This window comes from Carlito syrichta, unplaced genomic scaffold (genome assembly GCF_000164805.1).
Source record: "Carlito syrichta isolate Samal-C Ts95f unplaced genomic scaffold, Tarsius_syrichta-2.0.1 Scaffold153723, whole genome shotgun sequence".
NCBI classification, from domain to species: Eukaryota; Metazoa; Chordata; class Mammalia; order Primates; family Tarsiidae; genus Carlito; species Carlito syrichta.
Genome location: NW_007097819.1, coordinates 55,689 through 127,777, shown reverse-complemented (window position 1 = coordinate 127,777; position 72,089 = coordinate 55,689). Strand labels below are relative to the sequence as shown.

The following is a 72,089-nucleotide window of genomic DNA, read 5'->3' as shown; positions in this document are numbered from 1 at the left end:
CACCAGGTACCCTTTGTGTTGTCACATACCCCACCCTCCTACCTCCTTCCCTCCTCTAGCAGTGCCCAATGACTACCGATCCATTTTTGTGCTTATCTGACTAGTGTTCAGGGCTCACTTATGAGTGAGAACATGTGGTGTTCAGTTCTTTGTTTCCATGATAGTTCACTTAGTATGATGGTCTCCAGCTTCATCCAAGTGGCTATGAAGTCCATGATTTTGTGCATTTGTCTTTTTGGTAAAGCAATTTATGTTCCGTTAGGTATATTCCCAAGAGAGGGATTGCTAGATTGTATAGAAGATCAATTTTTAGTTCTTTTAGAAATTGCCATACCTCTTTCCATAGAGGCTGAACTTGCTTGCATTCCCACCAATAGTGTAGAAGCGTTCCCTTTTCTCCGCACCTGTGCCAGTTGTCTGTTGTTTTTTGACTTATTAGTGATAGCCATCCTTACTGGAGTTAGTATGTGGTATCAGTATTGTAGTTTTGATTTGCATTTCTCTGATGATAGTGAGGCTGAGCATTTTTTCAACTCTTCACTTTCTTAATTGCCACAGATAATCTGTCAGTAAATCCTATCAGTGCTACTGTCAAAATATACATGGAGGCCGGGCTCGGTGGCTCAGCCTGTAATCCCGCGCCTTTGGGAGGCTGAGGTGAGTGGATTGCCTGAGCCCGCAGGGTTCGAGACCTGCCTGGGCAGGCGAGACCTCATCTCTACAATAAATCAAAAAATCAGCCGGGCGTGGTGGCACGCGCCTGTAATTCCGGCTACTCGGAAGGCTGAGGCGGAAGGATCGCCGGAGCCCAGCAGGTCGAGGCTACGGTGGCCAGGAGCAGTCACTGCACTCCAGTCTGGGTGACAGAATGAGACTGCAACTCAATATATATATATATATGGAATATGATAAATTCTTGTCATCTCTTGTGTTAGACTTTGATCCAAGTCAACATTGTCTCACCTAGATTACCATATCAGCCTCCCAATTTTTCTCACTGCATCTGACATTGCTCTCCTTTGGTTTAATCATGACACATAAGTCAGAGGATTCTTTTAAAATATGTATCAGATCCTGTAACTCCTTTGAGTAGCCTACCCTCCCTACAATGGCTTCCTATGTGACCTGCTGTAACAACCAACACCCTTGTGGTTAGACCTACCTGACCTTGTATACTGCTATTCTCCCTCTTCTTTGCCTCATCACATTGGTCTTGAAAATGACATGCATATTCTTCCTTCAGGGGCTTTGCATGTGCTCCTTCTGCCTGGAATTCTCTTACTCCAGATATTTGGAGGGCCTGCTCTACTTCCACTCCCTTGCTGTCTACCCTCACTTCCATCATGTTTCTACTCAAGCATCACTTTCTCAGAAAGGCCTTTCTGGTAACCTAATTTAGAATTTCAATTCCACATAACCCTCCCCCACCAACCCCGAATGCACACAGACCAACATCCATGTAGACTGCTATTCCTCTTTTCTGATTTAATTCTTTTCTCCCTAAGAATGATCACCATCTAACATGTTATACGCTTAGTTTATGTGTTGTCTGCCTCTCCCAACTGAAATGTAAATTCCAGAAAGTCAGGAACTTTTGTCTGATTCATGCACTGTTATTTCTCCAGTGCCTCTGATGGTACCTGAGACATAATAAGTATTCAAATATTTGTTGAATAAATGGATATATTACTCTGCACTCTAACCTTGACACAAATTTTGGTGAAACTGGCTTTAAACCAGTGAAATCATTTTGTGCCTTGTAACAACTTTCAGCTGCAATTCTCCACAACACATTCATTACTCAAAATTCCTAGCCCTCTTCTAAATGAATGTCAGGCATCCAATATTTACTTCCACAAAGATTCCCCCCTAATTTTTAGCTAATGAAGAAAGGATGGTGATGATTGCATAGGCCAGCTCATTTTAACGTTTTGCATGATTTATTTTTGACCTCTGAGGCTCATTTTTACTGTTCAACCATGTATTCATATGCACCAGTAATATTATTTTATCGTTAGGCTTTTAAATATCTCTCTTTTCATTTTATTTATAACTATATGCCTCTTCTTTTAGGTTTTTTCAACATTCTCAAGTCTCTTGCACTTACTGTACATGTTAAGGTTAACAGTGTTTGTAACCCTGCATGTTTCTGTACAAATATAGCAAACTTGCCATAGACCAGGAGTTGTAAATGAGTGACCTGTAGATGAGTCGCTTACAGATTAGCCCATGCAGCATTTAATTTTTTTTAATTTCTTGCCCATATTTTAAAATCAAATCGTTTTTCACATAAAAGTCCAGAGGTCTGCTGGGTGCAGTGGCTCAAGCCTCCAATTCCAGCACTTTAAGAAGGGCAGGGCGGAAGGATTGTTTGAACCCAGGATTTCAGGATCAGCCTAGGAACGTAGCGAAACCCTGACTCCACCACAAAAAAAATTAAAAAATTAAAAAATTAGCCAAGCATGGTGGTTCATGCCTGTAGTTCCAGCTACTTGGGAGACTGAGGCAGAAGGATCTCCTGAAGCCAGAAGGTTGAGGCTGCAATGAGCCATGATCCTGCCATTGTACTCCAGCCTGGAGACAGAGTGAGAGCCCTCCTCAACAATCAATCAGTCAATAAAATGAAAATTAAAACCCAGATTTCTGGTTTCTCTTGAACAAGTCTGCATTCTCTCTGCTGCTACTTTTACATAAGACGTACATGTTCCAGTGTGTGGCCTCCCTGCCACTTACACTAGACCCATTTTACTCAGTTTAGTTACCTGACTGGCCCCCATAGCTGTTTGAGATTAACTTAAACCACAGACAGGGAAGTGGACTTATAGGCTAAACCAACAGCACCTACTGGGGCAGCCAGAGTTAGTATACATATTCTGAAGCCTTACCTTCTAGTTTTGAACATTTATAAAATGAAAAGTTTGTAAGTTCAATAAGTTCAGTAAAGCTACTATCAAAAGCAGTTTTGGAGAGCCCATCTTTTATTCGTACTGATACTTGTTTTTACTTTAATTAAAAAATATATTTCGGTTCCCTTTCATTCATCTTAATATAGACAGGAAAGAGTGATGAGGAGGGAGAGGAGATGAAAGGTTTCTTTTCCCTCTCATGATCTCATTATTTTGACTGGAGTTCACAAGGAACTAGGAGGGCTTCATAAGACTGAAACCCTCTACTGTGTAGACTACTGACCCAGCCCTTTGTAGTGGTCACGGGAACCACTCAACCAATTGTGTTAAAATGTCTGACCACTTGGTCATATATGTGTCACATTTTATAACCACTACATAATTCATCTAAAAGAAGGCCTCCCTCTACTTGTTAATAAGCCTCTAGCCTTCATATATTAAAAGTATGTAGCCATAAAACAATAGGAAATATAAACAGAACTAGTTAAATGGCACTACAGTTCCATCCTGATTCTTTTTTTTTTTTTTGGAAGCAAAGAGGCTGCAGATTGTCACAGGCTAGACTGAACTCCACAAGAACAGAGAGTATCTGACTTATCTACCACTGAAGCCTCAATGTAGCTTACAGAAAGTGGGATGAGTAAGAAAAGGAGTGAATGGATTTAGATGTAGTCCTTGCAGTTTTCAGATTTGCAGGCCAGTTCTAAGGTTTCGTTGATACAGATCTCATACGTTGGTGAATTGGAAATGGGTTATTGGGATTCAAGAGACTGTTTCAGCCATGATTTCCTTCCCCTGAATATAATTCTCAAAATGAACAGAATCTCAAAGTGCGTGTGTGTCCTCCTTTATTGATACGTATCCTTTACTGGGCATAGAAAAACAGGAATACAATATAGTCCTTTATTATTGAAATGCATTCATTTCACTGCACACCAAAAAATGGTTAACTTGGCCTTTCTTCTTTGTCCCCCTCTTGATTTTTTATGACAGTTCCTAAACTTCTGATTAACTCTATCCCACAGTTGTATAGTTATCTCCTTGATGAGGAGGCTCAAGTCAGTATCTTCTGCTCTGTCCCAGGCCTGCAGCTCTGGTTACATACCTTGCGATATCCAAGGGCCAGCTTTCCTAAGCTCTCTCCAGCGTTGCCTCCACTTCAGTGCAGTCCAGGGGATCTCATCTTTGTCTTTTCTAAATACCACAGTTCTGCCAGGACATCATTACTCCCTGCATTCCTTAGATAATGTTTTAGTCCATTGGTGTTGCTATACGAGAATACCTGAGACTGAGTAATTCATTTTAAAAAGAGATTTATTTGGTTCATGGTTCTGCAGGCTGTACAAGAAGCACTGCACCAGCATCTCCCTCTGGTGAGGGCTTCAGGGAGTTTCCACTCATGGCAGAGGATGAAGGGGAGCCAGTGTGTGCAGAAATCATGTGGTGAGAAACGAACCAAGAGAAGGAGCAAAAGAGGTGCTGGGCTCTTTCCAACAACCAGTTCTCGTGGGAACTAAGTGAGAACTCACTTTCATGATAGTGGTACCATGCCATTCATGAGGGATCCACCCCCATAACTCAACCACCTCTCACTAGGTCCCACCTCCAACATTGGAGATCACATTTCAACGTCTTGTTTGGAGACAAACATTCAAATTATAGCAGATGATTAACCTCAAAGTTATCCTTGGCTCATCCTTCTCATTTATCCTCAACAGACATCTCATCTCTGAAATGTCTCTTCTGTTTTCCTTTTGCTGCCTCTGCCCATTGTCACCATCCCAGGCCTGGCAGTTTTTGCCTCTACCTTGTCCACAGCCATGGTTTCCTTCTTGTTTCCAGCCACTTCCCTTCTATTCCATTTTTTTCTGCCACCAGACAAATCTCCTAAAATGGTCAATTGCATGGTTTCACTCTCTGCTGATCAAATTTCCTATGATTTGTGTGTGTGTGTGTGTGTGTGTGTGTGTCTTCTTTAATACTTTACAGAATTATCATTATACACAGTAAATACTTAATAAATAAGTACTAAGAATGATTAAAATAAGGAAGCTGAGTCATGTGAATTCACTGAGGCTACGTTGACTAGCCTTTGGCCTACTATGTAGAAAATCAGCAACTGATTCATATCTCTATTTAAAGAATGGAGAACTTAACAAGAAATGTTTTCATATTGCAACTGCAGATAAATGGTAAAGATTTTTCATCTGGACCTCAATTTCCTTACCTTTCAGTACAGAAAATGCCACCTATATCCTCAATTCTGATCCTATTTAGCACAAATGACAAAGCTGTATTCCAAGCCTATAATGAGAGAAGCCAAAGAGAAATGATTGAAATCATTCCAAAGACACTTAGCAAAAGTTGGAACTCTGAGGCACCAGAAACCTTTGGAGGCAGGGGTGTAAGATATAACTGAAAAATAGGAAGATAGGCAGAACATTTATATAAAGAGTAATAAGACTTCCCCCCACTTCACCCTGATGCTATCATTGCTATTAAAAACAAAAAAAGACTCAGTAAAAAGTTTTTAGCAGTTTCTCTGGTTTCAATGTTTGTCTCCTCCAAAACTCATGTTAATACTTAATTGCAGCCGGGCTCGGTGGCTCAGCCTGTAATCCCGTGCCTTTGGGAGGCTGAGGTGAGTGGATTGCCTGAGCCCGCGGGTTCGAGACCCACCTGGGCAGCGAGACCTCATCTCTACAATAAATCAAAAAAGTAGCCAGGCGTGGTAGCACATGCCTATAATTCTGGCTTCTTGGAAGGCTGAGGCGAAAGGATCGCCGGAGCCCAGCAGGTTGAGGCTGCGGTGGCTGGAAGCGGCCACTGCACTCCAGTCTGGGTGACAGAGTGAGACTCCAACTCGAAAAAAAAAAAAAAAAAAAACTTAATTGCTATTGCAACAGTATGGTGGGATCTTTAGGAGGTGATTGGCCATAAAGGCTCTGCCATGGTGGGATTAACATCATTATAAAAGGACAAATTTGGCTCTCTCTTGCTTTTATGCCCATTTGCTCTTAACATGGGATGATGGAGCAAGAAGACCCTCATGCTGATTTTTTTGATTTATAGTGGAGATGGGTCTCGTCAAGTTTCCCAGGCTAGTCTCAAACCCCTGGGCTCAGGCAGTCCTCTTGCCTCTGCCTCCCAAAGGTCTGGGATTACAGATGTAAGCCATCACGCCCGGCTGTGGTGTTTTATTTTTTTAAGATAGGGAATTAACAGCAATATTTAACTGCTTTTTTTGTTTATTGTGGAACAGCAAAAGGTTAACTACTTTTTATTTACCGCAAATTTTTACAGCTGGTTAACCAACTTTTACAGCTCTCGCTGTTATCAGTAAGTTTCTCTGTAACATTCCTAAAATCACATCCAGAGATTTCCTTCCACAATTTACCCAAACGATGCTGGCCTCATTGGGCCTCATATTCCTCCACAGTCTTGCTATGTTGCCTAGGCTGGTCTCAAATCCTAGACTCAAGTGATCCTCCTGCCCCGGTCTCCCAAAATGCTGGGATTGCAGGCATGAACTGCTGCGCCTGGCCCTTTTCTCCTATTAATCTGCCTTTTTTCAGTTGATTTTTCAGCAAACCTTCAGAGGGTGAAGAGAAAGGATTCACAGAACTTTCGGGTAGCTGAACACCCAGAGGTTCCTGGAGGGCGGTGAGCCCATGAGAGGGCATGGAAGCCCCTTGCTCCTTGCCCCGTTCTTCACCCCCATTCTTTTTTGTTTGTATCCTTTGTAATCCTTTATAATGAACAGGTAGATGTTTTAAAAAAAGAGAGAGAGAGAGAGAGAGAGAGAGAGAAGAAGACCCTCGTGAAATGATGGCAATTTATATTAGAATTCTCAGTCTCCAGAACTGTGAGCCAATAAATTTCTGTTCATTATAAAGCATCTGGTCTGTGGTATTCAGTTATATCAGCACATCATGAACTAAGATAGCAATTTAAACCATGATACCAGAAATAAAAAATTCAATAGGAATTTTGAAGAAAATGTTTAAAAATTCTCCCTGAAAGTATAACAGGTCAGTTGTGACTTGATCTTTTGCATTTCTGATTGTGTTTGGACTTTTTCTCTCTTTTTCTTGGTCAGTCTAGCTAGGGGTCCATCAATCTTGTTTATTCTTTCAAAGAACCAGCTTTTTGTTTTGTTGATGTTTTGTATTATATTTTTGTCTTCTATGTCCCAAATTTGGGCTTTTATTTTGGTGATCTGGATTCTTCTGCTGAAGTTAGGATTTTGGTAGAATTGCTTTTCCATCTTCCTTAAGTGATTTGTTAGGCTGTTAACTTATGATCTTCCATTTTCTTCATGTGTGTTCATAGAAATGTGAATTCCCTTCTTAGTACTGTTTTCATGGCATCCCAGAGATTTGGGTAAGATGTTTCTTCATTTTCATTTGTTTCTAGGAATCTTTTAATTTCTGTTTTGATTTCCATGTTGACCCAGGAGTTGTTCAGCATCATGCTGTTTAGTGTCGATGTCTTTGTGGGTTTGGGGGGAACTTTGTTGGTGTTGATATTTATTTTTATTCCACTGTGGCCTGAGAAGGTGCATGGCAGTATTTCAATCTTATGAAATTTGTTTATGTGTGATTTATGATCGAGGATGTAGTTGATCTTAGAGTATGTTCCATGTGACGATTAGTGGAGTTGAGTGGTTGTTGGGTGGAGTGTTCTGTAGGTAACAATTAAGTTCATTTGATCAAGCATCACATTGAGATTCTGGATCTTCTTATTGATTTTTTGTCTTGATGATCTGTCTGGAATTGTCAGTGGGATATTTAAGTCCCCAATTATGATAGTCAATATCTTTTTTTAGTTTACCTAGAAGCTGCCTTATGAAAGTTGGTGTTCCTATTTGGGTGTATATATATTTAAGATGGATATTTCTTGTTGATGGACTGAACCTTTTATCATGATATGGTGACCTTTCATATCTTTTTAAATTTTTGATGGCTTAAAGGGTATTTTGGCTGATATTAAGATTGCAACTCCTGCTTTCTTTCATGTTTCATTTGCCTGAAAATTTGTTTTCCAACCTCTTACTTTGAGTCTGTGGGTTTCCTTTCTGGTGAAATGAGTCTCCTGGAGACAACCTATTGTTTCATCATGGTATTTTAACCAATTTGACATTCTATGTCTTTTCAGTGTTCCATTTAATCCATTCATATTCAGGCTAATATTGAGATGCGAAAGTTTATCCCTGTCGTGAGGTTCTTATAGAGTTTTTTGTTGTTGCTGCTGTTTGTTTGTTGTCTTTCTTTTATTTTGGGGGGTTGATTTATGTGTGTTTTCTATCTTTTCCCTCTATTCTTGGGAAGGGTGTGTTGTTCTTTTTTTTCTTTCTTCTGTGTTTAATACTTCCTTTAGTGTTTCTTGTAAAGTTGGTCTGGAGGCAGCATAAGGGATTGAATGTCTAGGAAGGATTTTAATTCCCTATCACTGATGAAACTTAACTTAGCTGGATAGTTAATTCTTGGTTAAAATTATTTATCTTTGAGAACTTTAAAGATTGGACTCCAAGCTCTCCTAACCTGAAGTGTTTCTGTAGATAAGTCTGCTGCTATTCTATTGGTCTTCCTTGGTAGGTAGTCTGACCTTTCACTCTTACTGCTTTTAGGATTTTTTTCTTTTATACCTACTTTGTGTCAGCAAATTACTATTTGTCTAGAAGTTGGTCTTTTCATTTGTTGTCTTGCAAGGGTTCTCTGAATCTCTTGTGTTTGAATGGTCACATCTCTGATGAGATGAGGGAAGTTTTCTTGGATAATTTCATGGAATGTTTGTTCCAGGGTGGTCTCTCTCTATCTGCCTCAGGGATTCCAATTAATCTTAGGTTCGGCCTCTTGATAAAATGGTTCATCTCTTAGAGGATTTATTCTATCTTTTTAAGCTTCTTTTCTATGTTTTTGACAGTTTAGGTTAGTTCTATATTTTGGTCCTCATGCTCTGTGATTCTTTCTTCTTCTTGGGTAAATCTGCTTTCCGTGCTTATCAGTTATTTATCTCATTTACTGTATTCTTTATTACTGTCATCTCAGTTATCAATGCCTTCATTTTTTCCTTTTGTCTCTCCTCATTTCTATTTATTCTCTCTATTGATATATTGATATCTGGGCTTGTGGCTTATAACCAGTCATTCTTGGGACTCTTCATTGTTTGAGTTCCAAAGTCTGTATTCTCAGTTGTTGTCCTCCCAGGGGTCTGTATGAGATCCATATTCTTCCTTTGGTTTTTCTTCATTTGTGTAGGTTTTCATTCCCCCGCCCCCCCTTTCTTTAACCTCTTCTTTAATTCTGTAGTTCAGTGATAGGACAGATAGCTTTTCCTTCTGTTTGTTCAATCTCCTATTTTTCCTTATGTTGATCCTCTGGCTTTGTTCAATTTTGAAGCTGGACTGGAGGTGGGAGGGTCTGTGCTTTTTGTGGTTTTGAGATTTAATTAAGGGGAGAACTGTAATTCAGAAGCTATCTGCAGATCCCAGTATCCACTGACAGGTGTGTGGGTCCCCTGAAACCCACTTCCCACCATCTTACAATCTGTCCATACAGTGGGAGTATATGTTTGCCCCCTGAAAGCAAAATGAAATAAGAAAAAGGAAAAGAATGGAAGGAGGAAGACAAAAAGAAGGTGAAGAGAGAGAAGAAGAGGGAAAATAGGCTTACCAACTAATGAATAAACAGAGAAACAAAGACAGTAAAAAATATATATATACAATCTTATAAACAAACAAAAAGACCCTGTTGGTGTACTTGACCTCAAAAATACTCATACACAAACAGAAAATCTACAATAAAAAATTCAAATAGCAGAAGCAAATACAAAACTGTAAACAAAAAAAGAAAGAAAGAGAAAAGAAATAAAATAGAATAAAAACAAAAACTCTCCCTGTGGCCGTTTCTGTAACTCCAGGTTCCTTTCGGCTGCCACCACCACCACATTAAGGAGTAGCTCCAGTCTCCAATCCATCCTCTCTGCTCTCAGCACAGGCTGATAGGGATGCACTCAGCACAGGTCAGGTGCCCCAAAGACTACTGTGGGAGGAGGATGAATCTGACCCAGACTCACCTGACTCTGCTGCTCTTGCCACTGTCAAGTCTCTCATTCAGATCTGATGTGTCTGTGCCTGTTCCAGTGTGGGAGAGGGGCATCTGTCTCTCTGAGTTCAATGAGGGGATAGCTTCTGGGTCCCAGGTTGGAGGCTGGACAGAGCTGGGCGCGGCAATGCAAGTCTCTGCCAGTCAGGGACAGAGAAGATAGCTCTGGTAGGCATCTCCTTACCAGCAGTGGGGCTCCGTTCCAGATTTCCATGCCCTGCCTTCTTCACGTTTCCTACTATTAGCACCCCGCCTGCTGCCAGGTGGTGGGGTGGACCAGGTGCCAAGTGGTGAGGAGCTGCTGTTCTCTGCTGCCTCCTCTCAAGAGAGCTCCGAGAACAGCAGACAATCCTGTGCTCCAATCGCAGGGTAGTGATGGGTTGTAGTCACCTCCAGAGGGAAGCCCTGGGTGCATGAACCCGAGTCTCCCCTCAGATGGATTTTCACTCACCCACTGGCACACCCACTCACACAGAGAGTCTTTGTGGATACTCTCTTTTGCAGACTCTGATACTCTGACCTGTTCCATCACCATTTTGCCTCCTTGTCGGTATTCAAATTTTCAATAGAGGCCCTCAAACATAGAACTCACTGGAAGAATTCCTTCAAAATTCTAAGAAAAAATGATTTCCAGTGTGGACTTGCAAGAATGAAAGTAGGCTATATATGTTTTCAACTATAAAATATCTCAAAAAATATATGTCCCATGCACTCTTTCTCAAGAATTTACTAGAGGATGTGCTTATTAAAACAAGGAAGTAGCTCAAGAAAGTGGAAGGTGTGTGGTCCAGAAACAGAAGATCCAACCCGGAGGAAGCAGAAGGGACTTTCCAGGATGATGAGGAATGGAAGCTTCTAGATGGCAGTTGGGCAACAGGACCAGACAGGAGGACAAAGGGCTCTAAGAAGCACCGCAAGGAGGGAAGGAGGAATGGATTCATTTCTTGATGTTTTAAATTGTATTTTAGCTCTGTTGCAGAGCTTATACAGAATTAGTGATAAGTACATAGAAACTTAGCTAATGACAAGATACAAAAACATAGTGCACTACATAACTCATATTATGACTATTTTGATGGTTATTGAAGAACAAAATATTGATTTAACTGTAAAAGGTGTTATAAACTATTTCAGAGAATGTTGAGATTAACCTGATCTAATCTCACATGTTGGGGGGTGGTTATGAGAGGGTCAAATATGTATCTCCCAAGTAGGAAGTAAAAGTTGTATACACACACACACACCCCTGAACAGTCAAGATATAGTATAATCATAGCATCTGGAAATGTGCTAAATAACAGAAGAAACAGTGAAATGTCGAAAATGCTTTCTTCTAGGGAATGAAAATCAGAGGTGGAGAAAGTGTTTCAGTGGTGTTTCATGATAAGCTTGGAGGTAATATTTGACTTCTAAAAGTATATACATGCATTACTTTGGTTTAAAAAATTAAAGAAGGCATGTCTGTACAAAAATATGTACACAAATGTTTATAGCAGCATTATTTATAATATCAAAAAAGTAGAAACAATCCAAATGTTCATCAACTGATGAATGGATAAGCAGAATGTAGTATAGCAGCCATATAATGGAATATCATTCTTCTGTAAAAAGGAATGAAGTACTGGCACCTGCCACAACATGGTTGGGCCTTGAAAACAGGCTAAGTGAAAGAAGCTAGTCACAAAAGCCCATGTAGCATATGATTCCCTTTATATGAAATGTCCAGCATAAGCAAATCTATAGAGACAAAAAATAATGGTTGCCTCTGGCTGGGGATTTGGGAGATGAGGGTAGGTGGAGAGTAACTGCTAGTGGTACAGGGGTGATGCAAATGTTCTGGAATTATATAGTGTAATGGTCACACAACTCTGTTAATATACTACAAACCATAGATTATATACTTTTAGGTGAATTTTATTGTATGTAACTCATATCTCAATAAAGCTGTAGTTTAAAAATTGAAGGAAAAATAATAATAATAATATCTAATTCATAGGGTTGTTGTGAGGAATAAGCAAAATATATTTTAAGGGTCTAATCCAGAGTCTGATATAAATATTAAAAGACTAGTTAACACTTACATAGCATCTATGAACTATGTGCTAGATATTCTTCTGAGTTGTCTACATCAATTCACTCAACCCTTGCAACAATTGTCTAAAATAGACACTACTCTTATCTCCATTTTCTAGATGAGAAAACTGATGCCAATGAAATTAGACAATTTGCCCAAGGTCACACAACTAGTACAACTAGTACAAGGTCACACAACTAGTATAACAATTAGAACCCAGGAAGCCAGTCCAGCATTTTTATTATTAACTACTTTATGTTCCCTTGCCATGCCTCCTGGGCCCCAAGTCTGGGTTCACATCGTGTGTTCCCTCAGACATTCTGCTTTTCATCTGTTGTGATTCTGAGCAGAATACTCTTCACTTGCCTTTTTACTTCTCTGTGTCTTCAACTATAATGGACATTCTATGAAGGCAGGGACTGTGCCTGTTTCAATTCATCTTCGTTTCCGGTCCACCATATGTTGGAGTGAGGATGAGCCATAGAGTGAAGCAAATGTGTTTTTCTCTTTGTACAAATCCTGAGAGTGCATGAAAAGGAAGTAGGGAGAGAATAAGAGATGATGATGCTGGATAAATACTAGTTAATTGGTGGAGCAAGGTATCTAAGGAAGTAGAAGATAAGATTAAGATTATAATGAACTTGGGAAGAAAGAACACCTCCTTCTTTAAGACTAAAAGAGAGAAGGAAAAGATGGATCTTGTGGGTATCGAGGGGGGCTAGATAAAGAAACTCACCCCCACCAAATGACTTGGGACAGCAGTGGAATCTTGGGCAGGACAAATTATAAGTGTGTAGAGTGGGAGGTTGAAGCAAGAAGTCAGGGTTCAGAATGAATGCCCAGCCTTTTGGGGTCTGTGATCTCTTTAATATATGATGGACAGTTTCCTAGAAAAAAGTACACACACACACACACACACACACACACACACACACACACACACACACACACACAAACTCATATAATCTTAGCGTCTACAGAACCCAGGTTAAAATGCCTATTCTTGGAATTAATGAAATCTAATAAAAATATTTCTGAGAAGTACCAGGAATTCAAGCAGCTTGAATTTGCAACATTTCAAGTCTGTGTTTCTGTGACTGTCCTCAGCAGCATTCAGAGGCCTGAGAGTAGCAGGTGATCTGGTATTAGGTACTAAGGCTTGGGCCTTCAGGGCAAGATGGGGTGGGGGGAGGTTTGGTGAGCAGGATGTCAGAGAGGGCAGTGCTTTTCTAGAGGAAAAGTGGAGCACAGACCAGGCAAAGAGTGAGATGTGAGACAGGGGCAGTAGAGGCATGCAGAGGATAGGAGTGGGAGGGATTTACTCTGAGTATGGACAACAAGGGGGCATATTGTCTGTAAAGAATATAAAAACAGTAATAAGACTAAAAACCAGTATTGTGTCTATGATTACGATGTACAAGCAGTTTCAAATACTGACAGCGATAAAATACTCTTCTCTGAAAAAGTCTTGATCTACAAGCTAAACAGTTGCTTGCACCTGGGTAGATTTATGTCACTGAGAGGCAGATAAAGAGATTAAGATTGAGGGAGTAGGGTGGGGCTTGAAATGGTGAAGTCCAGGATGTGGCTAAGAGGGTGGTAGGTGTCAGAGGCGGAGGCAGGGCTGATTGGTGTGATTGGCAATCTAGACATTGTCTGGAATCCTAAATCCTTCTTGTGACTTGAACCAAAAGCTAGTTATAACATACATGTTTCACTGTCTTGAAACACAAACTCCACTCATATCTGCATCTACTGTGATGTCACACTGTGATTTTTACCCCTCTGTTATAGAAGGCGTTTATTTACTATTTACGTACATGTTTTTCTCCCCTCTGAACTTTGTACCCCCGAGAGTGCTGAGTATATCTTATTCATTTATAAATCACTAGTTTAGACAGGCACACAAACACTCATTGAACCAACACACAGGTTTATTTTGCTCTTCTTTATAGATTCCTCTGGTTTCAGGTGATCACACACCAGTAGATTCAGAATGCTGCTGCTTCCCTACTCCCAGGTAATTTAAATGAACATCTCCACGTCTGATGGGCTGGGTATAGTACAGCTGGAGTCACAGTGGTAAAAGTACTCACCAAGAATATAGCCATGAGCACAAAATAGTAGATTTATTAAAGGAAAGATACATTGTCAGGGTTACAGTGGGTAGAATAGCAGTAAGAGTGTTGGCTGTCTATTTAGAGGTAGTGGCCTGAGGCTCTTCCCAGTGGAGTTTAATCCTTTCTTAGATTAGGGTGAATTTAGGATTCCCATCATGCATTTGGGTTCCTGCCATACAAATGAAGTAGTTCTGATTGGTCAATGTTTGACTTTGACTGTAAACCGCTTAGGGGCCAGCCGGAGGCAACTCAGCCTTTACAATACTTGTAATCTCATCCTGAGATTTCCTTCCTCAAAATAGTTTACCAAATTTACCCAGTTGATGCTGGTCTAATCAGGCCTCATATTCCTCCACAAATGTCTGCTCCCCTTCATGAAATATTACTGTTGGACCTTCATGCCATCCTGAAACCACAAGGATGTGGAACTGGATTAGAAAAACCCACAGTGACTGCCCATTTAAGCCCCAAGACCATTAAGATTTTATCTGTGGAGTCCCATTACAGTGCCCTGAGTTCCACCAGAGTGGACACCACCAGTGTTTTGCTGCATCATAGTATGATCAGTACAATAACAGCGATGCATAGATGTCCCTCTGGTGTCCTGAAAGACTTTAAGTGCTTCTGGAAACCTCTGTGCAATGTATTAATTGGAAATGATTGTGCAATGGAGAAAACAGGATCCCATCACTCAGTCTTCCCTGGGGAATCACAAGAGGGCAGATCACTCTGGGAGGTGAGCCATTTCTAGAATGAACTAAATTCCCACTAAATTACTATTCGTCTGCCCACTCTCTTCCCCGAGATAGCCCCTGTGGGTTCTGACAAAGTCGCCACGCCTCTGGCTAATGAAATAGATAAACCAGAACAGTTTGGGTTAACATTTAAGAGCAGAAGCAGGAAATTTCTAGAGGAGAGATCAAAGAAGTAAAAGAAGTATAAGGGTAGTCCCCTAACCAGTCAGAATACAGCAACCTACTGATAGGTCTGTGGTCCCAGCAAACACAGACACATCTAGACTCTGGATCAGACATCTTCAACTCGCAGTCATACATCCTCATTCCTAAACAGCAGATCTACTCCTGGATCTACACACAGTGTCCCAGCAATATGGAGACTTGCTTAACATAACTCAAGGTACTACACAGTCTCCACAATCATTATGAATGCCTGAGGATATTCCATTTGAAGATAGGAATTTGTCCTCAAGCATCTGGGGTTTGGGTATAAAGTAGAGCTTTTTTTTTCTCCGCCTGTTAATTTAATAAACTGTACATTAAAAAAAGCTTGTCTGTATGAAGGAATAAAGATGCCCATTTAACTATAGCAGCTGCTTTTGTAATCTGCTGCTCTTTATAGAAAACATCTAAATAATTAAGATCTTTAATTGGGTTAAAGAGATCCTTAGCACAAAGATGTTCTATAAATAAGAGAATGAGTAAATAATATAGTAACCTTCCTTTTCATGTCCTTCTCTTAAAGAGAACAGCCTGTTTTGCTTGCACCAATAAGATCATTGTTAGAGGACTCCAGCGAGGTTTGGTTTCAGCTGGGGCGGGGCTTTCCCAAGGAAGTCCCTTTTGCTTTGTTTGAGGTGCACTGCCATGGTTTCCCTTGGCTCTTTCACTAAAAATGAGTAATTTGTTTATCTCTGCTGTCAGTAGGTAGGCACCTGGGCTTTGCTTCTGCAAGTAGGGTCAGACAAAGAAGTCCAGGTAGCAGGCTGACCTTGCCTTGTTATCTGCAATTAGGAAGGTTTAAGTAGCCCAGGGCCTACTTAAAGACAGCTGGAGGAGAAAGAAAGGAAAGGAGAATGATGCTTGCAAAGAGGAAGTGGTAAGAGGCGTCTAAATTTCAGTGTGACCTGTTCTGTCAGGTGATTTTAGGGGGGAGGGGCAGGGGACATGAAAAAAAAAGTTAAGTAAAATGTCCTTATAAAGACAAAATCTATTTCTTTCCTGGCTGATGATTTGTCATTCTAGTCACTTCCTGCCTTGTGACCACACACCCGGGCTTGACAAAGCTGTTCTGCAGATCAGAAAGAAGGGGTTTCTGGTCACACACCAGTACGACCAAGGACTGTTTTTCTACAAGGTAAATTTTCTTCATGTCTTTTTGTCGTTTCTGAGTGCTTGTGATGCCATTCGGCACTTTCTGTGAATTGTGGATTTTGCCTTCAGGAGACTAGAGATCCAAGCACCTGTCACCTGAGCCCTCTGTGAGCCCTGCCACTCACTGTCTAACTGCCCAGGAAATCTGCAGCCACCCTATGTGGCCATCCAGGATGGAGCCCCCTTGGCTCTCTGGGTTGGGTTCTTCCTAAGCTAACCCCAAAATTAAGCTTTGCTTTTATTTTTAAAACAAACCAGTTCAGATTTATTTCTACTGCTCTATTTCAGGAAGGCTATTTACTGCGATTTTAACTTCTTTAAAATGTTTTCAGGAAAGTGCATATTGATCATTTAGGTTGTACTGTTCATTGGCTTAATGGAAGTAGTTCAATTTTAGCTCCTGTGGTTCTGTTTTTCTAAAAACAAAACAAAACAAAACAAAAAACTTTACAGTACTTTAGTGGATATATTAATCTCTTGAGTCAGGTGTTACCGAGCGTGATATTGGTTATTTGAGTGATTTTTCCAAGGGTTTTTAATGGATGTGCTTAATAACCACGTGGAATTAGAGTTTGCCTTTCTCCATTTGTTCTCCAAAAAGAAAAGCAATTTTTGTTACTTAATTGTACTATTTTTGAAGGATTATATGAATTATTTGTTATACTTATGACCATACAAATGAATGCTCAGTTAAACACTGGAAGAAAGGCTTCTATCTACAATAGAAAGTTTTAGAAAGTTGACATGGGATGTTTATCCCAGAAACCTTGCCCGAATATACAGACTTTGAATCTTGTGGTATCAGCTTTTACTTAATTATCACTATCATACAGCACTGAGAACCATTGGTAGATGATAAACATAAAAGCCATTCAGACTGGAAATGGATATAATTAGCATAGTTATGAAAATCCAATTTTTCTTAATCAAGTATAGCAACTTATCTTCTAAAATTACTCTTCAGGACAACTTTTTAAAAAACTATCAGTAAACAAATGTGGCTTTATCCACACACATCTTGATTTTGAATTTATATGAGTTATCAAAATAGGTTTCTGTTAAGTAAAACTGTTTCAAGTACATCTGTGCAAATTTGAATGTAATTAACCATTTACCTATAAATGTGAATTTCTGGAAATTGCAAAATGTGACCACCAGTATTACTTTTCACTTCTCATTTGAATAGTTTTAACTAGCAAAAATGTAGAGTCTGTGGAGGAGGGGCATGAACCTCAGAAAAGAACAGACTAAAAAGTGTGCTGTCATATTTTAAGTAAAGACATGAATGAGAATAAAATAAATTAGGATGTAAAGAAATGTTAGTATTTTTCTTACATTTGAGAAGGAATAAAAAGGAATATGAAAAAGTTAATTCAAAATTGAAAAAAATCTCTTCAACATGTCAAGTTTAGATTGGCTAAAGCATCAGCCTGATATGTTATAAAGTATCCATTCCTCTTCATTCTAGCTCACCCCCACAGGGAAGAAACATCTGAGTCTTGGCCCTTTGAACAAGCACTGCTATGATGGGCTAGAACTGTGCTTAGGACATTTCCTTAGTAACCTAGGGATGCTTTTCTTCATAGCATTTTAAATTGTGTAAATGATGCCTTGAAACTATTGGCAATTTGGAAAACAATTTCTGTGTTTTAACTTCATTTATAATTCTGTCTCTGAACCCTGTGGGAGTAAAGGCTCGTTCAAAGGTATCCTTTTAAATTGGAGAAGACAGGAAAAGTAATAATAGCATTTAATATTTATAAGTGTACATCCATGCTTCATACATTACCTCGTTTAATCCTCTCAGAAGCAAGGAGTGAGCTTAGATGGTTGAAGAATCTGGCCCAAGGTCATTAGACAGTTACGTTTGGGGCAGTAGGTAGACAGGATTTCAGGCTCTTTTCTGCCCGTGTCTGTTCCTAAATCTTCCCTCCATGCCAGCATACTTTTCCCAGATGTAGGTGGTTTTTATTACTGAAACTGGCTAAGGATATCTTGGCATTCACAGTTTAGAGAGAGAGAAGAAAGAAATTTGTGATAAATCCAGAAACATTTTTATTTTTGTGAATAAGAGATACCATGCAAGTTTCATATATTAATAGAATGAAACATTTTCTTTAATGAGGGCGTACTTTTACTAAAGAATTGTGTGCCTTCACAAACTTGCCTCAACCCACTTCCCCAACCTTATTTCTTGTCACTTCCTTCTGCTCAACTTCCTTCACCTCATCTCCTCCCCATGCTGCTAACCCACTTCTGGGTGCACCAGACCACAAGTCACCAGAAAGTTCCATTCTCTTTCACTCCTTTTTTGGTTCAACTGTTTCTTTAATTGCGTTCTTCTTTATTTGTAAAACTTCTGGTCATTTTCCAAGGCTCACTTCAAGAAATATACTCTTTTGGAGGTCTTTCCCACTTGTCTCTGCCTCCACTAGCTGTTTCTTTTGTGTGTGTTTGCTTAATGCTTTGATCTTGTAGCAAGTATAGCACTGATCATACTGTTTTAGCTTCAAGTCTTTATCTGCTGACAGACCTAAACTCCTTCTCTGTCTCTTCTGGCATATGATAGATGCCAGTTATAGTGAACTGAAAATCTGGTACAAGTATTTTATTCTCAGTTCCATACATAGGCATTGAAGTCTCTGATGTTACTTATTAACTTACTATTAACTGAGTTTTCACAGTGATCACTAGGAAAGGAGATACAACTATAATATAGTATTTTGCATTCTCATTATTTTAGTCTAAATACATTCATTGAGCCAAAATGTAGCTACCTTTACCAAAACTATGTACCAAATAGTGGGCTTTTTTGATGACAAAGAACAAAAGACAGACATCATTAACTTTTACTTAGTCACTTCAGATTATTCTCAGAAAATTCTCAAGTCAAATTCTTGTTACCTAAAGAGTACAGACTCCTTTATGTATACGGGAGGGATGGCAAATGTTTTAAAATCAGGTTAGGCAAAATAAAATGTAAAAATTAACTTAAATGATTTTATTTATGAAAAGTCAAAAATGTATAAAGTAAGATTATAAAGGATTGGACTTTATGACTAATAATAGACTTTACGGCAGAGTAAATCTACCTAGATTAATGTAATTTTTTTCCAAGAATTTTTGCCTACTAATTTCCCAATTTAAGATATCAAATGAAATAATACAATTCCATCTGCATATTTAATAGTACAGAAATAAAAATTAGAATGAGAGCCCATCAAAATACAAAATGAATCAGTGTTAGTAGATCTGAATTTCCAAGTGTCCCTGTTTTGCCAGATGGAAATGCATTTCTTCAATTAAAGGTGTTGGTGTTTCACCATGTTTTCATGTTGAAGTTATGAGTAGTTACCTCCTGATTAGATGTTTGTCTCCTAGGGGCATCTCCCTGTGGCTGCTGTAGCAAGGGTGCTCCCAGATGGCATCTCCCTGTTGCTTTCCTCACTTCCCTTCTGATCTGACTTCCTGTCTTATAATATTGACTGTTCCTGTTGTTTTGGCTTGTCAGTTTCCGTCATTACATCAGTCTTCCCAGCAATTGTATAATCTCCCCACCTTGTAAGATACTGCAAGCATGTAGGGAAGGGGTAGGGGGGCAGTCTCAATTTATTACTATCACTAACAGCTAATACATACTACTTACTTTGAATTGAGTATTTTTTTAAAGCACTTTAAATACATTAAAGCATTTAGTCATCACAAGACTCCTGTCAGGTAGATACTGGTGTCATCTTCATATTTGAAGCTGAATTCATTCATTCACATATTTTATTCAATTTTCTATAATTGGATCGATTTTGTATTAACCGTTGAATTCCAGGGCAACTTCCTGGAATAAACAGGCAGGAGACGATGGTGTCTATTTGCATCTAAAGCCCTCAAGCTGAACTCAAGTAAGCATAATTTCTCCCAAATAACAGCTCTTATTAAACAGACTGTTCTGTCACTGTCATCGTCATCATCGTATTTATTCAGCCTTTCTGTACAGTTCACTGAGTAGTTGGTTTTTACATAATACACGATCTTCACCCTCAAAAGCTTTTAAAAGTTCTTAGTCTTCGAAATTCACAATAACTTTAGTCAAATGGCATTCACATTTTCTAGTCTGTTGTAACTGATAAAGACAACTAAATTAAACAATTTAGTATTTGTACCCAACACACATGTCTATAATTGTACAGTAATGGTCAAATATAGGTGTTCTAAAAACTGGGAAAGAATGAAGGATTGTCGTCATGGTGAGGGAGAGAATGGAAGTAAAATGACCCACCTACTGAGTAGAAGCTTTGCTTAAATTCAGAGCTATGGCTGTGTAAGCCCCACTTATAAGTTACAAGGAGGCCGTTTCTCAAATATGGTCAGTTTTTTTTTTGGCGGAAGGAAAAGCTAAGATGTTAAATTGAGGAACTAGCAAAGCCACAGCTCTGTGGTTGCAGCATTGATTCTTGTTTTAGTCCTGCATCGGTTACATGAACAGATGAGGTGGAGGGGGAGTCTCCTTGCCTCCCTCCCCTCACCTTCCACCCCTCCCCCGTACACATCCCTTCTTGACTGGCCAAGCTAAAGTAGAAAAGAGATTATGTTCTTCACAGCAGAAAAACCAGGACACCAAATTCTGCAGGCAGATTAATTATGCATGTGAATTGCAATCTCCCAGATAATTTGTTTTCTTTATTTCTCTGGTTGCACTTTCAAGAGGGAAGTGAATTAATGGCGTAATTACCTTTCATTTGAATAATACCCAGCATTTTGACCTCTCAGTCTGATAGTCATCACTAAAATTTATCTAAGCTATATTTCCAAATGAATAAAGGGGTACACAAATGTATGTATAATATTTGCATATGTTCCCTATTCGCTATTTCTCAGTCAAAATTTAGAATTGGAAGTTCATCTCTGTTAACCCTAGGTATAACATTTTTTTTCCATTAAGAAAACCTTTTTATCATGAGATAACAATAGAAGTGAGTACATTCAATATAGCTTCTATCTTGAAGATGCTTTTAAAATTTGTACCTATTTATTTTTAAATTGATGCAACCAATAATTGTACATATTTATGGAGTACCTAATAATGTTTCAATACATGCAGTGTGTAGTGATCAGATCATAGCATAACCATCATCTCAAATATTTATAATTTCTTTGTGTTGGGAATATTCAATATCTTTTTTCTAGCTATTTGAAAATATATACTTTTTGTTTATGACTCTTCAGTGGCACTCAGTGTTTATTAAATGGCAAGAACATGTGTGTCTTTTACACTTACAGAATGCGGGATATCCAAGCCCTAAATACAGTTTACCATTGAAAATATATACAGTTCTATAGGACATGAGAAATTATTCCTCTTGGCTGTAATTTTGTATCTTTTAACCAATCTCTCCCTATCCCTGTCTTCCCAGCCTCTAGTAACTTCAGTTGTAACAGTTTAGAATGTAGGTCCTTTATTCTAACTTGACATCCTTGGCTCGTATTACCTTCACCAGGAGGGCCAGCCTGAAGAAAGAAGAGTGGGATATGAATTCCTTGCAGAGAAAGCTAAGTAATAGATGTAAAGTGAAAGTAAAGAGGAAAAAAAAAAGAAAACCATAACCATGCATGCCGGTTTGCATTTGCACCTTTCCTAGTTCTAAAAATGTGAATTCAACTTTCCCCGCCGTTTCCACTGCTTTATAAAAATTTTTAAAGTTTTTCCCCTTGGGAAGATTGGAATATGGTGGGTATCTTGGCGGACCTTTTTAGAGTTTTTCCCTCCCTAAGTTGTCTTTCATGTTGAGACTTTTCATCAAAATATCACAAATTCTGTTTCTTTCCTGTGACCACTGAAAATGAGAGTTGCGGTACTTAGTCTATCTGGAGGTGATCACTCAGTTCTTCCCCTCATTCCATGCCTATCCTCTTGTTGATTACATTTTCAGTACCTCCATTCTTCCTCCAATAGCATATGTAATGCCAGCCCTTTAAAGCTGACAGTTTCTGTGCATAATAGAGGCAGATGTGGCATAAAGAAAGTGGAGTAGACGTAGAGACAGAGTTGAATTCGTATTCTAGCCTTTCACTAAATGTGGAGCCTGAACAATCTCGGGAGCCTCTGAGGCTCAGTATCCTCACCTGTAGAACTGGGATAGTACTATCTACTCGCTAGATCTGTGCTGGGTTCACTTCCCCCTTCTGCTTTCCCATGTTATCAGTCTGTATGCATATCTACCACACCTATCATCACTACTGACTTACTGGGCCCTCACTGTTTGCTAGGCATCAAGCCAAGCACTTGAAATATAGTTGCTATTTTAGTTCCACAAATAGCTACATAAAGTTGTTATTATCTTCTTATTGGAAATGATGAAACTAAGGTCCAGGGAGGGTTAAGTGACTTGTCTAAGATGAAAGAACCAGTAACTGGCAGAGACAAGATTCACACTTTGTCTTTTTCCTGTTTTTGTGTTGGCAGTTTGTTAAAGGTCCAATCTGTTTAAGCTACATTGCATCCTCTAACATGATCCACTAATTGCTTCCTGATAAAAAATCTAAATATTTCCTCCTGTGATTGAATGATTATTGAATTATTCCTAATTTTACCTTTTCTATTAGGAATATATCCCAACTCTACTTTTGATAGGTATTCTGGTGTACTAAACATATTTGAAAAATAAACAAATAATACAGTTTGAGAATTTTGTGATACAAAGTTTTTAAAATAATAGCCATGAAGGTATTAGACTAAGCTTTTTATCTACTTATATTTTTGATAAAAGAAATGTTATAGCATATCCCATTGTAAGTTGGTAAGATGGTATTGATAAACTGTAACTTTTGAAAAAAGTGAAGATAAGTATAGTCCATTGAATAAACTATAAATAAAAATGTCCTGCCTCAATTTATCTGTAAGTCCTCATTTTGTGTCTCTGAAAGTGAGCCTGTCATTAGCAATCTAAAAGAACAGCTCCAAGCATCCTATTGAAAACAAGGTCACATTATTAAAAATAAATGGAAGCTTCTGTTGCCATTGCCAATACACAAATGTCTGCTGCACCTCTTGTCACTGTTTTTTAGCTCAAACTAAAGTGGTGAAGATGCCTGGAGAAATAGAGAGTGGAAGAGCAGGTCGAAGTAGAATACAGGCTAGCAGAATTGGTTCCTGAGTGTTGGTGCACCTGAGAAGGAGGAGACTTTGCCCAATGGTCCTCATCACAGATGCTCAGAGATGTCTTTCTTTTCATGACTCATGGTGTATGTGACTGGGCTTTTCTTAAGATTGCTGTACATTTTCCCACCCTGGCCACACTTCCTTAACTGTTAGTAGGTACTTTCCACTGTCAGTATCTCAGGCAAGGCAAAACCTGAGCCCCTTGACCTCTCAAGATCAGCTAATACCAATGCCATTGGCTTCTAGTTGGTGTCATCAACCAGTTAGGCAACACCTGGCTTCAAGGATGCTAGCTAAGAAAGGTGATACAAGAGCCCAAACAAGCCAGGCTATGCACATTAGGACATACAGAATGATCTACACCCACAAAAACTCGTAACACACACAAGTATAAGTGGGGATTTTAGGTGGTGACTCCATACAATATGTCACACAATTTATATTAGAAATTGGGTTTGTTCCCCATGGTAATTTTGTAAAAGTTCTAGTTAGTTAATATGTTCTTTTAACTTCCTTCTTGTATTCCTTCCTTCTTCCTTTGGTTCTCCCTTCCTCTCTTCTTCACTACCTCCCTTCTCTTCCCTCTCTTTGCCAGTCACTGTTGTACACACTTAAAACACTTTGTCTCATTTAATCCTAATACAGTCTTATGAAGTGAGCACTGTGGTCGCATTAACAGCCCTTCTTTTTTATTTGTTTATTTTCTTTTGAGTTGGAGTCTCACTCTGTCACCCAGGCTGCAGTGCAGTGGCACACTCACGGCCATCCCAGTGTTGATCTGCTGGACTCCGGTGATCCTTCCACTTCAGCCTTCCAAATCGCCAGAATTACAGGCACGCACTACCTCGCCTGGCTAATTTTTATTTATTTATTTATTTATTTATTTATTTATTGTAGAATTAGGTCTCACCAAGTTGCCCACGCTAGTCTCGAACCCTGGGGCTCAGGCAATCCACTCACCTCGGCCTTCCAAAGTGCTGGTATTACAGGCTGAGCCACCGAGCCTGACCAACATCCCTTCTTTACAGATATAGAAACGGAGCCTTAGAGAATTTAAGTAACACATCCAAAGACACACAACAGGAAGTAGTGAGTATAAAATTCTAACATGTTTTCATTATACCACATTACTACCTAGTTTGTTCACTTTGAAAAATGTATGTATATATGTATGTATGTATAAATCCTAATTATGTAAAGGAAGATAGGGTCATTAGCTTTTGGGTGAGATTTGTGGGGTGCCAGAAGTGCCTTTACACAGGCTTACACTGGGAGAGGGGCAAGTTGCATCCTAGCCTGGGCAGATCTGACATTTACATCTTAGATCTACACATCTAAGATGGAGGGCAGTTTCGGGGACTATGCATCTCAAGGGTTTCTTGTGTTTTTCCCATACCTTGGCTAGACCAAACTAAGATTTCTACCTCTTCTTTTGGCTCAGTCTCTGACTCACTCTGACACTTTGGGGAGTCACTTCATTCCCCAGGGCCCCCATTTACCCATTTCTAACATGCCCATTTCCCTCCTCTCTTTGCAGTATTTTCTAAATAGGAGACAGCTACACAAGGAGGAAGCTAGCTAGGTACACAAACCTACATGGCTTCTAGGCTGCATCATTTTATTTGCATCCAATCACCTGCAATGAGTGTAGTAAGGACTGTGACTGACAGGTGCAAGGAATATATCCTAGGTCACCCAAGTTCTCCCTCTAGAAACAAGAGCTAGTGGGGAAGCGACAGACCATGCTGACACCTCCCCAACCTCTTCTTCTGGAGGTGTGCTTCCTGCATTTCTGGCTTCAGCCATGCCAAACCTGCAACAGCTTCCTCCATGTGCTCTTGCTTGTCTTCTCACTTTGCAGGGCTATTTTCTGTTTCTTTTCGTGAATCAGGATCTCACTCTGTCACCCGGACTGGAGAGCAGTGGCATGATCACCGCTCACTGCTGGGCTCAGATGATCCTTCTGCCTCAACCTCCTGAGTACCTGGGACTACAGGACTGCAGGTGCACTCCACCATGCCAGGCTAATTTTTATATTTTTGTAGAGATGAGGTCTCACTATGTTGCCCAGGCTGGCCTTGAACTCCTGGACTCATGCAGTCCTCCCACCTTAGCTTCCCAGAGTGCTGAGATTGTAGGCATGAGTCACTGTGCCTAGCCTATTTTCTCTGCCTGTAATGCCCTTTTAAATTTTGTCTACTTGGAAAATTCCTACTGGTTCCCTAAGACTTTGCTCAGTGGTCAATATTGCCTACTCTGAAAAGTCTTTCCTTCCCTTCCCTTCCCTTTCCAGGCAGATCTTCAGTATCTGAGGGACTGGTTCCAGGACTCCCCAAATACTAAAAGTCCGTATATACTCAAGTCCCACAACTGGCTCTGTAGAACCCACAGATACAAAAAGTCCACCCTCCACATCCCTGGGTGTCACATCCCCAAATACTTGTATTTTTCCATCTGCGTTTCATTGCTGTTGTGGAACTCACCAATGTGGAGGCCGACTGTATTTACTGAAAAAAATCAGCATATAGGTGAAACCCATTCAAACCCATGTTGTTCAGGGGTGAATTTCCATAGCATCGTGATAATGATATCTTTATAGTATTCATATTTGTGTAATCTTTCATTTGTGTGGCCCTTTTCCTTCACTGGACTGTGTGCCCTCAAGAGCAAGGATTCTTTGCTGCTCATGTCGGTTCCTCTAGTACCTAGGACAAGGCAAGCGCTTTATATTAAACGCTAGTGGATGACTGAGATGAGGGAGCTTCTGGTGGGGAAGTAGGGGATAAGCAGGAAAGAGCAAGCCCTGTGATGTCCTTGCTCTTCTTAAGACTTCCTTTAAGATGTTGAGGAACTGAAGACGATACACATTTAGAACTTCCCAAGAGAGCCCAGGAAGGACCCCAGTCCTAAGCAAAATCTTACAGAACTGTGTGTTCCCTAATTAACATAAGGTTAGAGCTTTGACTTTTAGAGGTTTCCTTTTGAGTAACCCCAACGGATGGCAGAGAACCTTGAGATACAGGAATCCAGTGGCCAGAGGTGCCAGAAAAGGCAGGAGGCTTCCCCAGTTCATGGCTGTGTGATCCTGGACCAGTTATTCAAACATCAGTTTCCCCATCCGGGAAATGGCAATCATAGTTACACTCTATAGGATTGTGGTGAGAATTAAATATGATAATGCATATAAAACATTTAGCACTGAGTAAACCACTTATTAACTTTGACGGTTATAACTATCTTCCAGACGGTCTTCCCTCTTGAGCTATTTGTCCTTTCTCTGGCTCCAAATAGATAGAAAGATCATGGATTAATACTCTCATATGAATAAGGGGGAAAAAAAAACCAAAACAGATCTTCAAGCAATCTCTTACTCCTCTGTTGAAATCTAGGTCAAATGTCATGTCCTCTCTTTGGTTTTCCAGGGGAGATCTGTTATCCCCTTCTTCCTGTAAATCTAAAAAGGTCCTTCTGCAGTCTCATGTCTGTGTCTCTCCCCACCTAAACAGGCTAGAGTCGCATCTTTGTGTTTCCAACCTCTAACGCATGCCTAGCATATAGTAGGTATTTGGCAAATGTTTATTGAAAGACGAAATGTACAAATGTATGAATTTCTCAGTGGCAGACATCTAGAATTACAGGAGGATGAATTTTATAGTCCAAATAGTGATATGCAGAATACACACAGGTAAACACTAGTATCCAATCCTAATTATTTCCAGTGTGCTCCTTGGTGCACAGCATTCATCCATCCAGGTAGTTTTGCCCTTATTTCAGTCACTGCCCTGAGTCCTCCCACCTCAGCAGGACTCAGCTTAAGAGTTAGACACTGCAAACTTGAACAGAGACCCAGTGTCAAGCATCCCCGGCAGTTGAGTTTGCAGAAACAGCACCAAGAAGCCCAGCTCCAGGCTCTGCTGCCTCAGATAGAAACCCTCTTGTGGCTGGCAGGTTGGGACCAGGGAGTGTGAGCGGTCAGTTGCTGTTCTTTATTCTCCAAATCAACTCACCAAAGTAGTTTTTCCAGCAAAGTGGTTTGTTTCATGTAAATGTGAAGCATTTATTTGCCTTGTTCTAAGTGTTTGTACCTTTCAGTGAGTGGAATATTCTAAGTATGTACACAAGAATATTTTTGTTAAACTCCTTAAAGAAGGTAAAAGGGAACTTTTCAAGCCCTGAATACCATTAGTTTATGGGTTGGTTAGTTCGTGTATACAGTTCATTTACCGAGTACCTCGTATGTGCTGGATACTGAGGAAGGGCAATGAGCTCCTAACCTGCTGGGAGAGATGGCTATGGAAATAGACCACACTGCTGAGGTCTGGACCAGAGATCAAAAGAGAAAGGGCCCACTGATTCCTACCCAACTGCCAGGAAAACAAAATGACTGAAACCATGATGACTGTTGTTATAAGTCTGAGGGTGTCATTTTAGTATTCATCTATGAATTTGTCTATCTCGCCTCTCAAGCATTTCATCTCATGGTGAGCTGTTTTGCTTTGGTTTACTTTTTGGTTGCTAAGGAAAACTGGGAGGAAACTCTTGCAAAGTTAAGAATCAGTGGACAGTAAGGTGTGGTGGCACATGCCTGTAGTCCTAGCTATTCAGGAGGCTGCAGCAGGAAGAGTATATGAGTTTAGAAGTTCTGGGATGTAGTGTTATGCCGATTGGGTGTCTACACCTAAGTTCTGCATCAATATGGTGACCTTCCTGGAACAGGGGACCACCTGTAGCCCAGGTCAGAAACACAACAGGTCAAAACTCCCATGCTAATCAGTAGTAAGGTTGTACCTATGACTAGCCACTGCACTCTAGCCTGGGCAATATAGCAAGACCTTATCTCTTTAAGGGGAAAAAAAAAAAGAATCAATGTACAGATGAATGCAGGGGACAAGGGTTCATTGTGACCTAGAAGATGTCAGTATACATGGTATTTGTATGAGATTGGCACGTTACTTGAGACCCAGACCTGGATCATGCCTTTGCCATACCAAAATTGAATTCCCATTCACATGCAGGAAACATACATGAAATTATATTCATCAAGTATTTGAAATAATGAGGCATTATACTTACTGATAGACGAGTGGTCAGATGGCTCATCTCTAAGATTCCTCTACCTCTGCTATTCTTTTTCCACTCGTTATTTCAGGAAGTTGGCCAGAATACAGCAAAACAAACAAATCTAGTTTTGGAAAATAAGCCCTAAAAAATCAGGTTAAAAGAATTTAAAAAGACCCGATGGCAGTCACCAAAGCATGTGATGGAATTTTTATGAATTGAACAGCCTCTGTGTTTCCCTCTGAGAATAGCCCAAGATAGAGGGAGCTTTAATCGTATCAGAAAAGATTTAGGTTACAAGGTAGGGATATGAGATACCCTAGAGGTTGTAGGGTTTCCTTATTTGGATATTTTTAAGAAAATAGTAGATGGCTCTCTTTCTGGGACAGTTTGTGTACCAGCTTGCCTAGAAACTAGGAATGAACTGGATCAGTGCGTCTCAAGCTGTGTGTGGTGACGCCCCATGAAACAGGTCTCACATGCTGCTCTGGTAACTTCCCTGCTCTGTGCTGAGCAGTTGAGCGACCGAGGAGCTGAGCAGTGGGCATCCGCCTGGGGTCAGTGAGGAGAATGCATCTAGCCAGAGCTTTGCGAGCTGCTGAGGTAAGAGCAGAATTGGAGCCCCCACTTACTCCCCTCACCTCCATCCCTTTCCCCCAGCAGCCATGCTGGGCTAGGAGCTCCCCCCTCCCCTGTTGGCTCCATTTCACAGGAGGCAACTCCAGGGCACAGCTGCAGTTGCTCACAGGACCTATTTCTAAGCTCATTTGCAATACTCCCTAGCCTGGCTCTAATTTGTATATACACTTGTTGGCCACTACATAGAATTTTGGACCTTTTAACATGGAAAGGACTTTGCCTCTCAATTTATGGGTGAGGAAACTGTGGCTCAGAGAGGCAAGAGAGAGCCTGAAGTCATACATACAGGTAGTAGCCTAGTCTTGACTGCCAAGCTCGGCACTTTCTTCCACTCCCTGCTGATGACTTCAGTGTTGGTTTCTTGGACATTCACGTGTGTTAATTATCTCAATATCTTTATTGCATGAGCTGATTGAGGTGTTAGACATTTCTATTTTTCAGTAAGCCTCTGTATTTGTTCCTGACTCTTATTTATTCTTGTTTTTCCCTCACAGCCCTGTGTTTAACCTTTTCATTGTTCATTTTTAATCTCCAGAACTTTTTCCATTTTATTAACCATTTCCCAATAAATTAGCTGTCATCTGTGTGTTGCATTTGAATCTTAACATTTAACTGTGGACTTCATGAAGCCCCAGTCCTTGTGTCCCCCATGCCTGTAGCCCTCCTTCCCCTAGCAGTGAGGATACTACTTTGCAGGTAAACACACATGTGGAGGGAAAGAATGAATGAAGGACATTTGATTTTGAGGTCATAGTGCAATCATGATAGCCACCTACCCTGCAATAGTATTCAGATTTTGGGAAAGATATATTTGGGGTACCCTGAGCTTTCAGTAGGGGAAAGACTGGATCTTAAAGTCCTTATGGGAGAATATGAAATGAAGGGCAATATAGATTTTCAGATGTTGGTGCAAGGAGTACCATTGTCTATAGCCTAGGGAAGGAGAGAGATGCTAAGGCACAGAAAGGCGTCCCCAGACCGCAGCCTGAAGTATCCCCTCTGCTTACAGGAGGTTGGCAACTTGGTAGAAAACAGAGGTATCAGGAATGTACTGGGGGAAAGGAAGCGAGGATGAGAACTCCTTGATTAGTAACAGAGCCAAGCTCTTTTTAATATGCTACATAGCTTCAGAAGGCCCTCAATTGAGTGTTCAAACCAGAGGCTCTCCGAGCAATGGGAAGTTGATCAAGTTTGGACGTCATGGAGCCTGCTGGCTTCCCATGAGGTTGATGTGGCCTGAGACAGTGTGAGCGGGGAGCCACTGTGTTTATGCCATGAAAAGCCTTCCCCTGCCTTCCACCCTGCAGAGCTTACATTAGAGAACACAGAGATAAGGATTGGGTACTCTGGAGCAGACTTTGGGAGAATCAGCATACCTGCAGAGGTGGTTATGACTTGACAGAAGAATTCATCAGCGTGTCTCTTTAAGTGGCCATCTGTTGTTGAGGCCATTTGTAATTATTCGGTTTCTTAAAAACAAAATCATTTAAAAATTTTCAGAATCATCTTTTATCTAAAAGTTAGCCATACTTGTATTCATACAGAAATGGTGGCCCAAAAATATAAAGTAAATTACATATATTCTCAAAGTAAGATCTCCTACAGTGTTCTACTTTGTAAAGCAAAGGAAACAGAATTAGGTGAAAGCCATGTCTTTTCCTTAAATAACATAATCTTCATGGCTTTAAAAAAACAGGTATTTTATTTAGCTTTTGAGTCCTGTGTATTTTATAGTTCATTTCTTTAGTCTTATGCTTAAGATTGCAATATTAATGTTGTTCTAGATGACATGTTGGTTTGGATTATTCATTGCTCACTGAGGTGTTTGGAAGTTATGTGATTTCTCCCTTGAAATGCACAGAAATTATTGGGGTAGAGCTAGGAATTTGAGTCCTGAGTATCCAGTTTTACTTCAACCATTGAATCAAGTTGCAGGAAAGTGGGGCACATTCAATGAATCCCTTGGTGATGTGATGTTGGGTCACCCTGATCCTGGGCAGGTTATATAACTAGGCAGCACTATATTGAATCAAATACTGACCAACACAGCATGACCACCTTTCAGAAATGAGTCCAGCTCATGAGTATCTCACTCTGGACAGGTCACCCGTTCCCTCGTTTCTGCTTCTTTTCATTATCAGTTGTGAAACTCCTCAGAGAAAATTCCATTTACATTTCTACATTTATTTAGAGGATGTATTTCCTTCTGTAAATACTGCAACACGGTGTTCAATAATAAACTCATACAAATAGTTTCTATATTCAGACTTCAGGGAACTTAAGTTCAGGGACTTTTGTGATAGCTCATTCTCAGAAATTCCCTTTCACTACTCTGGGAAATACCAGCCCCCTTTATGCAGAAACTCAAAATTCACTGACTTGAAGGAATGAGCGGGTTTTGTGGCTTTTGCAGTTTGGGGTGAGGTTATTTGATTTTTCTTATGATTTCAAAAATAATTTTATAATTTTTTTTAAAATGAGCGACTTTCTTTGGCCAGATGTTTTGGGATTCTACGACTATTGATTTAATAAATGTAAGTGCTCACTGAAGAACTAGCAGCCAGACATGACCTAGATGAATGATTTGAGATTTGTCTTCTTAAATTTATGATTTGGGCAGTGATTCACAAAGGGAGTTCCAGAATTTACCACTGATTTGCAAGAGACCTTAAAATGGTTCCTGGCAGAGCATAGTTAGATGATGTGGTCACTAAAAAGGGCCAATGCCAGAGCAGTAGAGCAGAGCTGAAGAAACACTTATTCATGGCCTGGAAGACACAGCCACCTTCTGTCTCTTTCCCTAGGCTCCAGATGCCTTAGAATGCCCAGGACTGCAGTGGTGTCTCTATAGTTTGCTATCAACTTGGTGCCGGCAATCCACGAACTAAAACCATCACCATCATCCTTATTAGTCGTACTAATATTATCATAACCCACACCTTCAAATATGCATGCATTTAAAATAAGTGAATTTTTTTCCCAAATGAGCACATTAATAGCCTATGTAAAATACCTAATATTTGATTATAACCTCAGCAATGTCCTTCTTAGAAATGATCTGACTGCATGTTTTCATGTTTATTGTGTTCTCTTCCTGCTGCTCTGCTTTGTAAAAGTGCTGCCATTTGCACATTCAGTTCAGTTAGTGAAAGTATGTCTTCTCAAGTATGGACCTTAATGGTAGCTCATCCTTTTTCTTCTCTGCCCTTCAGTAACTGCATATATAAACTCCAGCCTGATCTTGCCTTGAAAACTTCTACATGGATAAAGCATTTCATTGCACTGGTCCTTTAGTTTTTTTAACCATAAAATTGAGGGAGTTGTAATAAATTATCTCTGAGGTTCATTCTGTCCCCAAATGTTAGGTTGCATATCCAGGATGTACTGTGCATTCTGATGATACAATGGACACTCTTCAGATATCTATCAACAAACAGTACTGCAATAACTTTGGCTGTTGACTATTCCTTCTCCAATTCACCTTTGAAACTAACTCTATCCACTTCTCTTTTGCTTTAGCTGTAAAATCACCAAAGGGAGGCTTCAAATTTTTAAAATTTGAAGGCTTTTCACTGTTGGTTTTCTCTGAGTTGATCCTTTCTACTCATAATCTCTCAGAAAAATATTGTTACAGATGCTCAAGATTTTCATCCTGATCAACCTGCCATGGCTTGAAAATAACGTAGTTTTAAAATAACCTGTACTCTCTACATCTTTTATTTGAATGGACCATGCAATTTTTGTGGTAAAATATTTTCTCTTCTTTTTCACTATACCATAACTTTAAATTTTCTTTTTTGCCCTATACTGTATTTGTTTTCTTTTTGACCCTGCTCTTGACACTTAAAATACAGTCCTGTTCCCTGCTTCTACTTATGCCTCTCACCAGTCTCTTATAGTGCCCTGAAATGTAAAATTGTTGTGTCAAAAGATAGGGCTGAGTTTATATTCAGAGATCCTGTTTATCCTCCTTACCTTTTCCATTGTCTCATTCTCGTAGGGTAACTAGGTCAGTATAGACATGCGTACCTAAAATGAAGAACAGTGCCTGACTTACAGTAGACATTCATAAAATATATGTTAAATGAATGAGTTTATCTCATAATCCCACAAATACCCATGAACTAAGAGGTGTTCAGAAACTTAAAAAACAAGGTTTGTTTGACCCATGGAACAAAGTAATAAAAAAAAAAGAAGGAGGAGGAGGAAGGAGAAGAAGGAAGAAGAAGAAGAGGAGGAAGAAGGAGAAGGAGAGGAAGCAGAAGTGGAAGAAGGAGAAGGAGAGGAAGCAGAAGTGGAAGAAGAAGAAGAGGAGGAGGAGGAGGAGGAGAAGAAGAGAAGAAGAAGAAGAAAGAAGAAGAAGAAGAAAGAAGAAGAAAGGCAGCCAGCCTAGGGCTTTAGACCAGATTTTACCCCCAGGCCTTGCTAAAATATGAAGGGCAAGAACCTTCTATTAATGCATATGTGGAGTATTGATAGAGGGCATAAAAGAGAGCCAAGCCAAATTAGTCACAAGAATTAGTAAAGTACACAGAGTTATATACAAATTTTGAAAAACAGAAGCCTTGCTTTCTTAACACATAAAAGCAAAAGCTTCCTACACTAGAATGCCTGGACAAACTCACCATATTATAGTTTTTAAATTTCTCATGGGGCTAAACATAGTCTAGATACTTAATGGACAATTGCTGAGTGAATGAATGGATGGATGGATGGAATGAGTGTCTAACAGGAACATGAAGACAGAGAACCTGAGCAGAGAACCTGAGCATGGGAGAGGAGAAAATACTTGGGAACTAGAGTCCTGGCTGTGTGATCTGAGATATGCATCTTAACTTCTCTGAGCTTCTTCTGCTTTCTGCTCTATAGGATGGGAATATGCAACCTATGTCATCAGTCTATGTTGAGGGACATTATAAGAAGCCTAAAACCTGTATTTACTCCATCCTTCAAGTGTCCTCTTCTTAAAGGCTGGACAAAGATTTTGCTATCAGACCTCAGATCTATCAGTTCTGCTGCCCTAAGAACGTTAGTTTGTCTCATACAGAGTGAATAGTATAACTGATGACATATCACTTTTTGTATTAGCCTCTAGAGCTTGGAGCTAGGTTGTCAGTCTACTTCTATCAAAACATACAAGGTCTTTCTTAGGCACATATTTTGAAGATTAAAATTCCTCCTGCCATCATCTTATTTCACCTACACTTACTTTCCTTCTCACCAAAAATGACATCATTTAATTTGCTTAACTCTTGAGTTTGGATGTATCTTTGTAACTTAGCTCAAGTTATTTTTGGAAAAAGGCACTGTGAAAAAAATAGAAAGGAAAGAAGAAAAGAAACAAGGAAGAAGAAAAGGAAGGAAGGAAGTCAGATAAGTAGCTGTCTCTTAGGGTTATTGTGATGTATAAGTGAGGATTTAAAAAAAATACAAATAAACCCTCCACAGTTTCTGTCTTCCCTCAGAAAACCCAGTGAACCTTCTTAGATATATAAGGAAAATGCTAATAAAATAAAATTTTTATATAACAAAAACATATTTTAAATGAATTGAAAAATAATAACATATGTAATTCTGTGATTTTCTAGACATGCTTCTTGGAGTTTCCACAGATGAAGGTGACAAGGTGACATGACAGCAGGGGGATATTTGGGTTTTCTCACCCAAAGATTCTCCGAGTTATCACTTTTATTTATATGTAGGTTTCTGTTAGCAAAGGATTGCTTAGGGAAACAAAAGTTTGAAACCACTGATAGATGTGCATGACAGGTTAGTAAATTGGTGGGAAATGCATATAGATTTGCAAAACTGAGCACAGCATACTTTGGCTTATAGGTTTCAGGGTTAAAACTACTTTCTTTTTTGTGTGGTTATTGATTGCCATCAAGAACAGCACAGCACTATAGAATAATATGAAAATATTAAAAATAAATCAATTGTAAACAGCATCCTGTCCCAAATTTATTTTTAAAAATCAATAACTTCACTACAATGTCTGAACTATAATTATACTAAGAAGTACCATATCCTCCACACTCCAATTCCGCTTACCCCTCCACCCCAGGACTAGCAAGCTTAAGTGGAACTCCTGTTTGAAACACAGGTATGGATTAGCTGAGGTCATGGAGATTACAATCCATTTCCTGTTTCATTTTCTTTCTTCCCACTAGAGGGCAGTAATAATGCATAGAAAAGGGGAAATTAAGCACTAGTGTTTTGAGGCAAAACTGTAGACTTTCTGAGAAGATAGAATCTAGAAAGGGCCTCAGATTCCCATATATGAATTATAAGAGGGTTATAAGAGGGCAAGCTTCCCTTTGTCCATCCTTAAATTAACTTTTTTTGAAGTTATAAAATGAATCTGTTGGTTTGGTCAAACTTACTAATTTTAAATATGAAAACAAAGATATCTCTAAAGAAGACTTTTTGTGTACAAGTTAAGAGTTTTAGTTGTATGTTGCTTTATAATAATGTACTCTAAAATGTAGTGGTGTTAAAAATCATTTTATCATCTCTCTATTCCATTGGTTGATTGAGTTCAGCTGTGTGATTCTTCTGCTCTGTGTGATGTTGGCTGGGACTGTGGACATCTGAGAGCTCAAATGGGCCAGAAAGTCCAAAATGGCCCACTCGGATGGCTGGCAGTTGATTCTGACTGTCAACTGGGAACTTGGCAGGGACTGTTAACCAGAACACCCAGTTCTCCTTCTATTGGCTTCTTTATGTGGCTTGAATGTCTCACAGTATGGCAGTTGGGTACCAAGAGGGAGTATCCCAAGAATGAGCATTCCAAAAGGAAGAAAGCAGAAGTTTCCAATCCCAGACTTCACTTCTATTAACTCCTATGGTCAAAGCAGTCACAAAATCAGCCCACATTCAACAGATAGAAATAAGCTCTGTACCTTGATGTGAGGAGCAGACTGTGAATACAAGGAGGGGAGAAATTGTTGAGGGCCATCTTTAGAGACTCCCACATGGAAGGTGGAGAAAAGCCTGTTTCTGACTTGCATTTTAGAAAGACACATATAAATCATGGGGAAATTCATGCAGAAGAATATTTTTTATTGGGATTGCTTCTTATTGTGGTACTTTAAGAATTAAGATGCACAAAATTCATTCCTTATGTTCACCTCCTCCCCAGATCTGTTACTTGAAGCAGTAAAAATGGCCAGAGGATCAGTGTCCGATGAGGAAATGATGGAGCTCAGAGAAGCTTTTGCCAAAGTTGGTGAGTAGACCTGATACCTCAAGTTGCACTGTTCTCTTTTTCGCTGAGTAACATCAGGACAGATTCAAAGAAATGGTAACATGAGTAAAGTAGCAGAGCTCACAAGAAGCCAGTGGCATTGGTAAGAGAAGCTGGGAGAACTTATTTTTGAAAGATACACTTCAAGGAAATTACTTTTTCCCTATTAAAACATAGAATATGGACTCTTTCCCACCCTTAGCTTTTTCCTGGAAATGGCCCCTAAGTCTCATCTTTTATATCTTATCTGCTTTCTTTGATTTCCTTTATTTTAATATTATTACATACTTTCTCTTATACTTTATCATTCATCCTGTGGTTTCTTTAAGAGTTCCTTATGGAAACAGAGGAACTCTGTTTTGAAATTGACTCTTACTGCGGAGGCTAGAAGTGGTGCTGGAGCCCATATCCAATAGCAACAAGCTCTTTATGAGATTCTGACTCTTTCATGGGGTCATGCCTTGACCCCTGAATGATAGCCACCCCATCCCTTCACATTCCATCTAGTCTTCCCTCCCCTCTCTAAAAGCTGTTACCTGAATTGCCCTGAAGCTTCAGTACATTGTTTGCATTGCAGATACTGATGGCAATGGTTATATCAGCTGCAATGAGTTGAATGACTTGTTCAAGGCTGCTTGCTTGCCATTGCCTGGGTACAGAGTAAGAGAAATTACAGAAAACCTGATGGCTACAGGTGATCTGGACCACGATGGGAGGATCAGCTTTGATGAGTTTATCAAGGTGAGTACCATGCAGAAGAAGACACATTTAAAGCTTTAATTTTGTTTCAAAAAATACCCAGCCAGGTCAACAGAACAAGACACCATATCTCCAAAGATTTTAAAAATATAAAATATATATCCTGAAAGACACTCTTACCCTCCTTACTTCAACATTACATACATTTTCCTTTGCGATTTTGTTGATTACTGCTTGAGCATCCAAAAATACATTATATGTTTGCAGGTTTTTCATGGCCTAAAAAGCACAGATGTTGCCAAGACCTTTAGAAAAGCAATCAATAAGAAGGAAGGGATTTGTGCGATTGGCGGGACTTCAGAACAGTCTAGTGTTGGCACCCAACATTCCTACTCAGGTAGGCTATTCTGATTCATGGGAGCAGAGGTAGAAGTTGTTGGGATAATGGATAGGGGAGAGGGTAAAGTGAAGAAAGGATCCATGCCTTCTGGGGCTACTGTCTCAACTTGATATTCAAATATGTGTTGTAAACAAAAAAAGCAAATACAACTTTATGGATAACTACCTGTGTTCCTGAGTGTGAATGGATCCATTCCAGGTGTATAATATAGGAGCAGTCCTAGCTCCAGATAAGGTCCAATACCTTATGATCTAATCAGCATTGGAAAATACATGAAAGGCTCTAAAACTCCTTTGAAAGACTTCCGGTCAAAACTAGCTACTTGAGCTCCTGTCTTCATATTTCATGATTATCTTTAATACCTGTTGAGTGGTCAAAAAAATGTGTTTGCATTGATCTGGAAGAAATGTGTATATTTATTCTGAAGGCTGTCTCCCAATAGTCTTAATGGAAACTTGCAGTGGCCCAAACAATACAGTGATGCAACATTTCCCAAACTGAATTCTGCAAAACATTAGTTAACCGTCAAGATAAGTTCATGGTTAAATACCATTCATCGTTGCTGAGACAAAGTTTAGCCTTTTATTTTTAAGTACAGAAATTTTCAGAGCCTTGCAATGTCAAATGTATATTATGAATCTTCACATCATTGATACTCTGTGTAGTGTTTCCCAAACTTTAGTGATTCAGGATTTCTTGGAGGAACACTACAGAACATATGAGAAATACAGTGCTAGTGTATAAAAAATGTAACTTGATGTTTTATTAAAACTTCCATAATCACCTCCTGGAAGCTTCACTGATTAAAAAGAAAGGTTATATCACAAATGATTTCATTTTATAGCAATTTTATTATCCATGTATAAAGACGCTCAGACATACTGTTTATGTTCATCCAGCATTTTAATCAGCGGGGTTGAAGGCAGAACCCTGAGTTTTATCCTGTAAGCATAGATTCCATTTGTATTTAAATTATATCTAGACAACTAATATATACTTTTGCTATTTGTGTATGTTTACATATATAGAAAATATAAACACATATATTATATGTATATAAACATATGTATACATATGTGTGTGTATGTATATATGTAGTTTTAAAATCTGTTTGCTATATGTTTTATGACTTGGAACAAACATAGACTCAGTGCTTATTTCCCACATGATCTGTAATTTTTAAATGTTAATAAATAGGTGATGATAAGATAATAAGACACTATAAACTCACATTGTCTCTGCTGGGCATGAGAATCTAAGATCAACGTAGGTAATTTTGTTTACATTAGAGTTTCACTTTGCAAATAAGTCATTTAAATCATTTACTTGCAGAGGAGGAAAAATATGCCTTTGTCAACTGGATAAACAAAGCCCTGGAAAATGATCCCGATTGTCGACACGTCATCCCAATGAATCCAAATACGGATGATCTCTTTAATGCTGTTGGAGATGGCATTGTCCTTTGGTAAATAATATTTCCTTCTGGGTTTCCAAAGAATTACTCATTTTCTGGGATACCCACAATTAATTGTGTTTTTCCTAGGACAACTTCCTTAGGTGCTCAGCTGCACCTAGAATTCGTTTCTGGACTTTCACTTGGCCAGATCCAAGAGAGCAAACTAATTTCAAAAGCAACTTATAATGAAAACTGTAAAATTGCTATTGTTTGGGTGGAAAAGAAAGATGCACATTATAGAGAAAAACAGAGCAGCACAGGAATACAAGGTCAAAGCTTTGGATGTCTGATCAACACTTAAGTGGGGGAAATTTATAAAGTACTGGTTAAATAATGACTATAGAAGGATATAAGAACACTTATCAGATGATAAGTCACAAGCGTAAAGTGTGATCAGGTGTCAGATAGAAATGTAGACATGATATCTACATTATGTATAGATAGTCTTTTATATAATGGGGACAATTTTCATGGCTATATATTTTTGGAATATATGCCGCAATGCTTCATCTGAGCATGGCCCACCTTGAGAGCAGACAGAATTGATAATAGCAGCAGGATAACTGAAGCAGTCCAATGCAAACTGTAGCCCTGAACAAAGAAACCTTTGAGTGGTGCACACAAATAGACAACTCCAATATTGAGGACACCTGGAAAAGGGGACTGTATTCTCTCCACAGGAGGCCTCTAAACACAGTGCTGGGCAGTTCAAGATGGTGTCTTTGAAAGTGCCCCCGTCGCTCTTGCTTTAGCAGGTTCTCTGTCATTGCAGGTCATGGTGTGAGTGAGGATACTTCAGATACTTAATACACAGAGGGCTCAGGGAAGGGGAATTAAAGGGAAGGAAGGGTGGGCAAGATGTTGAGCCCCTTCCCCCTGCTCATCTCCTCTGCTACGAGCAATTCTACTTTGGTATTTTATGTATTGGAGTTTGCCATGGCATTTCATTTTTAAAAGATTCAGCTGCTCTTTTCCAAAGAAACCAAAATATCGAAATCCTAGCCTTTAGGATCTTTAGATCTTTAGATCTAAAGATCTTTAGGATCTTTAGACCAAGGCATCCCCTGGTCTTCCCTCAATCTCCTTCTAGTGTTACCTCCCAAGACCCCTGTGACTCATCGGCCCCCAGCCCAGAGTACTACTCTCCTCCATCCACAGCCTGCTAATAGCATACAACGGTGACTCTGCCTGTTATTTTTCTTTTTAAGAATATCTTCTTGGCTGGGTGCAGTGGTTCACACCTGTAATCCTAGCACTCTGGGAGGCCAAGGCAGGATGATTGCTTGAGCCCAGGAGTTCAAGACCAGCCTAGACAACATAGCAAGACCTCATCTATATAAAAATTAAAATAAATTAGCAAATTACCCGGGTGTAGTGGTATATGCCTGTACTCCAGCTACTCAAGAGGCTGAGGCAGAAGGATCACCTAAGCCCAGGAGGTTGAGGGTGCTGTGAGCCTGTGTGACAGAGTAAGACCCTGACTCAAAAAAAAAAAAAAAAATCAAGAATCCCTTCTCCATCGTATTCTCCATTTATCATGACATTTTCTAGCTTATTCCATCCCTCAGTGATCTCTCCCTTCACTGAATTCTAAGAGGACATATATTTTTAGGAACTATTATAATGTTCTGCTTTGAACTGTTATATACTTTTTGTATCCATATAATTTTATACCCACAGTTCATAATTGAACTATAAGCTTTTCAAAGACAGAGATATCTTACACTTTTTAAAGTCAGCTCCCCACTCAACCTGCCACCATCTCTCAAAGCTCCTAGTTCACTACTTGTTTCATATTTTTCTTTTCTTTTTTTTTTTTTTTTTTTTTTTGAGTTGGAGTCTCACTCTGTCGCCCAGACTGGAGTGCAGTGGCCGCTCCCGGCCACCGCAACCTCAGCCTCCACCTGCTGGGCTCTGGCGATCCTTCCGCCTGAGCCTTCCAAGTAGCCAGAATTACAGGCATGCGCTATCATGCCCGGCTGATTTTTTTTTTTTGATTTATTGTAGAGATGAGGTCTCGCTGCCCAGGCGGGTCTCGAACCCGCGGGCGCAGACAATCCACTCACCTCAGCCTCCCAAAGGTGCGGGATTACAGGCTGAGCCACCGAGCCTGGCTTCATATTTTTCAAATGATATGTAGGAGTTTGTTTTGTCTAAATTGCAGTAAAGTATCCTTTATTTAAATATATATATATGCAAACACACATGCATACAAGCAAAATTATGGAAATACATCATTTAAGAACAACCACTAGAAAAGGTCTTTGCTTAAAAATCATTAGGAAAAAAATGTTAGTGCTGATTTATCTTCTCATTAAAAAAGAAAGTCACATTTATCATTGATTTTGTTTTTGTTGTTCCTTTAGAATTTTTTCCAGCTTCCTTTCTTTAAATAAAATGGAGATTACTTGGAAAATTTCTTTTTTATGCTCCATTGAAAGTTAAACCAACACTAACTTGAGTAAAAGCAGTTTTTTATAAATAATAGTTGCTTGCTATGGATATCTGATTCATATATTAGTTACTTAAGTGGGGGGAAATTTATTAAGTATTGATTAAATAATGACTATAGAAGGATGTTTTTTAAAGTTATATGATTAGTTAAAGGTATAAAATTTGATTGGGCATCAAATAGAAATATAAGCTCAGGAGTGTACTGATATTCTTTTTTGTATAGTGGGGACAATTTTTATGGCTGAGAACATAAAATATTTATAAGGGATTTGCTCTGGTTATCCACCCAGAATTTCTTAATGTGCCTAGGATAATTTGCAGTTTTTTAGGTGAATGAGTAGAGTGGGTTTCTCATTTCCTACCTCAATATATTAGTATGGCTTCAGGAGCATTAACCTGTCCCACAGACAGTTTGAATCTAGTTAGATAGATTTTGCTTCTAAAAACTGGGTAGTATAGGTTATGCTGCTGTCTTGTTTGCTTATGGTATTGGTAAAATTTAAATTCTATAGGGCTCTGATATTCAGAAGCCTGCTTTCTTTCATGTAATTGTGTTTCTTTCAGTAAGATGATCAACCTATCAGTGCCGGACACAATTGATGAAAGAACGATCAACAAAAAGAAACTCACCCCTTTCACCATTCAGGTACGTCTTCCCACCTTAACCTTAATATGAGATTTGCTTGGAATGAATGAGCACCATAACTGCTGAGTCAGTCTTTTCAGGAGCTCAGCCAGCTAGCCCTAAACCCAGGCTTTGAACTGGTGACTTGTCATACTTGGTGGAGATAGAGCGATGCATTTCTGTAGCAGGGGGCTAGGAGGCTGCTGGGGTGTTATTAGCTGGGAAGTTGTTTGTTTTGACCACTTAAGAATAAAATTTATGTTGGCTAAGGTTTTAATTCAAACTTTCCCTAGCTACTTATCTTTGAGATAATGCCAAACACATAACATTTTAGCTGAAAATATAAGCCTTTCTAAGAAGTGAGGGAGTGAAAAATGGGAAGTACTCTGGTAGTCTTCGCTGTGATATTGGCCGCAAGTGTAATAAATATGACTTGCTTTTATTCCGTCAATTTGTTGATTAACTGGAATAGTAACCAGCAGTGAGTAAGCTGTATTTCTATGTTATTTTCCAATACTTTGACATTATTGTAATTCTCTTGCCAAGAAACTCTATGAAACTTCTTAAATCATAAAAAAAAAATCTGCTGTTTGGATTTAAGCCATCCTGTTTACTTTTTAAATGGAAGTGATAACTAAACTGGGAACAATGATTCAACATATATGAATGCACTTAATGCTAAATTTACCCATTAGCTTGGCCATAGTAGTATATTTTTCACTCATTATTTGAGCATCAGGGCAAGAACCCACTTCTCTTCTGATCGTTCCCTTCTCAGTTCACTGGTAGCCTTTGCTTTGTTTTTAATCTGTTATGAAAACAGTTTCTATATATCTCTGTGACACTGATAACTTCACCTTTCCAGACCTAAGACTAGTACGTAGACTCTAGGCTGAAAATTCATTGATTCTATTTCAATTGCACATGAGTTACATGATCTGCATTGTCATTAGCCATAAGAACATGTTGTGTGTGTGTGTGTGTGTGTGTGTGTGTGTGTGTGTGTGTGTACTCAAGTTCCCTAGTTGGATATTCAGTAAATTGACCTGCTAAAAGACACTCCATCTTTCCCAGGAATTTGATTTATATCTTTTTCATTTCCTTGATACCCAATCTGCAAGTTAAAAAGCTATTTTGTTACTCTCTTTTATGACCTTGATTTACATCAACAATTGCCTTATTAATGATAGCCAGTGACAGGACAATGACACCCCTCATTGGTGCCCCTTTATGTCTGGCTAATGGATATGTTGAGTATGAAGGTTTCTTACAGAGCAAAATGGCAAAATATAAGACTCATTAGTCTCATGCTGTCCAGGATGGACCTTCAAGTCAGGGTGCTGGTTTGATTGACTAGGCTGCTACATGAGCTCAGGGTCTGGGTTACTGGATTTTCTTTGCTACTTGTTATTTACTGTTTTTTTGTCAATGTTAAACTGGTAAAAACCATGCCTCTAGACCTATGTAATTCCCAGAAGGAAAACACTGCTGTTGTTGCCAATTGGTAATAATAATTTGGCTTCTGCAAAGTCAAAGAACAAAATTTGCACACTTTTTCTTCCTCAGGAAAATTTGAACTTGGCTTTGAACTCTGCCTCAGCCATTGGGTGCCATGTGGTTAACATAGGAGCTGAAGACCTAAAGGAGGGGAAACCTTATCTGGTGCTGGGACTTTTGTGGCAAGTCATTAAGATTGGATTGTTTGCTGACATTGAACTCAGCAGAAATGAAGGTAAGAGCAAAGTCTCATGGGTTATGAATGGCATGGCTTTCCACCAGTGCATGTTAGAACTGTAGGATGAAGAAGTCAGAGATTCTCGAGTTTTGGAGATGGCACAGTTAAATTGAATCCATGGTATTAATGTCACAGATTCTATCTACACTGACCATACTTTTTTTAATGACTGAGCAAAAGCTTTTTAGGACCACAGACTAATAATAATGCTTGTTTGGAACATACAGCTCTGTCTGACTGTCTGGAACTCCAACCTCAAGAGCTTTTTTCATAGCTCACTTTGCCTTGAGATACTTTATAATAAATGAGGCTAATTTTAACTTGTATTTTGTGGAGCAATTCATATTCATAATACTATACTGATAGTGCCAGATTAGGAAAACTTGGTCTATTTCTTACCAATACTATAGAGAAAGATGTAGGTCATGGGGGCAAAGTTGCAGTTTTATAGGGTGAATAAGCCTAGAAATCTCACATACAGCATGAGGATTATAGTTAATAATATTGTGTTGTATACTAGCAATTTGCCAAGAGAATAGATTCTAGGTACCCTTCCCACAAAAGAAAGGAAGGGAGGGAGAGGGGGAGGGAGAAATAAGAAAGGTGATGGATATGTTTATTTGCTCGACTACAGTAATTACTATGTATGTGTGTACCAAGATAAGACTATCCAAATCTCATGTTATACACCTTAAATATATACAATAAAGAACAAATTATTTTAAAGACTCTAGAAAATCACTCTTAAAGTTTTAAAGTTCTCAGCTAAATACGTAGCTGCCAATCTTATTCTATCTTCTCTCACCATGCTATCTGCATCTTAACAGTGACATCCCTGTCACTTTGATAAATATCATACAAAACAATGTTAGCTTCAGTTTTCAGGTGCAGATTCAACCAGTATGAATTCTACAGGCAAATTCTAATCTTTAGTTACACATACTTTTTACTTATATGTCCAAAACACAGTAACAATGAAGAATCTGAGATATTATTTTAAAACCAATATTTTAAACATGATACAAAGAAGAAAAAAAAAGCAAATAGGGATCTTAGAACCCATGAGAAAGAATACTGACTTTCAAATAATGATCTCAGCTAAATTTAAATCTTTTTGCTGAATAAACAATGTTTATCTGGGGAAACATAGAAGAGAGTTGATTACATTGTTAAAGTTGCTACAATTATGCAGGTAAGCATTTGAAACATAAAACACTTATGGCAATAGAAAAGAGAACATTGTCATTATTACAAAATTGATCTTTTAAAAGCAAAAGTATTGTTATTGTTGGCCATTTTTGGTTCAGGAGAAAAAAGTGTTGTCATAATATGAAATGTGGTCTGACAGATCAAGCAAAGCCTTCTGAGCCAAAAGCCTAGGTTATTTTTCTGTCTCTGCTCCTGTGTTCTTAAGCATAGCATTGAGATTCATTGTGACTTTTCTTCTCCCTCTGAAAATGGGGTTTAAAAAATAAGTTAAAAATCATTTAGACCTTTTTTAGGGAATAATAATAAAACGTTTATTCCATGGGAAAGACTATAAGAACTTTTACCCCAAAAAGATAATGTTACTATCTTTAGTTTTCCAGTAGAGTTCAATGAAAGTTATAACTAACCGCCCCCAAATATCTCCAAATTTATGTTTATTTTTTGTGATTTTTCAGCTCTGATTGCTCTTTTGAGAGAAGGGGAGAGCCTGGAGGATTTGATGAAACTCTCCCCTGAAGAACTCCTGCTGAGGTGGGCTAATTACCACCTGGAAAATGCAGGCTGCAGCAAAATTGGCAACTTTAGTACTGACATCAAGGTAGGAGGAATGCCATCATTTGAACGTGACTAACTATAGGCAATGGAGGGGAATTTGGGCGTTAGTGGAGAAAAGACAAAGATACTGGGCCTTGTCTCTTCACAAGTTCTAGGGTTAGTCAGGTGTTGTCACTTGGCATCCTAAAGAGCCCATCTGCAGTTCTAGTGCTAGGCCACACGCAGAACTGCCTAAAGCCCTAGTGCCTAAAGTCCTAGACTCTCACTTGCAGTTTCAGTATCAGAAAGTAGAAGGACAATTGTGAGTTTGAAAAAGGGCAAGAGATTAGACTGATTTTCACATAAAGAAAGTATATGTAGAACTGTAATATCTCTGGTTTCATAAATGGGAGCACCATTGCCTTTGCTGATTGTCCATTGAAATGTATTTTTAAACTCTGCTTTAAACTTCTCCTTCCTTTTTCTGTCACTTTTTAAAAAAATTAAACCTTAGCTGACTGACTTCTACAGCAATATAAAGGTAGATACATACATATTTTTTCGTGTATACAATTTAATACACATAAATAAGTTGCTTTTCTTCTCTAAGGACAACAGAATTATATCTGCTACTTTGGGTTGCCTTTCATATAAACCTTGAATTTTTAATTATTATACTCCCTTTAAAAAGAAAAGCCGATATAATATGCAGACAGACAAATAGAACATTCAAATTAGTGAATGTTTCTAGCTTTGTTAATTAAGTTACATTCTTGAATGATAGTTGAATAAGAAATAAAATGTTTGCTTTGGGGAAATTATTGCTGTGCTAAGTATATAATTAGCTGTGCTGTTTTGAAATTGTAATTTCTTAATTTCTCACAGGACTCAAAAGCATATTACCACCTGCTTGAGCAGGTGGCTCCAAAAGGCGATGAAGAAGGTGTTCCTGCTGTTGTTATCGACATGTCAGGACTGCGGGTAAGGCCGTGTCCCAGGTGTGTTCAGAGAACACGATGCCATCTTTATGCTGGCAGATCTGTTTGTTGCTATGCATGATCCATGGGAGGTCCATGGATGGGCACTTCTGCCTCACGCCCTGTTAAGACTGTTAAAAGCAGTGCGGTCAGGCACAGTGGCTCACACCTGTAATCCCAGGACTTTTGGAAGCCGAGGTGGGAGGATTGTTTGAGCCCAGGAGTTCAAGACCAGCCTAGGCAACATAGTGAGAACTCATCTCTACAAAAAATATATATCTCTCTCAAAAAATAAACCACATGGCACTGCAGCCTGGGCAACAGAGTGAGACTCCAACTCAAAAAATTAAAATTAAATAAACCAGGCATGGTGGCACATTGCTATAGTCCAGCTCTTTGGGAGGATGTACCAGGAGGATCACCTAAGCCCAGAAGGTAGAGGCTGCAGTGAGCTGTGATCATGCCACAGCACTTTAGCCAGGCAACAGAGGGAGACCCTGATTCAAAAGAATAAAAATAAATTTTTTAAAAATTTAAAAACTTTTAAAAGTTGTGAACTGTCTTGGATAATAAGGGATGAAAACTGAATCTAGAAATAAAACATTAATGGAAGAAACCATTACTAAGTAAATGCTATACATCATGATAGGCACTTCTTAATATGTCCATCATTTAATAGACTCTATAGCCTCAACATGAATGTTAAAACTTCAGTTCTGCCACCACTTTAGTACTAATCTTGAGCAGTTGCCTTCCCCATTTTTGTGCCTCATTTAATATCATGGGAGTTGAATCTGATAAGTTAATATGGAAGTCAACTCATCCCTAATGAGAAGTAGAGTAAAAGGAAGTGAGAAGTAAAGCTCATGAAATGTATAATATATAATGTTTTCTAGTTAAGCATCATATTAAGAGATAATTCTAGTTTAAAGTTCTGTTTTCTGAAAAGCAGTGGTTTATAGATTTTAAGAACAGTAGACCATAGGCCAACAAAGTTTTAGTCTTATTGTAAATGTGTGCTTACAAATGACTCTGAGCCTCCTTAGAATTATTGGAATATTTGAATCGAGTGGTTCTCAATCTGAAGTCTGTAAAAGCCGAATTGGTGTTATATATTTATCAATGACAATATGTAGGTTAACTACCTGACAAAATGTATTTTTGTAGGGTTGCAAGTATACCAACTCAGTTTGGAGATCGTGGTTATAATAATCAGATATTCTTGTTGCAGATGTTAACATCTTTTATGAATTGAAAATGGGAATATAAATTATTACTTAACACTTTTGATAAGTAAAAGCTCATGAAGTTTGTGCAAGAAAATAGTAAAAAAGAATCCTAACAGTTGGGCATAATTAAGATTAACTCAAGTGATAACATTGTGGAGGATGTGAGGGTGATCTAGCTGCAACGTCTGTCACCTTATTGATTGCCAGGGTTGATTTGGCTGATCTGGTTGGCTAGGCAGATGCCCCTTTCCTCCCTCACCACTCCATGTGCATCCCTCCCAAGGCTGCATGCTCGACTGAAGAGTACAACCATCCCCGCTAGAGGAGGACCCTTCTTTGGTCAAGGGTATATGAATAGCTGTGCTCCCCTGCTAGAACCTCCAAACAGTCTCTCAAGATCATAAAATCTACTGAATCTCTCTCAAAACAAAGCAACCAACCATTTATCTGCAGAGATTCTATATAGAGATGAGAGGTCTTGATTATTTAACTTCTGAGATTCCTTTCACTTGTGACTTTCTGATTTTTGTGTAGGTGCATATAAGCAATAATGCTCTGTATTACATGTCTACCTAAGGCAAACCCTAAAGGTCTCAGTGATATTCCCATTTCTTTATCCGGCCTTGAGATGTCCTTCTTCGTTGCAGGAGAAGGATGACATCCAGAGGGCAGAATGCATGTTGCAGCAGGCGGAGAGGCTGGGCTGCCGGCAGTTTGTCACAGCCACAGATGTTGTCCGAGGGAACCCCAAGTTGAACTTGGCTTTCATTGCCAACCTCTTTAATAGATACCCTGCCCTGCATAAACCAGAGAACCAGGACATCGACTGGGGGGCTCTTGAAGGTAACTGTAAACTGGTTGCTTAAGGTGTTCAGAAAAGCACTCACAATTCTAATGCAGTGGCAATTCCAAATCACCTCCTGAGCTAATACAAACCCCTCAAACATGCAAACAGGCCATTAATTCCCCAACATACAACAAAGAATAAATAGATTCATCAAGTCAATTACAGCCAAGCAGGAATAATCAAATACCATTATACGGCATCCATTATACAAAGGCTTCATCCATTATCAGAATTAAATGTTTTAGGGAAGATAATGCGTTTAATTATTGGATGAAATAAATCCTGAGTTTCAAAAACCTAATTTATGTACTTAATGGACTATGGTAATTCCTAGAGATAAGAAATTGCCACCATTCACCATCTAAAAATGATATTTAACTTATGCTAGGATGTGCTGAGGTTTTTGTTTCTTTCTTTCTTTGATTTGGATTATGTGGGAGGGCACAGAAAGGTATTTTGAGGGAATTATTGTCATATTAAGAATGTAATTTGGGGCAAGTTAACTTCTAAGATCCCTTTTATTTGTGACTTTATTATTTTGGTACAGGTGCAACTCTGATAAAATACAACCCTAACAGTTGCATTTTTCAGGTTAATGCCCTAAGATTCAACAAAAAGCATACAGTCGTAGTCATGTTCTCCCAGGTAAAGGTACCAGAGATGTTGACTTGGCTTTTCTGTTTTTGTATTTTTCCATCATGAATTAGTCCCAATATTGAGACAAAAAAAATAAAGTCAAAATTAACATTAAATGAATATCACTCAAGCAAGAAAGTTCAGATGTAAAATATGAGTTGATCCTTTTCCACAATGCTTTACTCTGGCTGAAAATGCAATATCCATCATGTTCCACACTCCTGCATTCTTATCATTTGATAAATTACGGTCAGGGAGCTGTGTATTTTGTTGACTCCCAAATCTATATATCAAGCCCACTAATCACCCATTTCAGCTGCCTCTAGAGCATCCCTGTTTGTATCCTTGGCTATCATTTAAAATATAACATACACAAAACAGAATTGCTCATTTCTCCTCCCACCCCATTGCGTTTCCACCCCACTCCCCATCCCATCTGCTCCCCTTTAGAAATCCTCCATTTTCATTAATCATACCATTTTTCTTCTTTAGTCACCAGAGCTGAAGACCTTGGGTTCTACTATGCTATTTTTTCCCCCTTCACCTCTATATCTGTTAAACCTGCAAATCCTAATAATTTTTCCTCTGGTCTGTCTCCAGGGTTGTTATTTTTCCTTTCTGCTCTTTCAAATTTTTATTACCTCATACGCCAATTATTTTAATAAGCCTTGGGGGCTTATCCCTCTATTCATCAAACAATTGAATGTGTCCCACATGCTAAGACCAAACACCCTCCCTTCTAAGTGTTTAATTCAAATATATATCGCCTCTCAGTAATTCTCCACACTGCTGCCAGGCACATCCTGGTACTGATTTCATTATATCTCTGCCTTGCTTGAGAATTTATTATAGCAATAAAAAAAAGAACCCATAATGACTGCCTTTGTCAAATATATCAACTAAAATCTGTTACCTGGCATTCAAAGATCCTCCATTTGGGCTCCTACCTCTAGCCAGCCCTGTCTCTGCACTGTACAACACAGATCCCTGACAGGTCAGTTCCTGGTATTCTTAACAGAGACCTTGCCCATCACTCCTTTGGTGTGCATATTTACATTAGCTCCTACTGTCACCCCTTGCCATGTCCCCGAATCCTCTACTCTTTTCCCTTTCTGTCCAGATTTTACTAGCCAGACAAGGTGAAGCTCAAATTTCACCTCCTACAAATTTAACCCATGCTGTTCTTTCCCGACTCAACTCAAATAACCATATATCTGCCTCTTATGATAGTCCTCTAGATTGTGTGATATCTGTTTGGTGCCTAAAAGTCTTGCTTCTCCAGCAAGAATATAAGCCTTTGCAGACCAGCTGAACAGTTACCCAACACAGAATATCACACACTACTAACAGATGCTACAGAAATATTGAAGAAATTGAAATGGAAAAAAAAAAAATAACACAGAACAGGAGCCCTCATCCAAACCCAATAAGGCTTCTTCTATTTTTTATTCTACTTTAGTTTTTATTACAGCCTCTTTAGGTAAGCTTTGATCATTTAAAAAAAGGGGGAGCATGTTTTCTAGGGGCCTAAGAGATAATCGATCTTCATTCATCCAGGTGAGACAAGGGAAGAGCGGACATTTAGGAACTGGATGAACTCTCTGGGCGTTAACCCTCGAGTCAATCATTTGTACAGGTAAGAATATTTGGAAACTCATTCTTAATGGGAGACATAGAGAGCTCGAAAGATCCATAGGATTTCAAATACCGCTATGATGTGTTCTTTCTTCACAAAATCTGTCTACCTTGATGAGAAGAGGAAAGGTGCCAAACTGGGCTCCATATGTTGGATGTTCAGCTGAGAAACTCATCTGCATACACCAACCTCACTGTGTGCTTTAATAAAAAAATCATACCTCAGCAAAAAGACAAATTTACCATATGTCATAAGATTGTGATCTGCTCCCAAGCAGGCCAAACAAGGAATGTTCAGTTTGTGGTGAAGTATCTCCTGTGTTATTTGTTAAAGTCACATTTCTTTTCCTGGAGGTCGTAAATATTGGCAGAAGAAGTGAAATAGTCACACTTGGAGAGAGTAAATTTCTCAGTTTCTTCACCTCTGAAGATGGAGCTACTACTACCAGTTATGCAGGGTTGTTGTGAATGTTTTTTGAGCTAATACCTCAGGAAGTGTCTGGCTCTTTGCAGGCCTTGAAATCTGAGAATTCTTTTGTGTTTGTTTCATTCAGTGACTTATCAGATGCCTTGGTCATCTTCCAGCTCTATGAAAAGATCAAAGTCCCTGTTGACTGGAACAGAGTAAACAAACCACCATACCCAAAGCTCGGGGGCAATATGAAAAAGGTAAACCATGACTTTTCTGATGTTCCAGTAGACAGGTGAAGTTGTAAGCCTGCAAGAGCACTATGTGAATACTTGATCAGGTGGCCAAACTTAGACAAGTAATATTTATCCAGGAACTAAATTATAGTATAGCCATCAGAAACCTGAATCGTTTTATTAAAGTGAGTTTGTGATTTCAGTTGATGACTTATTTATAATTCCATGTTGGAGGTCTTTAAATATTATCATGTAAAAATTCTAATGAAGATAATTAGAGCAAGCAGAGCCACAGGGATCTTTTCCTCAGCAGGATCCTCATTCTCATTTCTAAAGAATGGAGCTTTGTACTGACAGCTTAACTTGTACAAATAGTTTGTCTACTGTCAACACAGTGGGAACATTGTTTTGAAACTACAGGGTTGATACAGCCATCTCTCGCCATGTCTTGTCTCCATGACTCTTCATAGTACATATGTAGTCCTGGGAATATCTGTTCCAAATTGTCCTTGTTGATCTCCACAAATGCAGTTATTTTAGAAATATTACAGACAGGCAACTAAGGCTGACTCTCTACTTATGTAGTATGATATAGGCATAAACTCTCTACTTATGTAGTATGATATAGGCTGGGCGTAGTAGTACAAACCTAAAATCCTATCACTTTAGGAGGCTGAGATAGGAGGATCGCTTAAGTTCAGGAACAGCCTGAGCAACATAGTGAAACCTCGTCTCTAAAAAAAAAACAAAAACAAAAGTCATAATGATGAATTCATTTTGGTTTTGCATGTATGAGTTCTTTATGAATACCTTTGATGAAAGTGAGGGGCTCTATTTAAGGAGAGGTGGGAAATTCTTTAAGTTAGAATCCTAGAATTGCAGAACCAGTTGTAACTCAAGGGATTATTCAGCCTGTCCATATTTATTTTATATCTTTATTTTTATCTTATTTAATCTGGTATTTAGTATAATCAAGATGACTGCATTAAGTTATTTTCCATTCTGCTCATTAACAGCTTGAGAACTGTAACTATGCAGTGGAATTGGGAAAGAATCAAGCTAAGTTCTCCCTGGTTGGCATTGGTGGACAGGATCTCAATGAAGGAAACCGCACTCTGACATTGGCCTTGGTTTGGCAGCTAATGAGAAGGTAGTACAGCTCATGGGAGCAGCTTTGTATTGGATGGGTTGTTTACCTAGAAAAATACTAGCAAATTTTTAGCAGCATGATTTAAGTTGTTGAAACTATGTTTTAAGCTAAACCTAATAACCAAAGAAACACTCTATATTTTCCTGCTATTTTTTCTTTCTCGGTTCTATCAGTTGTTTGAGGTTCATATATATTTTAGATGTTATTTCATCTTGATTTAATGATATATTTGTCACCATAGAGTGGCTGTCTTTACACGTAGTGATATTCTTTTCTCTGAAATCTATTTTTATATTAACGTAGCTATTACAGCTTCCTATTGATTAGTGATTAGCATGGCATATCTTTCCCTTCCTTTTATCTTAAACTGATTTGTGTAAATAACAATTGCCTTTTAAAGGCATTTTTAAAGTACGGGGAAAATTATATTATATTTACCTAAGTATTTACTATCTCTGGTGCTCTTCCTATCCTTGCACAAATCTAGATTTCTACTTGTCATCATTTTCTATCTACCTGAAATATTTCTAATAGTTCAGGTATGCTGGTGATGAATTATTTCAGCTTTGATACATCTAAAAAAAAGCATTTTATTTTCATTTTTGAAAGATTTTTTTCTCTGAATATAGTATTCTAGGTTGGTAGTTTTTTTCTTTCAGTACTTTAAATATAGTTTTCATTATCTTCTGGCCTGTATTGTTTGCGACAGGAATCTGAAATCTGTGCCATTCTTGTCTTAGGCCCTTCATATATAATATTTCTTTTCTTCTCTGGCTTCTTTTAAGTTTTCTCTTTATTATTAGCTTTAAGTAATTTTATTGCCATATACATTGTTGTTTCTTGTGCTTGAGGTTTGTTGAACTTATTGAATCTGTGAGTTTATACTTGGCATCAAATTTGAAAACTTTTTGACTTTCATTTTTTAAAATATATCTTCTGTACTCACCTACTCCTGCTTTGGGAGGACTCCAAGGACATGTATATTTGTTTTAAACTTGTTCCAGCTCACTGATGCTTTATTTATCTATTTCCTCTGTGTTTCGCTTTTTCTCTCTCTCTCTGCTTCGTTTTGGATAATTTGTATTGCTATGTTTTTAAATTTACTAATCTCTTTATCTCTCTCTCTCTCTCTCTCTCTCTCTCTCTCTCTCTCTTTTTTTTGCAGTGATGAATGTTCCATTAGTCCCATTCAGTGTATAAAATTTTTATCTTGACATTATAGTTTCCATAGAAATTGTATTTGAGTCTTTTTTATACCTCTCATAGATTTTCTTCCCTCTACCTTCTTAAATATAAATGATATAATTATAACAACTGTTATTTCTGGGTCTGTTTCTACTAGTTTATCTTTATCTTCATTATGGGTCATATTTTCTGACTTCTTTGCATGCTGCTAATTTTTTATTGTATGTCAGACATTGTGAATTTTACCTTGCTATGTACTAAATAGTTCTACATTACTTGAAATATTCTTGAATTTTATCCTGGAATAGAGTTAAGTTACTTAAATACAGTTTGATCATTTTGAGGCTTACTTCTAAGCTTAATTAGTCTAGAACTCATATTGCCTCTTAATACCAAGAAAACACTCTTCTGAGTATTTTACTTCATGTATTATAAAAACTTTTCCACTCTAATTGGTGGGAACCAAATAATTTCTAGCCCTGTGTGAGCTCCAAGGATTGTTTTTGCCTCTTCTTTTCTGGTGTTTTCCCCCCAGCCTCTAGTAGTTTCTTTACATGGAAGCACTGAGCAGTATTTGCCTGAAGACTTGAGGGAAGACCTCTGAAACTTTCTTTCTAAATGAATCTCTTCCCCTATGCACTTCTCCTCTTTCTAATATTTGGTCCCACAAATTCTAGGTACCTTGGCTTTCTTGAATTCTCAACCCTGTTTTTTCAACTCAGATGGATGGCCATTTCTGGGATTTTTCCTCCCTGAACTGCAGCCTAGAAACTTCTTTATGCTGGGATAATCCTAGGGCTCACCTTATTTGTTTTCTTCCTTTTGGGGACCACTGCCCGGTCCTTCCTATAGTTCAGTGTCTGAACAACATTGTTTCCTATGTTTTTCATTATGTTTTAGGTATTTAATGTGATCCCTGTTACTCTATCATGGCCAGAAACAGAAGGTGTTTTTTAATAGAAAGCTTTAAATACCCTTTGTAGTTGAGTACAAACTTGATTAATGTGAAAACTGTAGGGTAATATTAGTTAAATAATAATTTGATATAATAAGGTACAAATAGAAAATAAATTATAAGAAAAATAAACAATTTTTGGTACAAAAGTATGAGCCTGGGAAGAATTTTAGATAGTAAATCTGTAGATTATAAAATAGCTTACTTTTAAATGCTCCACTCTTTCCTCTTATACTGACAGTCCTGACAAGGCAGAAGTCTTACATCCCTCAATTAGAGCCTGTGTTAGTGTGACAATTCATTTTTCTACCTAGAAGGAAGCCCCAGAAACTCCATGTCACATAACCTTCTGTCTAACAAGGCAATGGCAAAGATAAGGTTTGTAGTGTCCCTAGGCACTGCAGCTTCAGTACCAGGCCACTGTCTGCAGATCCTAATATGCATAACTGGCTCTTGATGTAATTGTGTCAATGTTTCCAGATAAGGTAGGGTCATTGGCAATGATCATAATAGATTTTGCTGCCTGGTTCACATCTGCTTTACCAAGGATAGAGCTCCACTACCATTTCTAAACTGGAATCTTCTTAATGATGGAAGACAGATATCATAAAACTCCTCTGGCACAGAAAACTCCAGAGCTAAAGAAACTTCAACTCTTTCTTTTATCTTACTACGTGTATCTGGAACATCACTGGAAATTCCTAAGGGCTGTTCTCACCAGTGTATTCTCAGAAACTATTTCTAAACGTCTTTATTATTTTTCATATCTTTCATATGTGTTTTTCATTCTTAACAGATTGACTTTTGGTACTGATTGCTTTAAAAAACAAAGCACAAGTCATTTTAGTTGCAGCAGTTAAACTGATTCATGGATTTTGATATTATATGATCTTTGATTTATTCGACTTTAATGATTAAAAAACTCAGGCCACCAATTCTATTCTGTATTAAATTTCATAATACCTAAAAATCACCTTGCGATATGTTCTCCACTCTGGAAGTTTTACAAAAATGTGACCCAAAGCCCTACTTTATGGTTAGTATATGTATGATGAGGTCTATTTATGTGCTGCTATCTCTACCTGGTTAACAAGTCATCTTTCTCATGAGTGTTTACTACAAGAGAATTGTGCTTAAAAGAAAGTAGACAGAAATACATTATTGTTGAGGAAGAAATGACTGATAATTTTATAACTGGTACTAGAAGGGGTTTTTTTCCTCTGTGTGCCACACATTAAAAGATCTATTAAATTAACAGCCAGTTCTCGCTGGAATTTATTTCATTGAATTGCTCAGATGTGCTAATTTGGACATTTATCTGCCCAATAAATGACTTGTCATTTTCCCCCTTAGGAACAAATGAGAAATGTGTGCTTAAACTTCCCTTTCCCCTTCAGTAGCCTGGAAATCGTTCTCAAGTTGGATAGTTGGCAAATAGTGTGTGTATAAGCTTGCAGATGAAAGCCTGAAGCAAACAGGCTGCCAGCATACAACTGTGATAGTTGTACTAGCAGATGAATGCACTCTAGGTCGGTGAATGAGTAAACTCTCCCCAGATCAAACAATCTGTGGTTGGTGAAGTTGGGATGAGTCCTTGAAAAATGAAACACTGAGGTTTGTCCCTCTGTGCCAAATGTTAAATAAGTAAAACAAGTGTCGGAAGGCAGGAAAGTAAGCAAGTAGTAATCACACCACTCTAGTGCCTCAACATCCATGTCCAGCCACTCTCTCTTGTTGAAGGAGGAACTGGTGAAGGCTGGGATTCATCATGCTGTGTCATTTTGACAAAGAGCTTTTCAGCACAGCATATTTTATGGATAAAACTCTAATGGTGAGATCTCCATTTAATAGCACCATTGCCCAAAACATGCTTGATGATATGGAGTGATTATCTCACAAGGAAAGAAAATCTACATAGACACAAGCCAAATTAGTTTTTGTTTTAAATTTTGGATCTGCATTTAGATGAGCAATTGCCTAGTGGACTAGAGTTGAGGCTCCAGCCTAATTCCATCTTTTCTGCCCTTTGTTTTTTTGCGAGTAGGTATCTGACCCCTTTTAAACCTCGGCATCCCACTTGAGGTGGCAGAAAGATAGCTTTGTGTTCACCAGAACTTTGGCCACCAAGAGAGGCTGTTCTTAAACCCCAGAATGCAATAAGCCGCCTATACAACTGTCTCTATCTCTCTAAGTTTCCCTGTTTCTTGGTAGCTTTTTTTTTTTTCCCACAGATTGACTTTTGCATAAAGGTGGGTTTCCCTTCTGTACCATTTAGTTCCAAGCTTAAGAGGTGGGTAAAGGCTGGGTGTGGTAGCTCAGGCCTATAATCCCAACACTTTGAAAGGCCAAGGCAGGAGAATCTCTTGAGCCCAGAAGTTCAGGACTAGCCTGGACAACATAGGGAGACCTTGTCTCTACCAAAAAAAAAAAAAAAAGTGAGTCAAAAACATGGCTGTTTTTTACTTGAGCACGTCAACAAAGTAGGCTGGAATTCCTAATGAAGAGAAGCAAGAATTAAGTCCTGAGACAAGGGAAGCTACCAGAATGTTAAATTTAGTTTGTTCTACCAGGTTATATACAGAAGACTGAATGAAGCAAGCATTAACCTACCATTTCTCATCGAGACATTTATTAAGCAGAAATCCTTCGATGTTAAAGTAAATGCTAATAACTTAATACCAGCTTAATGCTAACTATCAGGAAACAAGAAATCAGTTATGCCATAAAGCATCATCTTTATGAACAGCTCAAAAGTAAGATCTTTTCCAAACTGTAAATATTCTGAAAATCTATTATCCTAATCATGCTCATTATTCTCTAGCTTTTTGGTTCCCTCCCTGGACCCAGCCTAAACATTCCTCAACTTTATTGACTCCTGGCTCTCCCTGGTAGAAAGCCACTTTATTCATTTCACCCACAATTCTACACTGCCATTTATTAGATGTCCAGGATTACTAGCCTCTGATGAACAAGGGATATGGACCCTATCTGAGGTTACATGGTGAACCCTCAGATAGGGTCCATATCTCCTATATCCTATGGGCCCATATCCCCTATCTCCTATGGGCCCATATCCCCTATCTCCTATGGGCCCATATCCCCGGTCTCCCTATGTTGTCCAGGCTAATCTCAAACTCTTGGGCTCAAGCAATCCTCCTGCCTTGGCCTCACAAAGTATAGGGATTACAGGAGTGAGCCACCACACACAGCCTTTACCCACCTCTTGAGCTTGGAACTAAATGGTACAGGCGGAAGCCCACCTTTATACAAAAGTCTGTCTGTGGAAAAAAAAAAAGCTACCAAGAAACAGGGAACCTTAGAAAGATGTAGACAATTGTGCATGCAGCTTATTACATTCTGGAGTTTAAGAATAGTCCCTCTTGGTGGCCAAAGCCCTGATGAACACAAAGCTGTCTTTCTGCCAACTCAACCTTCCCATCAAAAGTTCTGGGAAACAGATTTGAAGCAAAAATAATAATAATGATGAATACATTGCATGGCTAGGAAACGTGATGCTTGAGCTGGGAGTTGTTCAAAAAATTAGCAATTCACTAGAGGGGAAGGACATCCCAGGTAGAGAATATAACTGAGTTTCATAAGCAGGAAGTAGGAGGATATGTGGTGTGTGGTTGGGGAGCCACTGATGGTTCTGTGTAGTTGGTTGGGATGTGTGTGTGTGTGTGTGTCATGGGATAGGCAAGGAAGAGGGGAGAGAAGAAGGAAGTCAGAGATGCACTGAACACGGCCACTAGAGCCAAATTGTGAAGGGCCTCATCGGCTGTGCTACAGAGCTTAACCTGTATTCTTTAGGCCATGTAGAGTCACTTATTTGTTTATTTTTAAAATGTTTTAGAGACAAAGTCTTGCTCTGTCACCCTGGCTGGAGTACGGTGACACAATCATAGCTTACTGTTGACTTAAATTCTTGCCCTCAAGCAATTCTCCCTTTTCAACCTTTCAAGTAGTTGAGACTATAGGTACTGCTACCATGCCCAGCTAGAGCGTCACTTTAAATGACATGACTAGAACTATGCTTTAGAAAGTAAATTCTGTGAGGAGGAGGAACAGAAAAAGAGAGCCCATTTATCTGTGGGTGATTTGGGAAGTATAATTGAGAGGATATCACTGCCAGCTTGGTACATGTGACTTTTTTTGTTTGTTTACTAAAGAAAAGTTAGGGAAGCCATTTTCTTCCCATCTATAATGATAGGAATGATGAGCTTCAAACTTGAGGAAGTAAGGCATTGCTCTTATTTTAGGGATTGAACCTGAAAACTGTGTGGAAAATTATAGGACAATTATGCTTTCTGTAGAAGCGGTAACTGGAGGAAGATACTTGATGGATTATGTAAGCCAAATCCTGGGGCACCGAAGTGGAGGGTGACCTCTATTTGGGTAGGCCTGTCCAGATGAGATTCAATCACTGGATTCTTGAGTTTCTATTTGAGAAGCACATACTGTAACTCTAGCCCTGAAGGTCTTGCATGTGTAATTTGACTCCCTCCTGCAAACCTGAGCCATGAGGTCAACAAACCTGATGTTGCTCAACTGCTTGGCTTTTTTTCATGTATTTCCCCTTTCTGAAGGGAGTAGCTTTAGGGATTATGATAATTGTTCTCTGCTCTATGGCATTTTAAGAACTTAAAACATCTTCTTAATAAATATTCCCTCCCTCAAAAAACCAGTTGGGATAACAGTATGTACCCAAGGCAATTCTTACCCTCAGAGTAAAGTTTACCTTTGTCCACATATTCCTAACATTTCTACTTATGTGCCAGAAGAAAAATGCTCTTTATATTTTTTCTTTATCATGTTGGCTACTCTGACTTTTCTAACATTGAGCTCTTTTTTAATTTTTATGGTTCCTTTAAGAAGACTGTTGGTCATTGCTTTGCTAAACCTGATAAGGCCATGTGGTTCTTTGAGCTATGGCCACCATGTTTTCCTAGCTTTGGCCCCTTCCCCTACCTTGGGGAGGTGAATCTCCTCTCTCACTCTCTCTTTCTCTCTCTACTTTACTCTCTAAATAAACTATATTTTCCACAAAAAAAAAAAAGAAGAAGAAGAAGAAGACAACTGTTACTGGTTAGAATCTTTTGCTTTGTTTTCTTTTCCTTGCAACTCTTCTGCTTTCTCTTCCTTCCCAAAGCAATGTCAGCACTTAATAGGAGACATTTGCTTTGTATTTCATTATCATAACCATAAACTTACGTCTTAAGTTATTCCACAAGGAACTAGTGTAATTATATGTTCTTTTTTCTCTCAAATGTAATGGTGTCCAGACTGTCTTCTACGACATACCTAGAAAGAAAAGAAAATTTCTACCCTTGGCTACTTTTCTATTTTATTAAATTCGTTAGCAACTTTTCTCCAGAAATCATTCTTGATTTTGTTCAGGTACACACTGAATATCCTGGAAGAAATTGGTGGTGGCCGGAAAGTCAATGATGACATTATTGTCAACTGGGTGAATGAAACATTGAAGGAGGCAGGGAAGAGTTCATCCATCTCCAGTTTTAAGGTAATATTCTTGTCTGCTGCTGGAGGCCCCTTGAGCTCTATGTTTATCTTGTTTTCACTGTATGTTAAAGTGACCTTCAGTGTGGGGTATTTGAAGCTCCCCCTTCCATTTTGATCGTACTTAAATGACTCACCATTGTGTTGATGTTCATCAGCCATTTTCCTGACAAACTTCTCATCACTTTCTCCCATAATGGTTTATTTTTAAAACCCATCATTTCTTAAGCATAGGTATCGTTCTTTTAAAGTAACATAAAATATAACATTCTTTAAATGTGCATCCCTTCATGATTCAGGTTTTTTAACATATGATGGTGAAATGTAAAATGCTAAAAGATCTCCCATATCATGTTTTTTCTTTTAAAAAAAAAAAAAAAAGCAGTTGTGAACTTGTATTCAAATCTTATTTTTAATAATAGCATTATATTTTATTAAATTTCTTGACTCATGTTTCACATATTAGCTGGATTCTTCCTCAAGAGACCTGCACACTTGACTCATATTATAATAATTTCTGTGCTGTCTTATCTACATTTTTCTGGTTAAAGGTCAGGACTGAAGGGGATTCCTTCAGAGTTGTATTAACAGAGTGGGTGAGGCAGTTCATCGTGATATCAATCATCTGTTTCAAAATCAAGAAAAAGTAAAAATCTCTTTCCACGGGGAAGAGCAGAAGGTATGTCTAGATAGTGCCTGTCACAGCAGTGACATCACAGATAACCGGCACCTCTGCCCCACCTCCAGTTTACTGTTCGGCCTGGAGAGTTGAACAGAGTTAGAAATGGATGCTGGTCACTAAAGTAAACAGATTATTTCAGAAAGAGATTTGAAAAGGTAGTGAAGAAAAGCTAAGTCAAAAGGAGCTCTGAATATTGAATACACTTTGAGTACTAGGGTCTCCTAGTTCATAACGTCTCAGTTCATTTTCACGGACATCGTGAAATTGGTTTTCCTTGTTTTCTTCAATTTTATAGGTGAGAAAATCCAAGCTCAAGTAACTTCCTGAAATTAGGAATTAGGCTAGTCACTGCTGGTAATGGTCCATATATATAGGGAAAATGCCTTTGACTTATGGGGTAAGTCTGTAGAGTGTATCTATAGGTTACTTAGCCGTTAGTATGAAGTGGCCAGTTACATAGTCCAGAGGCATTTCTCCTCCTAATACACTGGACGCTCCTGCCCATTACATTACACTGTGACTTCTGGGGCATTCTTGTGGAGACAAGTTTTGGCAAGTGATGCTGGGACTCACTCTTAGAAAGGTCTGACAATTATTTTGCTCCCTGTGACACTCTGGGCTAGTTTTCTCCTGTCTTATTAAGTCATTACAGAACTGATTAAGTATAAAGGGCTACTGAAAGGAAATGTAGAATTAGCCCCAGGTTCCTTTTAAGTGAAACCCTTTTTTAAAAATACAATCCACTCCTGGCTATTTTGAAAATAACTGTGGTTCCCTCTTCCTCTACTTCTGCTACCAGTTGCTGGTCACTTCTCTGCCTGTCAGCTTCTCCACAAAACCGTGAGCAGAAAGCAGGAAGTAAGGCAACACTCAAATCTTTCTACGTTTCTTTCCATGTGCTTCTTAACCAAAAAGTTCCGTAAAGAAAGAAGCCAAGGCTAATATTGGAAATTAGACTGTGATTCTGTGTTGATTTTAGGAGTGTGATGGACAATCCAAGCTTACCACAACCTCAACCTCCTGGCCTCAGGCGATCCTTCTGTCTCAGCTTCCTGAGTAGCTGAGACTAGAAGGTGAGCCACCAGGCCCAGCTAATTTTTTAAAATTTTTTTCTGGAGATGAGGACTCGCCATGTTGCCCAGGCTGGTCCTGGGCTCAAGTAATCCTACAGCCTCAGCCTCCCAAGGTGCTGGCATTATATCATGGCCTGTATATGTTGATTTTAATTTTGTGGCAGTTATTTTTTTCCCTAGGAGTAAATAAAATAGACTTCTTATATTTTATAAATATTATTTTACCTATACAGGAGAACTGGCATCTGTCAGGGGTCCTATATTCTGTTTAGAATTTGTTCTGATGCAGACCCTTAAAGTATGAGGTACTTGGACTTCACTGTGCTTGGATGGTGACATGCACTTGTACTCACAAATCCTCTGTGGTTTCCTATTGGAACAGGAGGGAGAACAGATGGTGTGGAATGTTGTATAGTCACATCCTAAAAGCATTCACAGCTCTAGGTGTGAGCATCAAAACGTTTACAGAAGCCAAATAAAGAGCCCTAGATTTGAAGTCAAAATTTTAAGTTCAAATCCCAGCTCCACCATTTACCAACAAGTCCCTTACCCTCAGAAACTCCCTGTACTTGTCTGTAAATTAAGAATAGATGCTTATCACTATTCACAATAGCAAAATCAGGAGCCAACCTAAGTGCCCACCAACAATTGACTGGATAAAGAAAATGTGAGATATATATTCTATGAAATATATGTAGAGAGAGAATATATATATACCATAGAATACTACACAACCACAAAAAGGAATGAAACATGGGTGGAGACAGTGATCATCATCCTAAGTGATGATCAGAAACAGAAAACCAAACACCACATGTTCTCACTTATATGTGACAGCTAAATGGTCACACAGATGGAAATATACCAGGGACACCAAGAAGAGGAGAGATGGGAAGGGGGATTGGGGTTCAGAAATTATCTATTGGGTACAATGTTGAGTCTCTGGGGAATGGACCACCTGAGACTCAGTACCCACTGCTATACAATATGGCCATGTAACAAACATGGACATATACCACCTGAATCTAAAATAACACTGAAAAAAATTAGATGCTTACACCTAAGGCCTGTGGTGACAATCAAGTGAGATAACTTATGGCACAATGCTGGGCAAACTGTGAGTTACCAACAAATATCAGTTACTGTCCTTGTATCTAATGTCATGTTTATGTTCCTGTCTCCCTGGGCAATGACTGCTCTCTTTTCCTAAAGTCTCCAAGAAAGGAGCATCTACTGATACTACTGTCCAACTACACCCTCAGCATTATCCCTGTGTCATTATCCATGCCACTACTCTCTGGAGATCCCCCTTGAATGAAGCAGGGTTTCCTCTGTCTCCCTTTTCTGATGGCTTCTTTTCTAAAGCATCCTTTCTCACACTATACTACTGTTTCATCACCGTTAAAGACATATTATATTTCAATCTTTGTGTTTTTCTCTAGTTGTGCTCATTTTCTTCCATTTATTTCTTGAGAATGACACCCTGCTATTGACAAACAGTGGGTTTGGGGGGAAGTTACTAATGCCCCTACAGAAACAACAGTTGATCTAAAATACTATGTGGAATACTGTGGCATTTCCCTGACCAGGCTGTATATGTTTCATATTTAAGGAGAAAGAGACACCCGTCCTTGGAGCTGAATGAAAGTAGCTTTGGGACGTGTTGGTAAGACCTTCCCTTTGTCTTTGTGTAGGACCCAAGGATTAGCACGAGTCTGCCTGTTCTGGACCTCATCGACGCCATCCAGCCAGGTTCCATTAACTACGACCTTCTGAAGACAGAGAACCTGGACGATGAAGAGAAACTCAACAATGCAAAGTATGTAAATAAACCTGAGATGAAGAGGGACAGACCCAACTGGCAACTGGATAGTTGTAAAGTCCGGGGCTCATGCCTTTGTGCAGACATTCTGTTTTTGCTATTCATGACCTTTTCGGCTCATGACTTGTTATAACCTCATCATCCTTATTTTGGATGTGGGATGATAACAGTTTAAGCCTCCTATTATCAGAATGGGAGCAGAAAAAAAAACACAATAAGAATAATCTTGCAATTGATGAGCAAGCCTATGGTTTCATATAAACCAATTTCCTAATCCTAATCTGCAGACTTCCAAAATAATGTGTGTACACGGCAGACCCCAAATACAAAACCCTGTTCATGAATCATCATGTATAATAGCATGCAGGGATAGGACTCAGCATCAGAGTCGTCACTAGTTTGAGAACCACTGCCATATGCTTTACAATTCAGGTAGGTCACCTGTCAAATGATCTCTGTAAGATCCAGGGTCAGCAAACTACTATGTCTCAGGCAGATCAAGCCTGTTGTCTGCTTTTAGAAGTAATTTTTTTTTTTTTTTGAGTTGGAGTCTTACTCTGTCACCCAGACTAGAGTGCAGTGGCCGCTCCCAGCCACCACAGCCTTGACCTGCTGGGCTCCGGCGATCCTTCCACCTCAGCCTTCCAAGTAGCAGGAACTACAGGCACGCACTACCACACCCGAATAATTTTTTTGATTTATTGTAGAGATGAGGTCTTGCCTGCCCAGGCGGGTCTCGAACCCGTGGGCTCAGGCAATCCACTCACCTCAGCCTCCCAAAGGCATGGGATTACAAGCTGAGCCACCGAGCCCGGCTTCATTTCTATTTTCAAGCAAATTTTTCTTTATTTTCTATAATGGAAATTTTTATTTAGTTAAAAATTAATATAGAGAATGTTATTGAGAGGTAGGCAAGGAGAAAGAATGCCTGGTGCTCTTAATTTAACTTGCTCAATAAAGTAAGAGCCAAGTTACTTCAGGAGAGCAGGATGGAATAGTGGGGCTCTGGGTGAAGTGAGAGGAATCCCTGTAGTGACCACAGTAAAAGGTCACTGGATAACAAATGAGGTGAATAAACCAATTACCCGGTGGTAGTGTGAGCTCATTTGAAACTAGATTACAACTAATAAAATTTTTTTTCATATAAGTATAAGTAGATCAAAAATGTTCTGATGCAGCTATTATAATTTTATGTGAGAAATGTGGAATATAAATCTCTCACTTTCTCTATTATAGTGCCATAAATAAGTATATACATATGTGGGCAAGGATTGGGATGGGACAAAGAATAAAAGAATTGTTGTCTTAGGTCAAGCTTTTATTTCTTTTTCTTTAAAAAAATTATATTTGTTCTCCTCAACTCCCCTTCACAGAAATTTCAAAGTTATAGATGCAGTTTTCTTCTTTTCTTCCTTATAAAAATGTTTCTGTATTGGAAATAGAGCCTGCAAACTTTGCCTAGCACAGTTCTGTGACTTTCCCTGCCACACTGCTATTTAGCCCAAGAAAGTAGTCCTGGTGTGAACACGGAAAGAGGCAGGAGCTGGCGAGATGTCAAAGGACAATTAACGCACTTGATAATTATCCTGAGGCTAGGCGGCAAGTCTGATGCTTTGTCAGGAGCTTTTGTGGGGCAACAGTTTGTCCACAAAAATGTGAGGTGTCAGTGACGAGCTCCAGCGATTCCAGGAGTGAGTTCTGTCCTGGCTGTAGAATGCCTGTGACTGTGACCCCGAGGGGTCCCCTTCATACTGTGTTGCTCAGGCTCTCTTCATTTTCCCCTTTTCTCCTTTTTAGGTATGCCATTTCTATGGCCCGAAAAATTGGAGCAAGAGTGTATGCCCTTCCAGAAGACCTGGTTGAAGTGAACCCCAAAATGGTCATGACCGTGTTTGCCTGCCTCATGGGGAAAGGAATGAAGAGGGTGTGAGGCCCAGTGGGATGGGGTAGGAGGTGATGGAGAGGTACTCACTCCTGACAGCCCAGCACAGATGCTCCCGGGAAGCACCACGGGGATGATTCAAGCCATTCCAAAGTTTAACTTGGCGACATTATACAAGATTCCAAAAAGCGTATTTTGGAATACGCAATCTCTCCTGTATGTAACAAAAAATGCTTCATTCTTTGCAGAAGGCCCAACCTCCTACACATATTTTTTTTAATTCTTGAAATTAATTTGCTTCTTTTATAATCTAAAGGAAGAAAAGAAGTTCTTTTCCAGGCACCCTTCCTGCTTTTGTTGTTAGTCAAGGATAGAAGCTGCAGTGTTATTAATTTTGGCATAATCTCGCAATCCAGTTTTACATGGCTGCCTTGTTTGCCTCAGGTGATTACCAGAGAAATCATCAAACCCGCCCTTAAGCCTGCTACTAAAGGCTGACATTTGATCTGTTACAAGCCTCTCTTTGTGTATCCCCTTTTTTTCTACTCTGTCTCCCTGTGACTTTGCTCTTTACCCTGTGAGAACCGTGTCTTCTCAATGACCCATCTCTTCCAGCTATCCTTGTCTCTGAGCCACTTGGAGCGTCTGACAAATCAGTCAAGCTTTCTAGGTCCCAAGAGTCTCTGGTGGCCCACTGAAGTAAGCCTCATCATCAGAGCCTTTCCTCAGAACTAGAGTCCCAAATGTCACCATCTTTTGTTTTCTTTCAGTCATTAAGAGTCTCTCTGTTTTTAACTCTGGAATTTGGGCTCAGACCAGATCTAACAATTTGAATACTGTGCCTTCAGGTAGATTCTTAGCTCTAGGCAGAAGGTTGGATCCAAGAAGGGTGTAATGGAGCATCCGATCACAAGGGGGCAGTGTGGAGCCATAACTAAGCATCCTTTTGGGTGCTGACTCTGCATTTAGCCCTGCGTGTTAGATTGAATTATTGTGGTATGGCTAAGTGCCTATTGATATTTGGAAGCAACCCTGCCTTGCTTTCATTTGCTCTTTTTTGGGGGACAGGTTATAAATGCTTTATTTTTGTTTGCTCTTAGAGCTTAGCATATCTGATTGCTGTCGGCCATATTATCAGTGTTTACTTTTTTTGGTACTATAAAAGCGTTTTGCCACCCCTAAGCCCCAGGGAGCAATATGTGCCAATGAATAGCCCGCCCCCCTCCCCCATACACACATACCTAGCCAGATGTCAGGGGTAGAATGAACACTTGCTGGATAAGAACTGGCTGAGTTGCTTTATGAAACGCTAATTTACTGAACCTTTAAAGAATTCCAAAACAAAACCAAGAGAACAGTATGAATTTGATCAGCTGTCACAGGGTAAGCAATTTCTGCAAAAAAAATTACTAAAGGTTAAAAAGCAACAGAGCATTGTGAGCCAACACTAGACTCCCTCTGTCATGGTGGAAGGCTTCATCATGGGGTGTCTTCTTTAGGGGTGGTGTGTAATGGAACTTAGCCGTCTTCCAAAGCAGTTGAAATGTGTTGCCCGGGATCTGTTCCTTGGCCATGGGCTTGGGAAGCCAATATGTGACTTCTCCTAGCCCGTAACCAGTATTTTTACTGCTTCTAAATGCAAAGTGATTGGCTTTGACTTTAGATTGAACGTACTGTAGCCTCAGATGATTTTCACCCATCTGCCTCCAGGAAGGAAGAATGTTACTGCCTTAATGAAAAATGAAGAGAGGATAATGCCCTAAATCTTTCCAAATAAAATGTTCCTGATATCAGGTGTCTCTGGATGTTTCCTTTTAAAAGTCTAATAGCGTGTACTACGGCTCATTCATTCATTCATTCATTCACTCCTCCATCATTCAGTAAGTGCCTAGTATGTGCTAGACACTGTGCAGGGTTTTAGAAATATGCACATAAATGAGACAAGCATTGTGCCCAGCGGATCAGGAAAGACAGAATTAAACAATTAAAATAACAGGTATGATAAGTTATAAACAAGGGCAGGGTAAGACGTGAGCTTATGACAGGAAACAATCTAATAAGACATATTTTAACTGAAAACGGAGGAGTAACTTGCAGTTAGTGAGGCAAAGCAGGGAAAAAGAGTTGAGAGACAAACTCTCAGACTCTCAGAAACATATTGAGCCCATAGGAGCAGAAAGGTGTGATACCTTTCCTTACCCATCAAAAGGGTCACAGCCTATAACAGAAGGCAGATTAACAGGAGAAAGTCATAACAACTTTATTTAAAATTTTATGTGGCACAGGAGTTTTCGGAAATGAAAACTCAAAAGACCCAGAGAAAACTGTTTTCCCTTTACGCTTAGATTTAATGAAGAACGGAGAGCCATGTCGAAGTGTGATTGGGCAAAAGAGTATGTTCTAAAGGTAATGCACTGAGAGGACTAACCTAGCAAGGCCAGTCCATTCCAATTCTTCTTGGGCTCTCTGTGTAGCGTTCCTTCCTCTGGAAATTAGGGCAGGACCCCTCGGAACAAGGGTCTTATATAGAACCAACTATCAGACAAGGTAGATCAGAGAATTTCTTTACAGTCAGTTTGGAAAGGCAAGAGAAGGTAAGGGTAATATTTCTGGGTTTTTGCTTGCTTTGGGGGAGAGGGGTTCTAGTTTCTATTATCCACCTTGAGGAAGAAGAATTCTGGTATCTGTGAGTTGCTTTAGAGGAGAAAGAAGAGCAAGAGACAGGAAAAGGTCATCAAGAGAGAGTTTGTTTCTGAGGTTGTTTTTGAGACTTTCTAGTCTCCTTTAGCTCAAAGTACTCTGCATGCCAAAATGCCACCTCTCTGTGGGTACCATTTTCCGAGCCCCAGGAAAGCCAATGATAAACAAAAATCAGACTTAGCAATGGGTGCAAAACAACTTCTAGAGTGAATTGAGAGGGAACCTTCTAGGTTGGCAGTGTCCAGGGTCTCTTCTGCAGCTTGACTGGGCCTGACTCCAGCAGGGGTGGGGGTTGTCCATGGGGGGGGAATGCTGAGGAATTCTGCAGCTGCTGGCTCTTGCCAGTTGGGGCTGCTGTGATGGAGAAGTGGGCAAGCGATTTGGCGGGGTCACACATTGACCTGCTGAGGAGCCAGTCACCCACATAGTGGCAAGAAAACGGGGCTTTTGTGCCTAACCTGTGTGTCCTGGCTTCACCAGCAACTTCTTCTTGGAGCTGGCTCTTTCCTGTCCTGAACATGCCTGCATCTTCTGCACTTAGGACATAGCTGTCTTTCCTATGTCCTATATCAAGAGGCTGCAAATACTAAATATGTGAGAGAGAGAGAGGGAGGAAGGAAGAGAGAGAGAGAGAGAGAGAGAGAGAGAGAGAGAGAGAGAGAGAGTGTGTGTGTGTGTGTGTGTGTGTGTGTGTGTGTGTGTGTGTGTGTGTGTTTGTACCAGACTGCAATGATAGGTCTCATGAATAGAAATTTCGAACAGGTACAGGGTAGCAGAATAAGTACCATCACAGAAAGAAAACTAAAACTATGAGGCCTGACAATTAAGTTTGCAAACTCATTCTAGAAAAAGTGCTACATACCTCATTGCTGAATATCACTACAGTTACCTTCCAAGTACTCCCCTTGGGAAACAACGCACCAGTGCCAGCGACTAGTCCACCTGTCAAAGCAATTTTTGAACTCTTTTTCTAGAATGGCCATCAGAGCTATCATTGCCAGAATGTCAGAATTTGAATTAGAGCAACAAATAAACATTAAATTTCTTGTCAAAACTTGACAAGAGCGAAAATCAGGAACACTTAGTTCAAGTTTATGGGGATAATACCATGGAGAAATTGGCAGTGTACAAATAGAATAAACATTTTCTGAGGGGAGAGAAAGTATCACTGATGAGAGGTCAGGATGGCCAGTAATGAGTAGAACTGATGAAGACATTGCACAAATTCATCAAATTGGGCATCAAAATCGTCAGCTGACTGTGAGAAGCATAGCAGACCAAATAAATATTCATAGAGAAATAGTAAAGAAAATCTTAACTGAAAATCCTGGCATGAAAAAGGTGTATGCAAAAATCGTCCCAAAGGAGTTCTTGCATCACAACAATACACCAGCTCACACAGCACTGTTTGTGAGGGAGCTTTTAGCCAGTAAACAAATAACTATATTGGAATACCCTCCCTACTCACCTGATCTGGCCTCAGTGACTTTTTTCTTTACTGGAAGATAAAGGAAATATTGAAAGGAAGACATTTTGATGACATTCAAGACATCAAGGGCAACACAATGACAGCTCTGATGGCTGTTTCAGAAAAAGAATTCCAAAATTGCTTTGATGGATGGACTCTGGTACCAGTGCATAGCTTACCAAAGGGGAGTACTTTGAAGGTGACTGTAGTGATATCCTGCAATGAAGTATACAGCACTTTTTGTAGGATGAATTCAAAAACTTAATTGTCAGTCCTCATAACTTGGGGAGGAGAAATAAGGAAATACAAGCCTGAATATGATCACTTTTCTAAATTTAAAATTTTATTGTTACATTTTAAGTTATCAGTCCATGTATGGCATAAGAAATTAAATTAGTGCCCAAAGGTCTTTAGTAGAATGTAGAAGCCACCTTCCTACCTCTGTACCTAATGGTGTGCTTTGAAACTAGCTTGTTTTAGCTCACTGTATTCTGTACACCTACTGTTAAACCATTTTTAACTTGACATCAGCCATAGTGGGGGTATTTACACCACAGAAATGATCAAACTCTACAAATAGGGCTTTTCATCCCCAAAGGGCCAGTTTATCAAGCCACCACTACGTCATTCCCCCAGTTCCCCTCCTACTGTTACCAATTTCTTCTATATCCTGGAAATATTCTAGGAACATATCACCACACGACCTTTTTAATTATAAATATTAGCATACTATAAACATCATACTGCATCTCCCTTTTTTTTCACGTATTACCCTATCTTGGAGACTGTTTATATTGGTATACATAGATCAGCCTTTTCTCAATAGGTGTGTAATGTTCTATTATATGTGTGCCAAACTATATATATATGACACAGAAATAGATATTTAGGTTGTTTCAATATTTTGCCTCACAAATAAGGCCACAGTGAATAATATTATACCCACTTTTTAAACACAGAATATTTAATTTTCCATTTTTTTAGAGACAGGGTCTTACTCTGTCATTCAGGCTGGAGTGTAGGAGTACAATTATAGCTCACTTCAGCCTTGAACTCCCTGGCTCAAGCAATCCTCCTTCATCAGCCTCCCAAGTAGCTGGGACCACAGGCCGAGCCACCGTGCCTGGCTAATTTTTTTTTAATAGAGACTATGAAGCCAGGCTGGTCTCCAACTCTGGGCTTCAGGCAATCCTTCTGCCTCAGCCTCCCAAGTAGCTGGAATCACAGGAACAAGCCACTGCACCTATCTAGAATGTTAATTTTAACTCAACAGGTACTTAAGTTCCTGTTCTGGTGAAGATACTGCATGTTGGATAGTAAATCATAAATCATCTTAAGTTTTCTCAAATTAGAAAGGACCCTAAACTGAAACAGAAGCTTGAGCCAATGCCAACTTCTCCATTTTGTCTAAAGAAGTATACTAATCCAGCAAGGAGGTAATGTCCATGCACACACATACAGGCTGTAATAAGTAGAACAGGCTGGGCACAGTGGCTCACACCTGTAACGCCAGAACCTTGGGAGGCTGAGGTGGGAGAACTGCTTGAGTCTAGGAGTTTGAGATCAGCTTAGTCAACATAGCAAGAGCTTGTCTCTATAAAAATCAAAAAATTAGCCAGGTGTGGTGGCACCCACCCGTAGTCCAGCTACTCGGGAGGCTGAGGTGGAAAGATTATCTGCGCCCAGGAGGTCAAGGCTACAGTGAGCAGTGAATATGCCACTAAACTCTAGCCTGGGCAACAAAATAAGACCCTCCAAAACACACAAAAAGGTAGAATGTGATAACAAATTTATTAATTAAGTATTTTGGGTGCTCTTGGGAAAAATTAATTCTAAATGAAGAATCAGCAAAAGTTTCTGGAAGAACTCAGCTGTGGTTAATGAGAAGTGGGCAGGAACCGTGCCTTATACATGTCAATACCCCACCACCCCAGAGCCAAGAACATTTCTAGATTTTTGATAAGAGCTCACTTTTAAAAACTTGATATATATTAGTCATAAACAAATGGGTCCTGATGGTAGAGGCTGCTCAACAGAGAGAAGTAACTGTGAGAAAAGTTGTGAAATAGACTTAATCTGGAGAGCTTTTAGAATAAGACAGATTCCCGGGAGTCTGGAAATTGTGACAGTAGGACCTGTCTGATGGAATACATTGTTTTAG

General features: G+C 39.2%; 1 protein-coding gene across 2 annotated transcripts; it reads left to right on the top strand.

Annotated features, from left to right (window-relative positions):
- Positions 1-15,773: 15,773 nt before the first annotated feature.
- LCP1 (lymphocyte cytosolic protein 1) lies at positions 15,774-66,204 on the top strand. Of its 2 annotated transcripts, XM_021708981.1 has the most exons (17): positions 15,774-15,862; positions 16,189-16,300; positions 36,309-36,395; positions 36,991-37,154; positions 37,380-37,509; positions 38,845-38,977; positions 41,987-42,068; positions 43,614-43,779; positions 45,447-45,589; positions 46,411-46,506; positions 48,379-48,574; positions 50,772-50,850; positions 51,404-51,518; positions 52,511-52,644; positions 60,182-60,305; positions 63,751-63,875; positions 65,676-66,204. In XM_021708981.1, the coding sequence occupies exons 3-17, from the start codon at positions 36,332-36,334 to the stop codon at positions 65,806-65,808; spliced, it is 1,884 nt and encodes a 627-aa protein (XP_021564656.1). In that variant the 5' UTR covers positions 15,774-15,862; positions 16,189-16,300; positions 36,309-36,331; the 3' UTR covers positions 65,809-66,204. The 2 variants fall into 2 exon arrangements, with proteins under 2 accessions (XP_021564656.1, XP_008049005.1); XM_008050814.2 differs by lacking the exon at positions 15,774-15,862 and having other exon boundaries at positions 16,057-16,300.
- The last annotated feature ends 5,885 nt before the right edge of the window (positions 66,205-72,089 follow it).

Bases quoted from the DNA above. Each gene is read 5' to 3' on its own strand.
- LCP1 (XM_021708981.1), top strand. From the start codon at position 36,332: ATGGCCAGAGGATCAGTGTCCGATGAGGAAATGATGGAGCTCAGAGAA. The intron at 37,155-37,379 runs GTGAGTACCATG...ATATGTTTGCAG, and splicing joins GCTTTGATGAGTTTATCAAG to GTTTTTCATGGCCTAAAAAG. The intron at 43,780-45,446 runs GTAAGAGCAAAG...GTGATTTTTCAG, and splicing joins TGAACTCAGCAGAAATGAAG to CTCTGATTGCTCTTTTGAGA.